General features: G+C 35.4%; 1 pseudogene; it reads right to left on the minus strand.

Moving 5' to 3' along the window:
- Positions 1 to 8,441: 8,441 nt before the first annotated feature.
- LOC124108660 (actin-related protein 2/3 complex subunit 1A-like) lies at positions 8,442 to 26,474 on the minus strand (annotated as a pseudogene).
- Positions 26,475 to 72,089: the final 45,615 nt, after the last annotated feature.

A 72,089-nucleotide genomic window follows, 5' to 3' on the forward strand; every position in this document is an offset into this window, starting at 1 on the left:
GGACTGCAAATTAGTGCAACTACTCTGGAAAGCAGTATGGAGTTTCCTTAGAAAACTTGGAATGGAACCACCATTTGACCCAGCTATTCCACTCCTTGGTTTATACCCAAACAACTTAAAATCAGCGTACTATAGTGATGCAGCCATGTCGATGTTTATAGCAGCTCAATCACAGTAGCTAAACTAAGGAACCAACCTAGGTGCCCTTCAACAGATGAGTGGATAAAGAAACTGTGATATATATGGTATTACTCAGCCTCAAATAAGAATGAAATTATGACATTAGTTGGTAAATGGATGGAACTGGAGAATAATCCCAAAGAACCAAAGGCCAAATGTTTTCTCTGATATGCAGGTGCTAATTCACAATAAGTGTGTGGGGGGAGAATAGAGGTAGTTTGACAGAGGAGAGTGAAGGGAGGGGAAGGGGTATGGGGGTAAGAATGATAGTAGAATGAATAGGACATTATACTCTATGTGCATAATGATTACAGGACCTGTGTAACTGTACATCATGGACAACCAGATGAAGGAGAAGTCATGCTCAATTTATGTGTGATGTGACATAATACATTCTACTGTCATATATAAAACTAATTAGAACAAATAAAAATTATATTAAAAATTTATGACTTTATTCATCTATGGCAGTGTGCAAGCAAGGGACAAAAAGACATGAACTGGTATCCTTAGAAATGCCATCAAGTGTTTCTATATACTATTATAGGAATTTCAAAAATGGAAGAGATGGGACAATAAACTTATTCAAATAAATAAGCATTTTAAAAGCATCAAGAGCAAAACAAGTAGTCATGAACAAAGGAGCCTCTATAAGTGGATTTCTCAGCAAATACATTTCAGCCAGAGGTAAGTAGAATGATATATTTAAAGAGCTGAAAGAAAAAGAAAGGGAGTTGGAGAGAGAGAGAGAGAGAGAGAGGGAGGCAGGCACAAACCCAGCCAACCAAGAATACTATACCTGGAAAACTATCTTTCAAAAATGAAGTAGAAAAAAATGTCCCAGACCAAAGCTAGAAGTTCATCACCACTAGATGTATCTTATAAGAAATGCTAAAGGAAGTTTTCCAAATTGAAACAAGTAGATATTGAATAGCAATACAAAATCATATAAAACTATATAGCTTATTCCTGAATGTAAATATAATGACAAACACAAAATAGCATAATACTTTAACTGATTAAATGTGAATTAATTATTTCTAGTGAAAAGCACACAAGACAAACTTTAAGCAATCATTAAAATAAATATTAAAATGTGTTTAACCACAAAGATATTACTGGAGATACAAAGTACATAAATGAAAGACAAAGTAAGATAAAGAAAAAAGGGACAACAAACTACAAGACAAACAGAAACCAACAAAATAGCAACAGTAAATTCTCTATCAGTATTTTAAATATAAATGGGTTAAATTACCAAATGAAAGACATAAAATCACTCAATTATTTGTTTTATAAAAAAATCTTCCCTTGTCTAGTGGCCTCTTCCAGAACAACAATAACAATAAAATTAAGCTCCAACTATATGTTGTCTATAAAAAGGCATATTGTAGTTTGTTTCCCCCATCCTATATCAGTTATAAGTGATAGGGTGGAAAAATATTCCTTGCAAATTATGAACAAAAGAAGTAAAGAATGGCTATATGCTATCAAATACAAAAGGCTTTAATCTAAAACTCCGAAGAGGCATGCATATAAGGGTACTACTAATAATAAAATCACCAATTCACCCAGAAGAAATAAAAATTATAAATGTATATGTGCCCAATATTGGAATATCTGAGTACGAATATAAGCATTGATGAGCTTGAGGGAAGAAACAGCAATATAATAATATAGGAGATTCACAGCCTACTTTTTAAAATGAGTAAAATAGAAAATAAGAAAACAGATTTGAATACCACTCTAGAACAAAGGGACTCAACAGATGTACAGAGGATATTCCTTCCAACAACAGCAGAAAATACATTCTTTACAATCACACATGGAATGTTCTTTAGGATAGATGATATGACCCAAATCAAGTTGTGACAAATTTGAGAACACAAGAGAGCCTGTCAAGCATATTTCTGACCACATTAGTCTGAAACTAGAAACCCGTAGCAAAAGATAATGTGTGATATTAATTGTGTAGAAATTTTAAAAGACACTCTTTTAACAATTAATGGGTCAAAAAGGAGATCAACAGGGAATTTAAAATATCTTGACACAAATGAAAACAAAATCACATCATATCAAACACTCATAGCATGAAGCAAAATTAGAATCTTCCAATATCATTTCAACATCGTTCCAACATCGCCACCCTGAGGACAAAACCTTTATTTACAGATCTTTGGGAAACAACACTCAAATATAAATATATATATATATATATATATATATATATATATATATATATATATATATATATATCTTCAACTCAATAGCAAAAGCAAATAAAAAACACAGAAAATCTGATTGTAAAGTTGGGCAAAACACTTTAATAGACATTTATCCAAAGAAAACATATATAAAATGATGCCCCATCATTAAGGAAGGGCCAGTAGTAAAACTACAATGGGATATCACTTGTACCTATTAGGATAGCTATTATTTTAAAAACAGGAAAAGGTAACTATTGGTGAGGATGTAGAGAATTGGGACCCCTTATGCATTTTCAATGAGAACATAAAGTTGTGCAGCCACTATGGGAAATAGTATGTATTTTTCTCAAAAAGTTAAAAATGAAAACACCATATAATTTAGTAATCCTACTTCTGGGAATTTATCAAAAAGAAATAAGGATCTTGGAGAGATATTTGAACTCCCATGTTTAATGCAGCATTATTCATAATAGCCTAGATGTGCAAATAAACTTAAGATCCACTAGTGGATAAATGGATAAAGAAAAAGTGGTTTATACATATCATATACTATTTACTATTCAGTCTTAGAGACAGAAATTCTGACATATGACACATGAATAAACCTTGAGAACAAATTATGCCAAGTTAAATAAGCCCTTGGAAGAGTAAATACTGTATAACTTCATTTATTTGATGTATCTAACATAATCAGACATATAGAAGCAGAGAGCAAAGTTACACTTCTCAAGAACTGGGAGGAGAGGAAAATAGAATTTTATTCAATGGGTACAAATTTCAGGTATGTGAGATGATTTAAGTTCTGGAGATCTGTGTACAACTTTGTGTTTATAGTTAACAATACAGTATTTTACACACAATTTTGTTAAGAGGAAGATCACAATGAAAGAATTTAAAGAAGTCATATTACCTCTAAGGTTGTTTTTTCTGAAAATATTAGTCCTTCTAGTTATTGCTTGAGTTGCCTTTGATTTTCTTCAAACACTTCACTTTATATTTTATGACATTTCTATTTTTTTTAATCTGAAGGAGATCTGGTCTGCCACCAGGTACTCTGTGCCATTTAGTGGAATCTCCTGGTGTTGTTTGAATGTATGATCCCTTCCAAACTCATATTGAAATTTAATTCCCAGTTTAATAGAATCAAGTGTCTTAACTTTTAAGAAGTGACTAAGACACAAGGTCTTTGCCTTCATGAATGAATTAATGCCATATATTGGGAGGGGTTTGTTATCAAGGGGCAAATTTGCCTTTACTCTCTTTGCATCTGCCATGATATGATGCATCAAGAAGGCCCTCAACAAATGCTAGCCCCTTAATCTTGGACTAACCATCCTCCAAAACCATGAACCAATAAATTTCCATTCATTGAGAATTACTCTAATAGTAGCTATTAAATTGCTAATAGTATGTTACAGCAACATAAAATGGATGAATATATATCCACATGTTGTATTTTGAATTATCACTGTGATACAGCTGTAACTCTACACAATTTACAAAAGAAAAATTGAAGACTTAGATTAATTTTTCTAGCACCAGACATTAATAAGTGAAACAGCTGGATTGTTAACCCAGATCTCAAATACTTGTTTTTCATCTAGACCTGCACTACCATAAATACTAAAAGAAATCCTTCAGACTTGAAGTCAAATATTCCTAAGTGAAAACTTACATAGGAAGGAGCTAAACACATTGAAAATGATATTGTAGATAGACTCAATGATTCTATATTGAAAGTTGTTTTTTAAAATTTTAACTTTTAGAATATTCTTATTTCAAATTGGAATATGGAGACATCTGAAAGTCTCCACCTCCAAAAACTTATAATTGTCAGTTCATAGAATGTTAATACCCTCACATTGTAACAAACTATTTAATAGATAATCATGCAAGAATAGGAATTATAAGTGATTCTAGAACAAAGTAATTTGCACATTTTTAGATGTGTGCAATCTAAAAGTAAGTTATTTCAGAGACAATATTGGGCAATATTTAGAGTAGTATTTATATGAATATTGTATTGTGACATTAGCAAAATGGCGGACCATCTCTACTCCTACACACACATTGAGTAAACATCTATGTATGGATCAGTTCTGTCCAGAGAAAAGACAAAATCTAATTTAAAGATGCATATGCATAGATGACTGAGAAAAAATTTTACCTCAAAATGAGGGTAGTAAAAGTGGAGATACTCTAATGCTCATATTCCATTCTAAACAGAGTGCCATGCAATAAGGATGAGAGATCCTCAACTCTACCCTCTTTGTAAAGGAGGAGGAATTTTACCACAAATATAATACCCCAGTGGTTCTTGACAGAGGGCTTGGCTTTTAATTCACTTTCCGTGAGGAGTGCAGAGACTTGGCACCAGCGGATTTTCCTGAAGAGCAAAGTGGGGGAGGACTTAAACCATGAGTGTACTTTCACAGCTGCAGCCTCCTAGACCAATCTAGCCTTCAGATATCCTTGGACAGGGTTTGGTTACACACATTTTCAGATGTTTCTCATGATTCTGTTCCCCAACAAGTCTGCATCTGGAAGCCTACGTAAGTAAATAAAGAATAAAGCTCTCCATGTAATCAAAATAAACCTTTTCTCTTTATAAAAACAAAATCTCTTGAGCTTAAGTTGGAGGAATGGCACTCCCCAGGTCACCTTTCCTGGGTTATTCTAATGATGAATCCAGGTCTACAGTCTCCAGAGTCTCTTTTTTCCAGCCTCCTTTTAGGGAGGAACTGAAAGGACAGACTTTAGTGAGCCTAAATGGGAGTGATAGTCCTCTTAACTCCAGTATTCCATATGCCTTCTTCCTAGCCTGTTCCACCAATAAACCCCAGCCTGAATATTCCCCCTGGAAGGACTTTTTTTGGACATCTGCACCAGAAAAGGCAAGTGGGCTTACCTCACAATTTCCTCTGTATATTGCTTCAGTGATAAATCCAGGCTTGAAGAAATTACATGGAAGTTTCTGTGACTTCAGCAAGCCTGAAAAGAGTGGGAACTCCTCGTGCTCTCCTCCCTGACTTTCTTTGGCAAGAAATCCAAATCTACACACTATATCTTGAAGTAGTTTCTGCATGAATCAAGCTCCTCAACTTTCACAGCCCCTTCTTGAGGCACTGGATCCTAAATCATCTAGCTCTTGTGATTTGATGGGGCTCTGCATTTCTGAGTCTACTCCATCATAGAGAATGAATGGGCTATATACCAAGGAGCTATATACCAAGGTTCAGAGTGAAAAGTCTGAAAAAGATATCTACACATATCTGATATCTACACAATCTCCTGGCCTTAAGGAAATACAGTGGGAGATAAACTCCCAATTCTCAATATCTCCACAAGGAAATAAGGAATTGGAACATGTGTATAACATCCCAACTCTTACAGCTACCATCTGTCTCAGGCAACAATGCAACTCAGCATATCCTAATCTTGAGAAGCATTAAGAACAAAGGTAGTGGGTTGGACAATCACAAAGAGTGCAAAGGCATTTAGTAACTATGACCAGGATGATTGTGAGGAATATCTTACATCAGGCCACTTTAACAAGACTGGCAGAGATAATGTTCTTATCAAATGTGCAGAAACCAACACACAGAAACAAGGAAAGTGAAGAAACAGGAAAATATATTCCATAGGAATAAAAGATAAATGACTGGAAGTTTACCCTAATAACATGGATGTATGTGATTTATCTGACAGGGAATTTCAAATAATTATCATAAATAGACTCACTGAGAGCAGAAAAACAATGCATGAACAAACAGATTTTTAACAAAAAAATAAAAAAAGAATCAAAAAGTTTCAAAAAGAAATTATAGGGCTGAAGAATATAACAACTGAGCTCAAAATTTTAGTAGAAGAATCCAAAAATAGTCTAGGCAAAGCAAAATAAAGGATTGGCAAACTTGAAGATAGATCACTATTAATCATGTGATCTGAGAGCAAAAAGAAAGACTGAAAAAGAGTAAATAAACCATAATTGGCTTATGGGATACAAACCAGATGGGAAGAAAATAAATCGAGATCCAGGAGTATCAAGACACCTTATAATCAGCCTGTCAAATGTAAAAACAAAGAATCTTTAGAGTAGTGAAGAAAAAGCTATTTGTTACCTACAGGAAAACTCTCACAAAACTATCAGACTTTTCAGTAGAACCTAGTAGGCAAGAATGGAGAGAGAAGATAGATTTCAAAAATAAAAAAAATGCCAATCAAATATTCTATACCCAGCTACCCTGTCATTGAAAAATGAGGGTAAGATGAAAAAGTTTATTAGGTAAACAAAATTTGGGGAAATTTGTTATCACTAGACCTTCCTTACAGTAAAAGAAAAAAAATCTGCTAAATAAAATTATTGAAGCTGCAGGAAGTCACTAATTAGAGGAAGGGTGCCTAGCACAGCAGTTCTTCAGCACAAAATTTGAACAGTAGGAAGACTGCACCTTAGCAAAATGGGTGACTAAGGGAATTCACTGAAATTCAATTGTGGACAATAAAATAATCACAGAGACACAGAAACTAAAAAAAAAAACCAAAAACTTTGAATATAAAATAAATAATACATTAGAGATACACCAGATTGGCTGGTGAGCAGTGTCAGTGCCACCAGCCCACTGCAGAGGGGAGGGGGACCACAGAGATGAAAGGGCAGTGAATAAAATTAGTTTGAGGGAAATGGTGTAAAAGAGGAGGAGGCTGGCCTAGGCTGACCTTAACTGACTCAGAGACTGTTGGGGAAATTGTTGAGGGAAAAGAAACCAAAATCACTCGGCCCATGGACAGAGAGACTAGTGAGAAGGAGAGATGCCATGATTGTGGGAACAATTTTGAAGCTGCTACATGGCAGTGAAAAGAGATTGGGAACTGATAAAGTATACTTCCAGCCTGACCCAGAAACCTATTGCAAGTTCCGGAGTGTGTCTGGACCAGCATGATTGAAACAAACATGGAGAGAATTGAACCTCTAGTGATCCAAGGTCAAGATACCAAAGAGCAAAAGCTCCCCTTGTTGCTGGCATTCAATACAAACAACTGGAAAGATGCTAACTACCAGCCACAGAGATGCATCCACATTCCAGATCCGATCCTGGATAATTCACATTCATTGTGATGAATAAGTGAGACTAGAGTAGGTTTAGACTCCTTACCCTGAAAGTGGAATTTGGGGAGACTCCTGAGACCCAGACATCCATCAGGGATTGGCATCTCCACAGCAAGGGTGTGGATCAAATCTCAAATACCCACCAACAGAGTTCCAAAAGTCAGGCAAGACTAAACTCCACATACTGGAACTTCCAATTTAGAACTCTGCACCAGCCCCATGATGGAAGTACATCATATGACAGCATTCCCCAGTTTATCCCATCCTGTCATGTGAGATGGGAAGCTGAGAGCTACTACAAACAGCTTTGACCCTAGAAAGAATAGCTGGAAGTTTGGTGGAAAACACAAAGAAGTGTGACTTACGAACCCAGCCCTTGACCTAAGAGAGTCTTATGGATAAATAAATATATAAATATTTATATATTATAGATAAACAGGAATAACAGCATAAGCAATGAGCATCATCCTTGTCAACAATTTTGATAATCTCAGCACAAACAAGCCCTATATTTCTCATTAAGGATGTTTCCTATTCTCCTCTTTCTATTATTATTATTATTATTATTATTATTATTATTATTATTATTATTATTTTACATTTGGGATTTTAATTTAATTTTCTAGCAGACAATTTACATACCTCCCTCACCCTTTCCTTTAAGTTAGTGTGACAATTTGCCACAACCAACTACTTGAACAGAAGGTTTGGTCAAGAATGAAATGAAATAGCAAAAACAAAACAAAAACAAAAAACCACAAACCACTGTTGCCTTTAAAAAAAACCCAACACTTTCACCAATTATATTTAAACAAAAACACACAATATTTGCATGATATGTGTTTACAGTGTATCCTAGGGGCCGGCTTTCCTCACCATCATGCTAGGGGCAGAGAGGCAGTCAGTCAGGTTTCTCCTGCTGGACAGTGAAGGCTCACACAGCTTCACATTATTTGGAGGCCTTGGATCAAAGACTCTGAGGTCTTGAAATCCCAAGTTGTCATGGTTCCATCAATGCCAATAGTGCAAAATTTGCGACAATCTTGTTTGTGCCCCTCATAAATAGACACTTGAGTGATGCTACTCTGGTGCAGCGTTTCCAAGGCTTTATTGCGGTCCTCAGTCGTAATCCTCTTGTCCATGTTGCGAAAGCGGTCCATGGCAGACATGTCACGCTGGATGCTCTGTTTTGGAATGTCTAGCTTAGAGACAATGGTCAAGCAGCCGCGGTCATCCTAATTAAACAGCATCGGACGGCAGTCATGTCCAGCAGCCATAACACCATTCTCTGATGCCACAGTCCAGCTGCAGCAAAATAACCAATAACGGGGGGGGGGGGTGCCGAACAACTTGTGTACATTGATACAGCAGGAGTGGGAGCCGTTTATTGTAGGACAGGAGGGGTATATATACATTACACACAGCTTATCTTAATTAACATAAACTAGATACAGCAGTCAACCAATAAGGAATCTCCACACTTAATGGCTTGCTGGCGTTACTTCACAAACCACTCCCTCTTGCAAAATGCCAGGCGCCATCCTGACTTGTTTACAGACCCTAACACTCAGAGACAAATGATACACTTAGGAGTGACAGGAACTCCGTTTTCAGAATTGAGACATGGACATTTTTTGAGGCATCAGCAATAGACATAGTGCAGTCGTGACTAACCCAGGCCAGGCGGCTCCCACTGGCAGAGAAGCTCCCAGTGTCACTGCCACCCAAACTCTGACATCAGCTGATCAAAAGGCATCTTGCTGCCCCAGGGTGTACTGGCTGGCTTTCATCCACTTCTTCAATGTAGGCAGAAAATACTCTGCATCTGAAGTCGCCCAAATCCTGCTGCCAGCAATTCGTTGTTGGGATGCCAATCCAAGCTGAGACTGTGGAGCGGATCAGCTTTTTAATGTGCTTGATTACCCACCAGTCATTTTCAGACTCGAAGTAGCAAACAGAAATGAGTCGTACTCTACTTCCCACAGCAAATTTGTTTTCTGGAGGGGACCATTTCACAAAAGTGGCTGTGCATTAATCCTCAGGATCACCAGGGTCGCCTTCCAGATGCCACCTTTCTGACTCCAGACATAGGCATTGCAGTCTGCCCCGCAAGTGACTACATGGTCACTCTTGGGAGCCCAGTCAATACCTGTGATGTGTCCGTGGTGCTTCTTGAGTTCGTGAGCTTTCACCCACTGGCTACTGTCCATCTTACAGATGTGCACTTCATGATTATTGGGGCTGAGGGCAATCTGGGTAGGATCCCTGTTCCAAGCATGACAGGTGATTAGCTCTAGTAAAAACTGATGCAGGGACTTTATTCTTAGTGGTTTTAGAGGATAGAAAGCTGGGGTCCTGGCAGTCCAGAGGGGTTCAGAGCCCCTTTACATTTGAAATAAGCCTTAATAGTGCAGACTCTGGTCAGTCGACGTGAACAGGCTCTGGCGGATGTGGGCAGAGACTATTGTTAATTATTATTTTACTTTTTTTTTTTTAGTTTTTTTTTTTTGCCATCTGAATGAAGTCATATAATTCATCACTTACTCTGTGCTTTCCTTTATATTCATTCTTTTTTTTTATTTTACTTTTTTTCCCCAGTGTATGTCTTCTTGTTGTAGTGATAGGTGTATATATATACATACATACATACATACACATACATACATATATATATACATTTTAATTTCTTCTGCACCCATTTATTATTTAGCCTTGGTTTGACTTTGGTTGGATAAAATTTTACATAGATTTGATTAATTTTGATCTTATATTTGTTTTTCCCTTGGTTTTTGTTCCTCTTATTACCCCTGGTGTACTCTCTACCCCCACTAACAGCCAAATCTTCCTATTATGCTTCCTCTTCTTATTACTTTTAGTTATTTTGACTTCTCTTTAGAGGTAACTCCTGTTACCTCTTTCCTGCTTCTTATCTGTTCACTTTTTAAGTATTTCAATTTTCTCTTGCTTTTCTACTCTATTACTCTATTTTGACTTAAAAACTGTAATTCTATGGAATCTCAGCAGCTTAAGAGGTTGAGGCAGGAGGATCTTGAATTCAAAGCCAGCCTCAGTAACTGAGAGAGGCCCTAAGCAACTTAGCAAGAACTTTTCTCTAAATCAAATATTTAAAAAGGGGAGGGAGTGGCAGTGGTTGAGCACCTCTGGGTTCAATCCCTGGTACCTAAAAGAAAAAATTAAAAAAAGAGAGAAGAAATTTCACTATCTTATAGAATTATGTAAATCCTTTCTCATGCATGTCATTGAGATTATTAATATAGTGGACAATGTAGTAGACACCTACTGTTTAATGTCTGATCTAGTTCATCATTGTTTAGTCTTGGTACTGATGTTAAATGCCAACTCCATTGTTCCTCTATAAATGGTAATTAGTGTTATAGATGTCAAAGTTGACACCATATATTTAAGATTGTACATATGTTGCTAACATTATTTCTATAACTTGCTCCTCTTTCTCTAAGACTGAAGTGATTGGGAGCTGTCAATCTCACAGAGTAGAGATCTTGCTGGTGAACAACATCAAAACTCAGCCAAGTAACAGTGACCCTCACTCCACACATGAACTAATTTCACTTGAACCTCAACAGTACTTCAGCACATAGAAAAGGGGAGAGAAAAACCCCAAACCAACAACCAGGCTCCAAGAAGAAACAATCAGAGGGGGACTGCAGGTCCCATCCAGAATATCTAATAATACAGCAAAAAAATTAAAAAAAAACAGAAAAGATAATTATATACCAAAGGTTACATACAAAAGCTCTTATGCATAAAAGAGGAAGAAGAATTCATACCAACTTATGAGAAAGTCAAAAATCTCTGAAAACATGAGGAAATGGTTAAACAAATCCCTCCCCCCCAAATTTACAATCCCCTAGTAACGTATCCCACTGACAAAAAAGTGGATGAAATTATAGAGAAAGATTATGAAAATATGATTACTAAAATGTTCAATGAACTAAGAAGATCAAAGGATAAATTAAGAAAGCAAATACAGGAGGTGAAAGACCATTTCAATAAAGAAATAGAAATATTGATAAGAAACTAATCAGAACTCCTGGAAATGAAAGACACAATGAATCAAATAAAAAGTTCACTTGAATATATCATTAACTCATCAGATTGCATAGAAAATAGAATATCAGGCCTTAAAGACAGAACCTCAGGCCTTGAAGACAGAATATATAAACTTAAATACTCAGAATTTAAAGGGGAAAAAAAGGGCCATGATCAGAATATACAAAAACTGTGGGACAATATCAACGGACCAAATCTGAGAGTCATTGTGCTAGAAAGAACATGGAGACAGGGACTAAAGGCATTAAGAACCTCTTCCATAACTGGGCATGGTGGTGCATGCCTATAATCTCAGCAGCTCAGAAGGCTGGGACAGGAGGATTGCAAGTTCAAAGCCAGCCTCATCAACTTTGCAAGGCCAAGCAACTTAGTGAGACCCTGTGTCTAAATAAAATATTAAAAAAGGGCTGAGGTTGTGGCTCAGTGGTTAAACATCACTGGGTTCAATCCCTGGCATTGCATGCATACCGCCCCCCCCACACACACACACAAAGAATCTCTTCCATGAAATAACAGAAAATTGTCCCAATCTTAGACATGAGATAGACACCTTCATTCAGAAATATGTAAAACCTCAAATAGGCCATATCAAAAAAGAACCTCTCCAAGACAGATCAAAATCAAAATAAGGAGAGAATATCTAAAGCTTCAAGAGAAAAATGTCAGGTCACATTTACAGGTGGACCAATAAGGCTCACTTCTGTCTTCTTAATTAAGAACCTAAAATCAAGGAGGGCTTGTAAAGAGATATTGCAAACACTAAAATAAAATTATTGCCATCCAGGGGTGCTGTATTTAGCAAAGCTGTATTTCAGAATTTATGGATGAATAAAAAATTTCCATGTTAAGGATAAACTAAAATAGTTCATGTCCACTAAGCCAGCACTAAAAGGAGGCTTAAACCTACTGAATTTCAGTAGATTAGACAAAGGGGAATGAAGGGAAGGGAGGGGGAATAGGAAGAGGAAATACAGTAGAATTAATCTAACATAATTTTCCAATGTACATATATGAAAATACCTAAGTGAATCCCACCATTGTGTACACCCACAAGAATGTGTTCCTAATTAGAATAACATATTTCTTGTTGGTATAATTTTATCAAAATGGATTCTACTGTCATGCATAAGTACCAATAAAAAATACTTAAAGATGTACTATACACAGAACTCAAAAACAAACCCCCAAAGATCTCTAAAAAATGATGTTTAATAGAAGAGCAACAATTTAAATGAAATACAAAGACAATTAAATATAACAAACCAAAATGTCAGGAAATAACAAATCTCTCTCCATAACACTGATGTAAATTGTCTTAACTCCCCAATTAAAAGTCATAGATTGACAGAATTTCTTAGAAAACACGATACAACTCTATGCTGTTTGCAAGGGAATTATCTCATAAAGACACCCATAGACTGAAAGTAAAAGAATGAGGAAAATATTCCATGCAAACAGAGTCCAACATCAAGCAGGAATAACTATTCTCATATCTGACAAAGTAAATTTCAAGCAAAGATTAATCAGAAGAAACAAAGAAGGTCACTACATATGGGTAAAAGGAAAAATCCAACAAGATATAGTAATAGTAAATATTTATGCCTTAAATATCAGTGAAACTAATTACATTAAAATAACTTCATAACATTAAATCCCAGAAAGAGCCCAATACAATAATACTGGGTGATTTCATCTCACTCCTTTAACCAATAGGCGGATCATCTATATATAAAATCAATAAAGATATTTCTGACCTAAATAATACTATAAATCAAATGGACTAAATAGACATTGACAGAATATTTCACCCCAAAACAGCTAAATTTACTTTCTTTTGTTCAAGCTCACGAACATTTTCCAAGTTAGACTGTGTTCTAGGTCATAATGATGTAAGTCTTAACCAAAAAAAAAAAAAAAAAAAAAAACCAACTACCCTGTGAATCCTATCAGATCATAATATAATGAAACTAGAAATCAACACCAAGAAAAATAATAGAAGCCATATAAGCACATGGAGATTAAACAATCTTTTTTTAAAAACAGAAATTGATCTTAGAAAAAATAAGAGAAGAAATCAAGAAATTCTTAGAAACAAAAAAGAATAGTATTAAAATCTCTGGGACAGTATGAAAGCAGTTTTAAGAGGAAAGTTTATAGCATTGAGTGCCTATATTTTAAAAATGCAGAACAATCTCAAATAAATAATGTCAGAGCCCAAGTCCCTAGAAAAGAATGAAGAAAATAATACATAATCAATAGAAGACAGGAAATAATCAAGATCAGAGCAAACATTAATGAAATAGAGAATTAAAAATGTAAAAATCAATGAAACAAAGATTTGGTTCTTTCAAAAGATAACAATATTGATAAACCATTAGCCAAACTAACCAAAAGGAAGAGATAGAAGACAAAAATAAATAACATTAAACATTTTTGAAATTCAGAGGTCATTAGAATCTATTTTGAAAATTTATATTCCAATAAACTGGAAAATCTAGAAGACATTGACAAATTTCTAAACACAGATGATTTGTCAAATTAGACCAGGAAGATAGAGAAAACCTAACATACTGATATCAAGCAATGAAATTGAAACAGCAATTAATTCTTTCAAAAAAAAGAAAGCCCAGGACAGGATGAATTTTTATGTGAGTTGTACCATACTTTTAAAGAAAAAACATCAGGCTTCCTCAAAAATTCCATGAAATCAGAATAAAGGAATATTCTCAAATATATTCTATGAAGCCACTATAACCCAATAGCAAAAGTCATAGATTGACTCCCCAATTATATAAAGACACATCAAATAAAAAAAACTATAGACAAATATCCCTGATGAAAATAGATGTAAAAATCTCTAGTAAAATATTAGCAAACCACATTGAAAAATATATCAATATATACACCATGATCAAGTGGGTCTAATTCCAGGGATGCAAGTATGGTTCAACATACACAAATCAGTAAATGTAATTCAGCACATAAATTAAAGACAAGAATCATATGACCATGTCAATATGTTTTAGTTAGCCTTTTCACTGCTGTGACCAAAAGACTTGACCAGAACAGTTGCAGAGTTGCATATCTCAACATTGTAAAGGCTAACTAACACTAAGCCCCAGGCCAACATCATTTTAAATGGAGAAAAATTGAAGGCATTCCCTCTAAAAACTGGAACAAGAGAGGGATGCCCCTTTTCACCACTTCTACTTAAACTAGTTCTTGAAACTCTAGCCAGACCAATTAGACAGATGAAAGAAATTAAAGGGATACACTTAGGAAAAGAAGAACTCAAATTGGCACTATTTGCTGATGATATGATTCCATACCTAGAAGACCCAAAAAACCCCACCAAAAAACTTCTAGAACTAGTAAATAAATTTAGCAAAGTAGCAGAATATAAAATCAACACCCATAAATTAAAGGCATTTCTGTATATCAGTGCAAATTCTCTGAGAGGGAAATGAGGAAAACTACCCCATTTACAATAGCCTCAAAAAAAAAAAAACTTGGGAATCAATTTAAAAAAAGAGATTAAAGATCTATACAATGAAAACTACATAACCCTAAAGAAAGAAATCAAAGAAGACCTTAGAAGATGGAAAGATCTACCTTGCTCTTACATAGGCAGAATTAATATTATCAAAATGACCATACTACCAAAACCTCTATACAGATTTAATGCAATTCTGATCAAAAATCCCAATGCATTCCTCATAGAAATAGAAAAAACAATTATGAAATTCATCTGGAAAAATAAGAGACCCAGAATAGATAAAGCAATCCTTAGCAAGAAGAGTGAAGCAGGTGGCATCACTATACCAGACTTTAAACTATACTACAAAGCAATAGTAACAAAAACAGCGTGGTATTGGCACCAAAATAGACTGGTAGACCAATGGTACAGAATAGAGGACACAGAGACTAACCCACAAAAGTACAATTATCTTATATTAGACAAAGGTGCCAAACCATGCGCTGGAGAAAAGATGGCCTCTTCAACAAATGGTGCTGGGAAAACTGCGAATCTATATGCAACAAAATGAAATTAAACCCCTATGTCTCACCATGCACAAAACTCAACTCAAAGTGGAACAAGGACCTAGGAATTAAACCAGAGACTTTGCGTCTAATAGAAGAAAAAGTAGGCTCTAATCTCCATCATGTGGGATTATGCCCCAACTTCCTTAGTAAGACTCTTATAGTGTAAGAATTAAAACCAAGAATCAATAAATGGAATGGATTCAAACTAAAAAGCTTTTTCTCAGCAAAAGAAACAATCATGAGGTGAATAGAGAGCCTACATCTTGGGAGCAAATTTTTACCCCTCACACATCAGATAGAGCACTAATCTCTAGGGTATATAAAGAACTCAAAAAGCTAAACACCAAAGTAAAAACAACAAATAAACAACAACAACATCAACAAAAAAAAAAACTCAATCAATAAACGGGCCAAGGACCTGAACAGACATCAGAAGTGGATATACAGTCAGTCAACAAATATATGAAAAAAATGTTCATCATCGCTAGCAATTAGATAAATGCAAATCAAAACTAGTCTAGATTTCATCTCACTCCAGTCAGAATGGCAGCTATTATGAAGACAAACAACAATTAAGTGTTGGCGAGGATGTGAAGAAAAATGTACACTCATACATTGCTGGTGGGACTGCAAATTGGTGCAGCCAATATGGAAAGCAGTATGGATATTCCTTGGAAATATGGGAATGGAACCACCATTTGACCCAGTCTATCCCTCTCCTCAGTCTATACCCAAAGGATTTAAAAACAGCATACTACAGGGGCCCAGCCACATCAATATTTATAGCAGTACAATTCACAATAGCTAAACTGTGGTACCAACCTAAAGGCCCTTCAACAGATAAATGGATAAAAAAATGTGGCATATATACTCAACAGAATATTACTCAGCAATAAAAGAGAATAAAATCGTGGCATTTGCAGGTAAATGGATGGCATTGGAGAAGAAAATGCTAAGTCAAGTTAGCCAATCCTCCCCAAAATAAGTGCTGAATGTTTTCTCTGATATAAGGTGACTGACTAATAATGGGGTAGGGAGGGGGAGCATGGGAGGAATAGACTAACTCTAGATAGGGCAGAAGGGTGGGAGGGGAAAGCAGGGGGCAGGGAGATAGCAAGGATGGTGGATTATGATAGACATCATTATCCAAAGCACATGTATGAAGACACAAATTGGTGTAAACATACTCTAGATACAACCAGAGATATAAAAAATTGTGCTTTATGTGTGTAATAAGAATTGTAATGCATTCTGCTGTCATTTATTTAAAAAAATAATAAAAAATAAAACAAGGGGGAAAAAGAAGATAAAATATCTGTTTGTTGGTGACAAAATATTCAGAAGACCCAAAAATATTCTACCAGAAAACTTCTAGAACTATAAATAGAGTCAGCAAAGAAGCAGAATACAAGATCTACCTTTATAAATCAATAGCTTTCCTATAATCTGTACACATGGAAAAATAAGATTACATACCCCATTTGAATCATATGTATGATAATGTCAAGATTATTGTAATGTTTTGAGCAACTAATAAAAAAATTTAAAAAAAGAAATCAGGAAAACTATCCAAATCAAACCAAAAGCTTGGGAATAAATCTAAGGAGGGGAAAGACCTCTTCAATAAAATATATAGAACACTACATAAAGTAATTGAAGAAAACTTTAGAAGCTGGAGAGAACTTCCATGTTCTTGAAAAGGCAGAATTAATATTGTCAAAATGACCATACTACCAAAAAACTATACAGTTTCAATGTAATCCCCATCAAAATACCAGTAATGTCTTCACAGAACTAGAAAAAAAGTCCTAAAATTTGTTTGGAAGAACAAAAAGTCCAGGCTAGCCGAAGCATTTCTAAGTCAAAAAAGCAATGCTGGAGGCATTATAATACCTGACTTCAAATTGTACTACAGAGCAATAGTAATGGAAATAGCATGGTATTGGCATCAAAATAGACATGAAAACAAATGGAATAGAATAGAAAACACAGAGACAAATCCTCATAGTTACAGTCATCTGATACTTTGCAAAGGTTCCAAAAATATATGTTGGAGAAAAAAAAGATATCCCTTTTAACAAATGGTGCTAGGAAAGCTGGATATTTATATATTGAAGAATGAAACTAGATATCTACCTCTCATCCTGCACAAAAGTCAAATCAAAGTGTAAGTATAAAAGATTTAGTAATTAGATCAGAAATTTTGAAACTGTTAGAATAAATAATAGGTCAATATGCCAAAATATTTGTGCATGAGATGACTTCCTTACTAAGACTTCTAAAGCTCAGGAAATAAAATGAAGACTCAATATGTGAGATCACAGAACATAAGAAAAATTATGCATAGCAAAGGAAACAATAAAATGTGTGAATAGAGTCTAAATAAGAAGAGAAAATCTTTACCAGCTACTAACCTGAAAGGAGATTAATATCCAGAATATATAAAGAACTAAAAAAAAACCACCAAAAATATGGTATATATGAACATTGGAGTTTTGATTAGCCATAAAGAAGAATGAAATTATGGCATTTGCTGAATCCATATGCCAAATAAATGCAACTGGGAACATAATGCTAAATGAAATAAGCCAGACTCAGAAAGGAAGTGTCAAATGTTTTCTCTCACACAGAAGCTAGAGCAAAATAATGGGGAAAATGGTGTGTGTGTGTGGGGTGGGGACAGTTGTGCCGCAGTCCGGCTGCAGCAGAATAATCAGGGGGGTGACGAATAACTTCTGTAGCTTGATACAGCAGGAGAAGGAGCCATTTATTGCAGGACAGGAGCAGTATTTATACATTCCACACAGCTTATCTAATTAGCATAAACTAGATACATCAGTCAACCAATCAGGAATCTCCACACTTAATGGCTCGCTTTTGTTACTTCTCAAACCACTCCCTCTGGCATTTTGCCAGGCACCATCCAGACTTGTTTACGAACTCTAACATTCCCCTGGTGAAATGCCAGGTGTTATTTTGACTTGTTTACAGACTCTAACACAGTTGGATATCTTAAGAATAGAGAAGACCAGCAGAATCAAAGAAGAAGACTAAGGGAGAGGGAAGATATATACAGGAAAGGGAATGTACAAATTTATGCCATAAGCATGTATAAATATGCGCAGTGAATCCCATCTTTATGTTTATCTATGACAATACCAACTAAAACTAGATGAATAAATGAAATGAAGACCTACAGAGTAGAGGAAGAAGAGTTGGGGGAGGGAGGAAGGGAGGAAAAGAGAAAGCACTGGGGACTGGAATGGAGCCAATTAAAGTTTATACATGCATAATAATGTCAGAATGAACCCAGCTATTATATATAACTATAATGCACGAATAAATGCATTATATATTGCATTTTACATATATGCATAAAATATAAAGCCAAAATTAATTGGTAATCATAAGTAGATTGTAAAACTTTTTATACTCTAATATTAGAGTGGTGGTAAGAAAACAAATTCCATATCTACTATTAAAATTTAAAGATAAATATCTTTTAAAGTAGTTTTACTTACAATAATTATGAAGGGATAAGATTATAAAAGGTGTAAATTGTGGAATCAAAATATATAATGTGTAATGGAAGGTACAATTTTGAGTAAGTTATCAAAATGAAGTTGTTAATAGTTTTTAAAAACTTATTAAAATTTGAAATATTACATGTAAACCTCATGATAACCACAAAATTAAAACTTATGGTTGATACTCAAAAGATAATGAGAAAAACTCAAAGTATATCACCATAGAAAATCATCAAAACACAAAGGAAGACTGCAAGAAAGGAAGAAGCAAAGGATCTAAAAATCAAACAGAAAACAATGAGCAAAATGACACCAGTAAGTACTTACCCATTGATAATTACTTTGAATGGAAATAGATTAAGATTCTCCAATCAAAATGTATCAAATGGCTGGGTAAGAATTCCATTTGTAGGCTGCCTGGAAGAGACTTCATTTTTTAACATCCAACACATAGACTGAATGTACAGGGATAGAAAAAATTAAACCATTACAAATGGAAGCCAAAAGAGGAAAAGGTAACTATACTTACATCAGGCAAAGTAGACTTTAAGCCAAAGACTATAAAAAGTGACCAAGAAGATCATTATATAATAAATCATGGATGAATTCATTAAGATGGAATAACAATTGGAAATATATATGTACCCAGCATCAAATCATCTAAATATATAAAACAAATATAAACAGAACTGAAGGGGAGCTATAGACTGCAGCACAATATTAATAAGGGACATAAATATTCCATTTCAGCAATGGACACACCATTCAGACAGATAATATAGAAGAAAACATTGGCTTTAAACTACACATCAAGCCAAATGAATCTAAAAGTTATAGAGAGCCAGGAGTGACAGGGAACACCTAAAATCCCAGTAATTCAGGAGGCAGAGGCAGGAAGATCATAAGTTTGAGGCTAGCTTCAGCAACTTAGATCCTTTCTCAAAATAAAAAATAAATAAATAAATAAAATGGGCTGAGGATGTGGCTCAGGGATTAAACTCCCCTGGGTTCAATCCCTGATCATAAAAGGGAAAAAAAGACATATACCTAAAATCCCATCCAATAACAACAGAGTACATACACATTATTCTCAACTGAAGACTGAACATTCTCTAGGAGAGGTCATATAAAATTAGTGTTAAGTTTGAAAATATTGAAATCATATTGAGTATGTTTCCTGACCACATGATATGAAACTAGAAATTAATACCAGAAGGAATCTTGGAAATTCATAAATACTTGGAAATTAAACAACATGCTCTTGAACCACCAATGGGTTAAAGAAAAGATTAAAAGGGAAATTTAAACATTGAAATGACAATGGAAACACAGCATACCAAATCTTACAAGATTAGAGCAATTCTAGGAGGGAAAGTTATACCAATAAAAGAAAACCTCAAATAAACAACCTAACATTACATTGGAAAGGTATACAAAAAGAATAAGCTAAGCCAAAATTTAGCAGAAGGAATAGCATAAAGATTAGAGAGGAAATAAAGAAAACTAAGACTAGAAAAACAGTTGGTGAATGAAATGAAAAAAAACCTGACTCAAATAAAATCAAAAATAAAATTAGAGGAATTAAAGATGGCTGAATAGAGGTGCCTAACACTCACCACTTCCTCCAGATAGAAATAAAACAAAACCAAAAAGAAACCAAATAGGTAGGTGTATAGTTGCATTTTGAGGTAAGAGACTGTGGAATAATGTTGGAAATCTGCATGAGGCTCACTGGAAACAGAATATGGAATGATAGCATACAAAGTGCAGAGATCCACCGAGCAACTTCCATAAGCTCCATGGCTCGAGGAGGGAGACTCCTCTTTGTATGAGTAAGGGTGAATGGAAGAGTCCCAGAAAACTCGTATCAGTGCAGATGCTGGCAATTCTAGCTACTGTGCAATCCTAGGCAGGCTTGCAGTCTAGTTAGGAAAACAATCTGAAATCTGCACAGTAGTTGCACTTTGAAAAATGATCTCACATTATTTCCTAGTCACAGAGACTTCAGTTTCCAAGCTTGCTAGGTTTCATGCATTGTGGGGATTGAATGTTGCATAATGGAGGGGAACATATGATACTGCCTTTGCTGCTAGGAGATCAGGGCACTCTCCCTCTAATACAAAGGGCATGGCAAGTCCTGTGTGGACTCATCAGAGTCAAGACTGAATACAGGCACCCACATGGTTACCCAACCCCATGCCGTGCTTCGGTGCCTGTTGCTAACAGGGCTGGAAGGGAATGATATGGTTTCTACAGATGCCATGCCCATGGGTCCATGCTAAAGGGGATATGAGAAAGTTCTCGGCCCCAGCAGGTGTCCTGCCCCCAAGTGAATACTGTAACTAAAGAGGCAGAGAGCAATGCCCCAGTTTCAGCTCCTGCCACACCTCTTGTTGCACACTAACACTGAAGAGGCAGATTCTGTGATTCTCCTGTTGCTTGCTTATGCACTTCCCACCACTGCTTCACTCCTGCACTGAATCTGAGCATGCATTGGTGTTAGAGATAGGAGCTGGCACCACAGAGGGATGCTTCAGTTCCTACAACTGCCTCTTCCCATACAGCATCCAAGCCTACTCCACTATCTGCATAGAGGGCATATACTTCAGGACCCTTGTAAGTTCTTGGACTGTCAGTACCAGAGACACTTGCTGGAACTAGTGGAACTAGCATCAACAGCACCTGAGGAAACCTTCATCACCTGACTGGAGCCACAATCCACAAGTCCCCTCTCTTGCATCATCCCTGGAGACAGTGGGTATTTCACACTCTACCAAAGTATGCACTTTGTCATTAATTTGTCCAAAGTCATTAATTACAGTTGAAGAAATCAAAGGAGATGCACTATAATGCCTACCTGGAAACAAAGTCAATGTTGCCTCCTAAGCTGACCCAAGACACCTTCAGGAGAAAGTCATGTAGGAGGAATTCTGCCCCATAAGAGTATCTAGAGACAACTGACACAAATTTCAATATAAGGGCATGAGAAATATGAAGAAAAAGTAACGGGACACCTTGAAAGAACATAAATCTCCAGAAAGAGATCAAAAAGAATGTACACAATGCCTAACAAAGAATTGTAAAAATTAGCATAAAAACTTAATGAGATCCTAGTGAATACAGAGAGAAAATAACATTCTATGAATAAGAAATTCAGCAATGAGATATAGATTTTGAAAAAGAACCAAAGAAAAATCTTGGCAATGAAGAACTCAATAATAGTCCCATTTTAAAATGGGCAAATGATCTGAATTCACCCTTCTCAAAGTACATATACAAATGTGCAATAAATATATGAAAAAATGAGCAATATTATTAGCTATCAGAGAAACACAAACCAAAATTATTGAGTTCTTCATTGCCAGTTAGAGTGGCTATTTTAATTTTAAAAGTAACAAATATAAGGATGTGGAGTAAAAGAAAATCTTTTACACCATTGATGGGAATCTAAATTGGTACAATTATGAAAAACAGTATTGAGGTTCCTCAAAAATTCAAAAATAGAACCACTGTGTGGTCCATTTATTCTATTCCTAGGTCTATGTCTGAAAGAAATGAAGTCAGCTTACAAAAGGCATAGCATTATTCTCATGATTATTGCAGCAGTATTCACAATAACTAAGATATTGAAGAAATCTAGGTGATCAAAAACACTTGAATGGATAAAGAAATATATATATATATATATATATATATATATATATATATATATATGCACATACACATACATACATACACACACATACATATATACTGTGATTATAAAATTACAGGAGTATAAAATATATAAAATGAAGTATTATTTAGCCATTAAAAAGAATTAACACCTGTCTTTTGCAGTAAAATGGATAGAACTAGAGGACACCATGTTAAGTGAAATAATCCAGACACAGAAAGACAAGCATTGCATGTTCTCTCTTTTATGGATATGATCAGTGCAAATTGCATTCATTTATAAAAATATTACATTGAATCCCATTAATATGTGTTAACCTTTGAAGACTCAAAAAATTACAGTTGAAAGCCTCAACAAAAGACAAGTAGAAGAAAGACTCTGAACGTGATGAGTCTTTTGAAAATTTCCAATCAATCTTTCCCAAGAAAGAGAGAGGTGGGGGAGTAAAAGAAAGGGGAAGAAGAGGAGGAAGAGGAGGAGGAAGAGGAGAAATAATAAAGATCACCTTCAACACCATTGGGACACCATTAAAATGACAAAATAACTATGCCTTTTTTAGTACCTGAAGAGGAAAAAAAGTTAAGAACCTAGAAAACCTTTTAAATTAAGTAATATCAAAAACCATTTTCAATCTTGGAAAAGATCTTTCAAGCCTATAGGACCACAAATAATTATGATCAGAAAAATTCTACATCAACACATAGTATGGTCAAACTGTCAAAAGTACAAGGCAAAGAAAAAATTCTAAAAATTTCCAGAGAAAAGTGCCAAGTCATGGGAAAATATCCTTATTAGACCAACAGCAGATTTCTTAGCAGCAACTTTAGAGGCCAGGAGAGACTGGAACTGCATATTTCAAGTTCTAAAAGAAAATACTGCCAACCAAGAATACTGTACCCAGATGATCTGAAGGAACAGTTTATACCTCAGAAAGGAATGAGAAATGAAGGCTTTCCAAATCAAGCAGTAACTGAGGAAATTTTTGACCATCAGACTATCCTTACAAAAGATGCTTAAAGATGCGCTACAATTCTGAATTGAATGAAAGGTAACTGCTATCAAAGCATGTAAAAATCTAAACCCCACTAGAAGAGCTATACACAAAAGAGAGAAATAATCAAATTCTGTCAATATACAGTAAAATCTTTAAACCCCAAAGATAAATGTGTGTGTGTGTGTGTGTGTGTGTGTGTGTGTGTGTGAGAGAGAGAGAGAGAGAGAGAGAGAGAGAATGCTCAAAACAATTGGATAGAAACACAGGATTCAGTCCTTACCTATCAGCAACAACCTTGAATGTAAGGGGACAATTGAAAGAGACTGGGTGAATGGATTCAAAAACAAAAGACTGATTACATTCTGCCTACACAAGACCCACTTCAGTGGTAAAGACACCTACAAAGACTGAAAGTGAAAACATGGATAAAGATCTTCCATGTAAATAGAAACAAACTAAGCAGGAGTGTGTGTGTGTGTGTGTGTGTGTGTGTGTGTGTGTATATATATATATATATATATATACAAAATACATTTTAAAACTCAAATTTAGGTCACAAGTTTTCCATTCTATGAATAATTGAAAAAAAATCAACACGGGTGCATTAAAATAGGTTGTAAATCACAATATAGAACTTATGTATCCTTTATTACCATTAAGGATGAAAATGCAAATTGTCATATGAATAGGATACTGATAAAAATATATGTCATATTATAAATAGAACAATGGACAAACATGATATTATGGTTTGGATCTTTAATGTTTCCTTAAAAGCTCATGCGATAGGCAGTGCAGGAATGTTCAGAGGCAAAATGATTACATTTGGAGACCTCTAACCTCATCAGTGGATTAATCATTTGCTACATTAATAACTTGAATAAACTATTGGGTGATAATCTAGGAAGGTGAGGTGTGGCTAGAAGAAATTAATCACTAGAGGCATGGCCTGCACTATATTTGTCCTTGGTCCCTTTACCTCCCCTCTCTGCTTTCTAGCTACCATGACGTGACAGCTCTTATCAATCACAGCTGTCTGCATGATATTCTGTCTCAGGCCCAGTGCAATGGAGTCAGCTAACAAAAAATTGAACCTCTGAAACTGAGATCAAAATAAATTATGAATCTTCTAAGTTGTTCTGGCCAAATATTTTAATCACAATGACAAAAAGCTGATTCACACATATGTTTTTTTTTTGGGGGGGGGGTTGTAAATTGTACAATATACAAATAAGTGATTTCATGACCTCTTTAACAATTAATTTGGTGGAACAGAGCAAAATACCTCAAAGGGTTACATTAATGAATGGATAAAAAATGTGGCATTTATACACAATGGAATATTACACAGCACTAAAAATAACAAGATCTTGGCATTTGCAGGGAAATGGATGGCATTAGAGCAGATTATGCTGAGTGAAATTAGCCAATCCCTAATAAACAAATGCCGAATGTCTTCTCTGATATAAGGGGGGTGACTCCAAATGGGGTAGGGAGGAAGAGCATGAGAAGAAGACTACCACTAAATAGGGAAGAGAGGTGGGAGGGAATGGGAGGGAGAAGGGGAATTGCACGGAAGATGGAAGGAGACCCTCATTGTTATACAAAATACATGTATGATGATGTGAGGGGAAAAAAAAGAAATGTGTCACATTAGATTCAGTAGAGGGAGGTGATGGGAGGGGAGGGGAGAGGAAGGGGGAATAGGAAAGGCAGCAGAATAAAATAGACACTAAGTATTGCTGTATGTGTAAATGTGGCTGTATATCCAATGTGATTCTGCAACCTGTACACTTGATAAAATGAGAAATTATACCCCATTTGATTCAAATGTATGATATGTCAAGATCATTGTATTGTCATGAGCAACTAATAAAAAATAAATAAATATTTTGTTGGTTTCATATGACATGGCTTGTCTTGTTGTTGCCAGTGTTCTTAATCTGAGAATATCAGATTTGACTCCTTTTGTCAAATCTAATAACATTTTGGACAGTTGTCAGTCTGGGAGTATTATGCTTTATCCCTTCTGATGTTTTTTTTTTTTTCATTGCTTCATTTTAGATATGCTAAGCAGATTTCACATTTAAAATCCAATAAATGTATGAGGTTGAGATTTTTATTGTCTTTGTTCACAAATTTGTATACATGTATTTACAATACACATATCAATTATTCAAGTAAACAGTCCAATTTCACTTTTTACCTCTAATAGAAGAAGTATGAAGAGGCAGCCTTCACTGCCTGCCAATCCCCTGCCGTTTGCCAACCACTCACCCACTGCTTGCCCCCAGATCACCCTCCATTTGCCCACAGTTCACTCTCTGATTGCTGCTGGTCACCTGCTGTTTGCCTACAATTCATCCACCTATCACCAGCTCACCAGCGGATGGCCTGCTACTTGCTGCTTGATGCTCCTGGAGGTCCATTGCCAGGCTACCTGCAGGTTTGGTTACACACAGCTGACAGCATTTTGGTACACTGACAGGGCCTGGAAATCTAGGGCCAAGGGACCTGCAGATTTGCAGCCACCATTGCTGCTTCTCAGTCTGGGGACACTGGTCAGGACCTGGAGATCAATTGTCAGGGTACCTGCAGGTCTGGTTGCACCTGAGGTTTTTCTGATGGGTATGCTAGTGGCCATCCTGTGGCTGCTTCTTTGCAGGGTTCCTTCTTTGTGTGAGTGAATCCCTAGTGGTCTCTCTGCAAGTTGGAATGGCATTGAGAGCTTGGGGCTACAGTGAGGCAAATCCTGGGGAATCTGAAGCCCAGATCTCTCTGATTGCAGCTGGGTCTATGTGAGCCAGTCTGGCCCTGGGGAGCCTGTGGAAAATGGAGATTGGGGGCATTTCCCGAGAGGGAAGCACAGGTTGGCGGAACTGAAGAGAACTGGGCTCTCTCCAGCTCAGTGAGTCCTGAGATGCATGGGGACCGAAGGGGCCACCTACAATGGGTGGGATGACTGGAAGAGGGTGTGAGGACATCTTGCTATCAGCTCACTCAGCCAACTGGTCAGCACCCACCAGACTGAAGCTACCATCAAATTTCAGACAAGCCCACCTATTGGTGGAGAAGGGAAGGTGAGAAACTTTTGAATGCCAATAGAAAAAATTTTCCAATTTTTCACTGAAAAATTTTTTCTTTTTCTTTTTACTTTCTATCACATCTCTACCATCTTTGAAACCAAATATTTTTCATCCAGCAGTTTATTGAGGAATGGCATGTCTGAATAGTATATTACAGTTTTGTTGTGCATTCTTATATTTTTACTTAAAAATCTGTATAGATTTTTTCTCTTACTTATCTATCTCTCTGGATTCTCTTTCTCACTTCTCTCATGCTAACAGCCAACCTCTATTAATTCCTCTTCACTTACTATAAAATTTTACCTCTATCTTCTCTCCTTCTTTCTCATAAACATCACATCTTACACTGCTTATGCTCCCTCTTTGTCCATAATTTGAAATGCTAAACACTTTTAGCAAAGTTACTGTTTATATTGTAGACAATAATTGAACATACAATTTCTGTTTATTGTGACAAAACTGTAAAATAAAAGGAGTTATTTGGTTTAAGGCTGTATATTGTTTCCATTGAGTGTTGTTATTATTGTTCTTTCCCTTAAAGATGGGGTACTGGAATCTTTCAGGGACACTGTAAGACTATAGGGAAGAAACTGTACTGTCTCAGATCCATACTGCTAGATGGGAAGACACACAAACAACATGAAAAAACAAGAGAACAAAGTATATAAAACAGACCAAAGTGTTCCAACAAGAGAATCCAAAGACAACACAGTAGCAGATTTACCAGAGAAGGAGTTTAGAAGGAACATAGTTAGCTTTATCTTCAAAATAAAGGATGCTATCAGAGAAAATACAGAAAGTGAAAAATTACTTCAATAAAGAAATAAAAAGGAATCAAGCAGAAATCCTTGAAATGAAGAAAATAATAAATCAAATTAAAAATTCAATGGAAAGTATCAACAACAGACTAGACCACATGGAAGACAGAACCTCAGGCAATGAAGACAAAATATACACTCTTGAAAATAAAGTCAACACTCCAGAGAAATGTAAGAAATCATGAACAGAACTTCCAGGAAATATAGGATAAAATGAAAAGACCAAATTTAAGATTTATTGGGATAGATGAAGATGCAGAGATACAAACCAAGGAATGCACAATCTTTTCAATGACACTATATCAGGAAATTTCCCAAATTCTAAAGAATAATATGGAAAATCAACAATAAGAAGCTTATGGGATCTCAAATGTACAAAATTACAGCAGACCCACACCAAATCACATTATACTTAGAAGGACTAACATGGAATTTTAAAGGATGTGAGAGAAAAATATCAAATTACATATAGGAGGAAACCAGTTTGGATCTCAGATAATTTCTCAACTCGGACCTTCAACATTAGGAGTTTCTGGAATAATATATATCAAGCTCTGAAAGAAAATGGATGCCAACAAAGAATTTAATATCCAGCAAAATTGAGCTTCAGATTTCAAGATGAAATAAAAATCTTCTATGATACACAAAAGTTTTTTTAAATCACAACTAGAAAACTTGTAATACAGAACATTCTTAGCAAAATATTTCATGAGGGAAAAATGGAAAAAAAAATAAAAACCAGTAGAAGGAGGAACTACACTAAAGGAAAAGTCAATCAAAAGAGAAATTAAGGGCTGTGTTTGTGGCTCAGAGTTAGAACGCTTGCCTAACAAGCATGAAACACTGGTTTCAAACCTCAGCACCACACAAAAATAAAATGAAGGTATTGTGTTCACCTATAACTAAAAGATAAATATTTTTTAAAAAGAGAAACTAAGTCAAGTTAAAAAACAAAAATAAGTCAGCCTCTTTATATCAGAGAAAACATTCAGCATTTGTTTTTTGGGGGGGATTGACTAACTTCACTTAACATTATCTTCTCCAATGCCATCCATTTACTGAAAATGCCATAATTTTATTCTCTTTTAATGCTAAGTAAAATTCCATTGTGCATATATGCCACATTTTTTAATCCATTCATCCACTGAAGGGCATCTAAGTTGGCTCCACAGTTTAGCTATTGTGAATTGTGCTGCTATAAACATTGATGTGGCTGTGTCCCTGTAGTATGTAGTTTTTAAGTCCTTTGGGTATAGTCTGAGGAGAGGGATAGCTGGGTCAAATGGTGGTTCCATTCCCAGATTTCCAATGAATCTCCATACTGCTTTCCATATGGAGAATATTGGCTGCACCAATTTGCAGTCCCACCAGCAGTGTTTGAGTGTACCTTTTACCTCACATCCTCACCAACACTTATTGTTTTTTGTCTTCATAATAGCTGCCATTCTGACTGGAGTGAGGCTGACTCATAGTGGGGTAGGGAGAGGGAGGATGGGAGGAATAGATGAATTCTAGATAGGAAAGAATGGTGGGAGGGAAAGGGAAGGGGCAGGGGATTAGCAAGGATGGTGGAATGTGATGGACATCATTATCCAAAGTACATGTATGAAGATATAATTGGGTGTCAACATACTTTACATACAGAGATATAGAAAGTTGTGCTCTATGTGTGTAATAAGAATTTTAATGCATTCTATTGTCATGTATTTAAAAAATAAAATCAATTAAAAATATATATAAACAAAAATGACCAGAAATACAAATCATATCTCAATAATAATCCTGTATGTTAGTGTCCTAAACTCATCAAACAAAAGACATAGACTGGCAGATTGGATTTGAAAAAAAAAAGACCCAGCAATATGCTATCTTCAAGAGACTCACCTCCTAGGAAGAGACATCCACAGACTGAAAGTGAAAGGATGGGAAAAAAACAAATCACTCACATGGACTATGTAAACAAGCAGGGGTTTCTATCATATCAGATAAAGTGGACTTCAAGCCAAAGTTAGTCAGAGGGGATAAAGAGGGAATTTCATACTGCTTAGGGGAATCATACATCAAGAAGACCTAACAACTGTCAATATTTATTCCCCAGACAATAGAGCATCTGTGTACATAAAAAAACCTTTTAAATTTCAAAAATCAAATGTCATGATTTTATTCTCAACACAATAATACTGGGTGATTTCAACACATCTCTCTCACCACTGGTTAGATCTTCTGAACAAAAGCTAAACAAAGAAATTATAGAACTAAATAATACAATCAATAATTTAGACTTAATGGACATATATAGAGAATTTCATTCATCAATGAGCAAATAAACTTTCTTCTCAGCAGCACATGGATTTTTTTCTAAAATAGACCATATGTTATGCCACAAAGCAACTCTTAGCAAATATAAAAAATGAAAAAAAAAAGAAATACTACCCGAATACTATCAGATCATGATGTAATGAAATAAGGAATCAATGATAAAATAAAGAAATAGAAACCACTCCAATACCTGGATACTAAATAACACGCTATTAAATGATGAATGTAAAGCAAAATAAATCAGGGAAGAAATTTTTAAAATACTAAGAGGTAAATGAGAACACCAATGAAACATCAAAAATCTAGGACAATATGGTGGCAGTGCTAAGAGGAAAGTTTATTGCACTGAGCTCATTCATTAAAAGAATGGAAAAACAACAAATAAATGATCTAACATTATATCTCAAAGCCCTAGAAAAGAAGAACAAATTAACACAAAAAGCACTAAAAGACAGGAAATAATTAAAATCAGAGCTGAAATCAATGAAATTCAAACAAAAGAAACAATTCAAAAATCGACAAAAGGAAAAATTGGTTCTTTGAAAAACCTAAATAAAATTGATAAATCCTTAGCTATGCAAATGAAGAGAAAGAGAAAACTCAAATTACTAAAATTCTTGATGAAAAGGGAAACATCATGAAGTACACTACTGAAATACAGAAGATAATTAGAAATTATTTTGAAAATTTATACTCCAATAAAATAGAAAAGCTTGAAGACATTGACAAACTGAATCAGGAGGATGTACACAATTTAAACAGATCAATTTTAAGCAATGAAATAGGAGATGCCATCAAAAGCCTATCAACCAAGAAGAATTAGATGGATTAGATGGATTCTTAGTCAAGTTCTACAAGATTTTCAAATCATAATTTTTAACACAACTACTCCTCAAATTAAGCCATGAAATAAAAAAGCAGAAAGCCCTTTCAAAAAATCATTCTATGAGGCTAGTATTACACTGATACCAAAACTAGACGAAGACACATCAAGGAAAGAAAATTTCAGAACCATATCCCTGATGAGCATGGATGCATAAATTCTCAATACAATTTTGGCAAATTACATACAAAAACATATTTAAAAGATAGTGCACCATGATCAAGTGGGGTTCATTCCAGGGATGTAAGGTTGGTTCAACATATGGAAATTAATAAACATAATTCGTCACATCAATAGACATAAAAACAAGAATTATATGATCATCATAATAGATGCAGAAAAGGCATCTTATAAAATACAGCATCTCTTCATATTCAAAACACTATAAAAACTAGTGATAGAAGGAACATACCTCAATATTGTAAGAGCTATCTATGCTAAGCCAAAGGCCAACATCATTCTAAATGGAGAAAAATTGAAAACATTCCCTCTACAAACTAGAATAAGACAAGGATGCCCTCTTTCACCAGTCTATTACACATAGTTCTTGAAACTCTATCCAGAGCAATTAGACAGATGAAAGAAATTAAAGGGATATGGATAGGAAAAGAAGAACTCAAATTATCACTATTTGCTGACAACATGATTCTATACCTAGAGTATCCAAAAAATTCCACCAGAGAACTTCTAGAACTAATAAATGAGTTCAGCCAAGTAGCAGGATATAAAATCAACACCCATAAATCAAAGGCATTTCTGTACATCAGTGACAAATCCTCTGAGAGGGAAATGAGGAAAACTACCCCATTTACAATAGCCTCAAAACAAACAAATAAACAAACAACAAATAAACTTGGGAATTAACTTAATGAAAGAGGTAAAAGATGTCTACAATGAAAACTACAGAATGCTAAAGAAAGAAATTAAAGAAGACCTTAGAAGATGGAAAGATCTACCTTGCTCTTGTATATGCAGAATTAATATTGTCAAAATGACCATACTACCAAAAGCTCTATACAGATTCAATGTAATTCCAATCAAAATCCCAATGACATTCCTCAAAGAAATAGGAAAAAGCAATCATGAAATTTATCTGGAAAAATAAGAGAACCAGAATAGATGAAGCAATCCTTAGCAAGAAGAGTGAAGCAGGTGACATCACTATACCAGACCTTAAAATATACTACAGAGCAATAGTAACAAAAACAGCATGGTATTGGCACCAAAATAGACTTGAGGACCAATGGTACAGAATAAAGGACACAGAGACAAATGAACATAAATACAGTTATCTCGTACTAGACAAAGGCTCCAAAATATTTTGGAGGAAAAAATAGCCTTTTCAACAAGTGGTGGTGGAAAAACTGGAAATGGATATACAGCAAAATGAAATTGAATGTCCATCTCTCACCCTGGACAAAACTCAAAGTGGATCAAGGACTAGGAATTAGACCAAAGACTCTGTGCCTAATAGAAAAAAAAAGCAGACCAATATTATCATATTGGTTTAGAACTTGACTTCCTTTCAAGACTCTTAAAGTTCAATAAATAAAATCAATAATCAATAAATGGGATGAATTCAAACTAAAAAAAATTCTTCTAAATAAAGGAAACAATCAATAACGTGAAGAGAGAGCCAACAGAATGTGATAAAATCTTTACCACATCTACATCAGATAGAGCACTAATCTCCAGGATGTGAAAAAAGAACTATGTGGTAGTTTTATATATAAAGAACTATATATAGTAGGAACATATCTCAACCTTGTAAAAGTATCTATGATAAGCCAAGGTCAACATCATTCTAAATGGAGAAAAATTGAAAGCATTCCCCCTAAAAACTGGAACAAGACAGGGATACACTCTCTCACCATTTCTGTTCAACATAGTCCTTGAAACTCTATCCAGGGCAATTAGTCAGACAAAATAAACTAAAGCAATATGAATAGGAAAAGAAGAACTCAAACTATTCACTGTTTGCTGATGACATAACACCAAAAACTGAACACCCCAAAAACAAATAACCCAATCAATAAATAGGCTAAGGAAATTAGCAAACACTTCACAGAAAAATATATACAACCAATCTACAAATATATGAAAAAATGTTCAACATCTGTAGCAATTAGAGAAATGAAAATCAAAGCTACTCTAAGATTTCATCTCACTCCAGTTAGAATGGCAATCATCAAGAATTTAAGCCACAATAAGTGCTAGTGAGGGTGTGGGGCAAAAGGTACACTGATTCATTGGTGGTGGGATTGTAAAATGGTGCAAGCAGTATGGAGTTTCCTTAGAAAATTTGGAATGGAACCACCATTTGAACCAGCTATCCCATTCCTGGATGTATACCCAAAGGACTTAAAATTAGCATACTGCAGTGATGCAGCCACATAAATGTTTATAGCACCTCAATTCACAATACCTATACTGTGGAAACAGCCTAGATGCCCTTCAATAGATGAATGGATAAAGAAACTGTGGCATATATACACAGTGGAATATTACTCAGCCTTAAAAAAGAATGAAATTATGGCATTTACAGGTAAATGGATAGAGTTGGAGAATATCATGCTAAGCAAAGTAAGCCAATGCCCCCAAACCAGAGGCCAAATGTTTTGTCTGATAAGTGGATGCTGATCCATAATGTGTGTGGTGGGAGCAAAGGAAGAACGGAGAAACTTTGGATTAATCAGAGGGGAGAAGGGGGAGGAGAGAGGTGTGGGGGATAAGATGGTGGAATGAGATGGACATGCTTACCCTATGTACAAGTATGATTTCCAAATGGTGTGACTCTACATCATGCATGACCAGAAAAATGAAAAGTCGTGCTCCATTTGTGAATACATTTTTTTAATTAAAAATTAACAAACCCATGGTGGGAAGGAATCACACAATCATGCCAATAGATGCAGAAAATGTCTTTGATAAAATTGAGCTACACTTCATGATAAAAGCCTTAAAGGAATTAGGATTATACTCAATATAATAAAAGATATATATGAAAACTCATAGTCAACAATATACTGAATGGGGAAAAACCTGAAAACATTATTAAAAATTTTTTTGGTTGTTTTTAGTTATACATGACAGTAGAATCCATTTTGATATTATTATGCATGCATGGAATATACATTATTCTAATTCAGACCCCAGTACCCCTCCTTCTGCTTCTCTTTCCCCTGGTCCCTTCCCTCTATTGATCTTTCTTCCTTTTACCCATAGTTAATTTTTTAAATTAATTTCTTTTGGATGTACACTGTGGTGTATGCATATATGTGCATAGGAAAGTTGTGCCGCAGTCTGTCTGGGCACAAAATAACCTAGCCGCCACACAGCCTTGTAGGTTCAAAACAGGAACTCCTTTATTCTCCACACTCCCGGCCTTCTCCCAGACACGCCACACACCAACCGGAAATCCCTCCTCCGGCAATCCCTCCTCCAGCACTTCCCCAACCAATGGGAACTGTCTGGGAATCCCCGCGAGAACTCCAAAGTAGCCTGAGAACTCCAAAGTAGCAGGTGGAGGCGGACAGCAGGGGTCTAATATACAAATGAATCAATCCAGCATCGTCTTAATGGCTTCCCTCTCAACCAATACTATTGGCAAAATGCCAGGGGCCATTCCGACTCAGCTGTGGCTCTCAGCAAAGTTGTGTTGGATTCATTCCATTGTCCTTTCTTTCTCTATCCCTTCTCCCTTTTCTTTATTCTCTTTTGTCTAATCCACTAAACTTCTATTCTCCCACCCCATTATTGTGGGTTAACTTCCACATGTCAGAGAAAAATCCAACCTTTGTTTTTTGGGGATTGGCTTATTGTACTTAGCAGGATGGTCTCCAGGTCCAACCAGTTGACAGCAAATGTCATAGAGTCATTCTTCTTAATGGCTGAGTGCCATTGTGCATATATACCACATTTTCTTTATCTATTCATCTGTTGAAGGGTACCTAGACTGGATCCATAGATTAGATATTGTGGATTGTCCTGCTACAAATATTGATGTGGCTGTGTCACTGTAGTATGCTGATTTTAAATCCTTTGGATGTATACTGAGGAGTAAGACAACTAGGTCAAATGGTGGTTCCATTTCTCATTTTTTGAGGAATCTCCATACAGCTTTCCAGAGTGTTGCACCAGTTTGCCTTTCCACTAACAATATTTGAGCATACCCTTTCCCCACATCCTCACCAACATTTACTGTTATTGCATTCTTAATAATTTCAATTCTGACTGGTGTGAGATGGAATCTCAGTGTAGTTTTATTGTGCATTTCTTTAATTACTAGGTATGTTGAATGTTTTTTCTTTAATTACTAGGGATGTTGACCTTTTATATTTCTTCTTTTGAGAAGTGTCTGTTTAGTTCTTTTGCCCATTTATTTATTGGGTTATTTGTGGGTTTGGTGGTAAGTTTTTTGAGTTCCTTGTATATCCTGGAAATTAACAACCTGTCTGATGAGCAGGTGGCAAAGATTTTCTCTCATTCTGTAGGCTCTCTCTTCATGATCTTGAGTATTTTCTTTGCTGAGAAGAACTGAAAGCATTTTGTCTAACATGAACAAACATGAATGTTCACTCTTATTTAATCAAGTAGTAGAGCAATTAGGCAAGAGCAAATAGGCAAGGAAATAAATAAAAGTCATATAAACAGAAAGAAAGGAAGCCAAATTATCATGTTAACAGATGGTATTATTCCTTACCTAGAAAAATCTAAAGATTTTCCCCCAAAGACCATTACAATAAACAAAGTTACAGGATACAAAATCAACATAAAATGCTTCTGACAAAAGTCAGGAACATTTTCATATGTCAATAGTGAATTTATTGAGAAAGAAATCATAAAAAACAATCTCATTCACAATAGCTACAAAAATAAAATACCCGAGAATAAACTTTATCAAGGAAGTATAAGATCTGCACAATAAAAATTATAGAACACTGATGAAATAAATTAATGAAGGTACAAAACACCAGAAAGTCCTTTATTTATAGACTAGATAAATAAATACTCTTAAAATGGCCATTTTACCCAAAGTGATTTGCAGAGTCAATGCAATCCTTATTTAAATACCAGTAACCTTCTTCACAGAACTTGAAAAAATAATTCTAAAATTTATGTGGAAGCATGAAAGACCCCAAATAGCCAATGGAATCTTGAACAAAAAGAACAAAGCTAGAGATATCACAATATTTGATTTCAAGACATACTACAAAGTTATAGTAAAAACAAACCAGCATGGTATTGGCATAAAAATAGACATACAGACAGAATATAGAATCAAGAAATTGATCCATTCATCTATAACCAACTTATTCTTGACAGAGATTCTAAAACCATGCATTGGAGAAAGGGCAACCTCTTTAATAAATGGTGCTGGGAAAACACATGTAAGACCCCTATCTCTCACTCTGTACAAAAATTGACTCAAAATGATTGAACAATATAAATATGAGTCTGGAAATTATAAAAAGGAGAAAACATAGATGAAATACTTCAAGACATTAATATAGACACTTTTTTGGATATGATTACAAAATACAGGAAACAAAAGCAAAACTAGAAAAGCAGGATTATATCAAACTAAAAAGTTTTTGCAGTAAAGACACAAAAGAATGAAGAGGAAACCTAAAGAATGAGAGACAATAATTGGCAATTCTTTATCTGACAAAGAATACCCAGAATACATAAGGACCTCAAAACAATTAATAGAACAAAGAACAAAAACTACAACCAAAATACCAAGTATTCCATTTTTTAAAAAAATGGGCAAATAATTTGAATAAACACTTCCCAAAGGAAAATATACATATGGCCAATAAATAAATGAAAAATGCTCCTTATCATTAGTCATCAAGGAAATGCAAATCAAAACTGCAATGTGATACCACTCTATACAGTTAGAATGGCTATTATTTTTTTTTTAAAAGAAATAACACATGCTAGCAAGGATGGGGAGAAAATAATTATATACACTGTTGATATTGTAAATTAGTACAGCCACTTTGGAAAACAATATGGCATTTCCTCAAAAAACTAAAAAGAAAAATACCATGTAATCTAGCTATCTCACTCCTGGGTTTATTTCCAAAGAAGATGAAATCAGCATACAAGAAATATCTGTATGTCGAAATTTATTGTGGGACTATTACAAAATAGGCCTTATTTGGAAGGTACCTAGGAACTTGTTGCCCATAAAAAAGTGAGTGGATAAAGAAAATATAGTATATAGAGAAAATAAATAAAATATTATTCAACTATATTTGCAGCAAAATGTATGGAAATGGATGAAATAATTTATTTTTGAAATAAGCCAGACAAACAAAGGTAAGTAATACATATTCTCTATCATATGTGGAAACTTAAAAAAAAGTCAACATGGATATAGAATAGTGATAAAGTTTGGAAAAGTTGTTTGTGGAAGTAGGAGGATGCATTAAGGGAAGTTGAATTTTATCAGTGCACACTATATTCATGTGTTGAACCTCATATGTATAATTAACATTTTTTCAACAAAATAATTATTAAAAAGTACTGAAATAAAACACATTATGGCTATTAGCACAGAAACAGAAAGGAAAATAAGAGATTACTATAAACAACTATATGCTACAGATTGTATAATTTGGAAAAATAAATAAATTTCTAGATTTATACATTCCACCAAGACTGAATGAGGAAGAAAAAGAAAATCTAAATAAATCAATAATAAGTAAGAAAAAGTCTCTCATCTAAGAATAACCCATGACCCAATAACTTTACTGTTAAAATCTACCAAACATTAAAGAAGAATTCATATTAATGCTTCTCAAACTCTTCTAAAAATTTGAAGAGGAGGGAATACTTCCAAATTCATTGGACAAGGCAAGCATTATCCTGGCACCAAAGCTAGATAAAGACACCAAAGAAAAGAAAGGTATAGGTCAATATTTCCATTGAATATAGATATAGAAATTTCAACAGCATACTAACAAATTGCTAAGTATGGGGGTTCATCCGTATAATCCCAGCCATCTGGGAGGCCAAGGCAGAGGGATAGCAAGTTTGAGGCCAGACTGGGCAACTTAGAAAGACTCTACCTCAAAATAAAAATAAAGGGACTGGAGGTATGATCTAGTGATAGGGCACTACTTGTTCAATCCCCAGTACTGCAAAACAAAACAAAAGTAACTAAAAGAAAATCAATTTTAATTTAACAGCACATTTAAAAGATCATTGATCATGATCAAGTGGAATTTATCCCTAGCATGCAAGGATGATTAAATCAATGAACATTATATACCAGATTAACAGATTAAGCCCCCCAAAATACATGATTGACTCAAAAGATTTTGTAAAAGCATGCGACAAGTTCAACATTCTTTTATGATTAAAAATATCCACAAAAAGTAAAGAGAAAATATATGGAGCGACAGCCAGCATATTATTGAGGGGTTCTTCTTTTTGCTAAGGAGGGTGTAAGCCACCTGAGAATTTAAAGTCTAAAATAATTTGTGAAGAACAAAAGACAAAGAGTCAGAAATGTATTTACAAAATCAGAGTTCCTGATGGATCCAGTCCAAAAAAGACCTTGAACTAGAGAAAGGAAAGATTGCTCCAGTCGTTTATTTAAGGGGGTACATCCAAGGCAGGGATAAGGTTTCAAGGGCAGAGTCTTGCTTCAGGGTGTCTTGCAATCACAGGTTGATTGGCATCTTGGCAGGTTACACCCATCTCAGGTGCTGATGGAACATGGTAGAGTGGGATAGAAATTCACAGTATGTCAGAGCAGTTAACCAGAGAAAATGTCCACTGGTTATTCCCAGACATTAGATGTTCCTATCCACTAGGCTTGATACACAGTGGCCCACATGCAGCCCATGGATGGCTCGCAACAAGAAAGAAATTAATGCATACCACTATAGAAAATAATGACATTACAAAGGAAGACAGAGAGGAGAAAAAAGCATTCTATAAAACAGCCAGAAAGCAATAAAATGACAAAATGGTAATAATAAGTTCTTAGCTATCAATAATTATTTTAAATGTAAATTAAATTCTCCAATCAATAAGCACAGAGTATCTGAATGAACAAAAGGGGAAAATTTCCAACTGTATGTTACGTACAAGTGATTCAGCCTTGAAAACCCATATAGACTGAAAATAAAGGGGTAGAAAATGACACATTACACAAATGGAAACCAAAAGAGAGAAGTATATCAGTTAAAATAGACTTTAAGTTAAAAAACTATAATAAAAATATTATTATAATGATAGATAAGTTGATCAAGAAGCTATAACAATTATCTTAAGTGCAGAGAAGATATTTGTTCAAATGTATTGTTCAGTGTAATTTTAAAAAAATCTCAGCATACCAGAAACAAGGGATAACTTTCTTAATCTGGTGAGAATTATACCCAAAAATGTGAAGCAAACATTACTTATTATATTAAAAATGTTGGAAGTTCACCCTTAATCACATATCAGTCATGCCTACCAAAGCTGTTTCCCATCAGTGCTAGTCAGGGCAATAAGATAAAGAAAAATATTTAAATGGTATATGGATTGAAAGGAACAAAACATCATTATTCACATTGGGCAGAGAGAAAATATAAAATACTAAACATGCAAATATTTCAATTAATATGTAAATTTAGTAAGATTACTGCATAGAACAATAGTGTAAAAATACATTGTTTGATAATAACAAAATATAAAATTTTAAACAATAACACCAGACAATAACATAAAAATTTCTAAACAATATCATCAGACATCCTAGTCATAAAAAACATATGTAAGACTAAAATAAAACTATAAAATATTAGGTGAATTAAAGAAGATAAAAAATAAATGCCAGAATATACTTCACTTATGTATTAGAAGCATTAAGATTTTAATTGTTTGTTTTGTTTGTTTGTTTTACAAATTAATCTACATAATTAATGCAATCTCAGTAAAATTCTTGTGGTTTTATGAAATTAACAGAATTTTCTACAAATTATATGAAAATTAGAAGAGTCTAGAAAAATAAAGACAACTTGGAAAATTAAAAGTAACATCAAAGGAGTTATACTATTATATATCATGACTTATAAAAAGTTATGGTTTGCATGTGAGTTGTCCCCCCAAAGCTCAGGTGTGAGGCAATACAAGAAAGTGCAGAAGAGAAATGATTGGATTATAAGGGTCTTAACCCAATCAGTGAATTAATCCCCTGATAGGGATTAATGGAGTGGTAATTGAAGTGGTAGGATGTGGCTGGAGGAAATGGCTCATTGGGGGTATGGCTTTGGGGTACATATTTGTCTGGCAAGTGGAGATCTCTCTTTCTCTGCTTCCTGATCTCATGTGAGCTACTTTCTTTTGCCAAACACTCTGCCATGCTGTTCAGCCTCACCTCAAGCCCCAAGGAATGGAGCCAGCCTTCTATGGACTGAGATCTCTGAAATTGTGAGCCCCCAAATAAACCTTTCCTCCTCTACAATTGCTCTGGTTAGGTCTTTAAGTCACAGCAGTGAAAAAGCTGACTAAAACATAAAGTAACAATAATTACTACATCACTGTATTGACAAAAGGGGGAAGAAATGCATCAATTAGACTAAATACATATTACAAATATATTAGAGAGTATAGAGAACATAGGTAATTTCAACAGAGAAATAGAGATTATATTAAAGAACAAAATGAAAATTGTCTAAAACGGAAATGCACAGTGTTGTAGGAAGAGTAGTGTCTCCCCAAAGATGCTCATGTCATAATCACCAGAATTTATGACTATTTCATCTTACATGGAAAAAGGCACTTTGCAGGTATAATTATATTAAGAATCTTGGATTATCTGAGTGGGCCCAATGTAATTATAAGAATTATCAGAAGTGAAAAAGGGAGGCCACAGTGTCAGAGTCAAAGAAAGATTGGAAAAATCGTATATTGCTGGCTTTAAAATGGAGGAACAGCAGCACAATGCCAGGAATACAGGTGGTTTCTAGAAACTAAAAAAAAAAAAGGAAATAAATTCTCTTCTACAGCTTCCACATGAAACCCAGCCCTGTGAACACATTGATTTTAGCTTAGGAAGATACACTGAAGACTTCTGATTTCCAGAACATTAAGGTAATAATTTTTATTAATTTGCTAAGCTTACAGTAATTTGTTACATCAGCATTAGGAAACTAATTTAGATTTGGGTACAAGGACAGAAGCTCCTGCTGTGGTGACAAATGCCTAGAAGTGTGGAAGTAGCTTTGGAATTACAATGGGAGAATTTTGAGGAACATGCTATAAAAAGCCTAGGTTTATTTAAATAGATTTTTTTGGAGGCTTCTATTTATTGATTTTCTAGAAAAATCCTATTTAATAAACTATTTTTATTTTGATTTTTTTACATTTTAATTGGTGCATTATAGTTATACATAATTATGGAATTTGTTGTTACATATATGTACATCCACACAAAATAACAATATAATTTGGCCACTTTCACTCCCCAGTACTTACCCATTCCCTCCCTAACTCCCACTTTTTTACCTTTGTTTTTTTTTTAAATTTATTGTTGTTGTTTTTTTTTCAGTTATACATGAAAGTAGAATCCATTTTTGACATAATTATAAAAGCTAACTTGGTCCCCAGAACCTCCCCTTCCCCAACTCCTGTTCCCTACCTGCTACTCTAATGATCATTTGGCCATTTACTCATAGTTATTTTTTTTAATTAATTCCTTGCAGATGTACATGATGATGAGATTCACTGGAATGAATCTGACATAACTTCCCTTTTCTCCCTTTCCTCTACTGATCTCCCATTGATTTTCATGAGATCCATCCCCACCTTTCCTTTCCTTTTTCTTCTCTAGCTTCTGCATATGAGAGAACACATAAAATGTTTGACTTTTTGGGTTTGACTTATTTTGCTTATCATAATGGTGTCTAATTGTAACCATTTACCTGCAAATAACATAAAACTCCATTGTGTATATACATACCATATTTTCTTTATGCATTCATGCATTAATGGATATGTAGGTGGTTCCACAGCTTGAGTATCATTAATTGTGCCACTATAAATATGGCTGTGCTGAGAAGAAACTTTTTAGTTTGATTCCATCCCATTTATTGATTCTTGGTTTTAATTCTTGTGCTATAGGAGTCTTATTAAGGAAGTTGGGGCCTAATCCCACATGATGAAGATTAGGGCCTACTTTTTCTTCTATTAAATGCAGAGTCTCTGGTTTAATTGTAGGTCTTTGATACACTGATATACTTGTATCACTTTGAGTTGAGTTTTGAGCATGGTGAGAGATAGGGATTTAATTTCGTTTTGTTTCATATGGATTTCCAGTTTTCCCAGCACCATTTGTTGAAGATACTATCTTTTCTCCAATGCATGTTTTTGGTTCCTAGGTCTAATATAAGCAATTAGAGAAATGCAAATCAAAACAACTCTAAGATATCATCTCACTCCAGTAGGAATGGCAGCTATTATGAAGATAAACAGCAATAACTGTTGGTGAGGATGTGGGGGAAAAGGTACACTCATACACTGCTGGTGGTACTGCAAAATGATGCAGCCAATAATGGAAAGCAGTATGGAGATTCCTTGGAAATCTGGGAATGGAACCACCATTTGACCCACCTATCCCTCTCCTTGGATTATACCCAAAGGAATAAAAACAGCATACTACAGGGACACAGCCAATGTTTATAGCAGCACAATTCACAATAGCTAACCTGTGGAGCCAACCTAGATGCCTTTCAGTGGATGAATGGATAAAAAAATGTGGCATATATACACAATGAAATCTTACTCAGCAATAAAAGAGAATAAAATCATGGCATTTGCAGGTAAATGAGCCTTCCCAGGCTCAGTCCCTGAGTGTATTCATACCTGCCTGTTCATATTACCAACCTTCTTCAGCTGGCCATGTAATCTGCCAGACTCAAAGAAGAAGCAAGCTGAGCTAACATTAGCTTTGCTTTTCTGACTTAAATCCCTCTGGGAATATCTTCTCTGTGCCTGTTTCACTCATTTTCCACTAGGTATACCTTAGGTCATATGGTAGGTGATTGCTAGAACAGTTGTGGCAATGTTTGCTGTGATCTCTTGGCTCCTGCAGCAGCAGCTGGAGCATAGCCACCTCAAGATGGGTACCACCTCACTCTCTGCAGTCAGTTGAAAAACAGAGCACTTCTCAATCACCAATGAACAGTGCATCTTTTAGATCAGCTAAATTCAGGCTGCTCTTCTGATCCCAGGTGTTTTTATACCAAATCTGTATTTCTCTCTGTGCTTTCCCTCCTCTATGTTGAACCAGTGCTGCTATAAGGGGACAGATAAATGAGAATGGTGGGAACGCAAGGTTGAGAGAATAATTCTACACAGTAAGCCTGTTGTGCTAATCCCCTATAAGCTTTCTTTGCCAAAAAAGCAATCTGCCTGCAGCCCTTCCTGGCTTAGGCAAAGACAAAGGTCAGGTAGTTAGTGTAGGTAATGTTGGGGGGGGCGGTGTCAAGAGAGAACCATGACTGGTTATCACAGGTTATCAAACAGAGAGGACAGTGGGTTGTTAACCTCTGCAGTTGTGCTCCTGGGCACTCTAGGTTACTAACAATGAACCTCCTTGTCCTTGCTCTTGGGCATAGAGATGAAAGAGAAGACAATAATTAAAAGAGGAGTTCTGGGGTCTATGAAAGAGCAAGACACACCCCCTCCTATGGAAACCCAGCTTTGGGGTCCCTTCTCTTTCGAGAAGTCTATTGCTATCACTTTCTTAAATAAAACTTGCTTTCTGTGCTTGCCTCAGCATTTCTCAGGTGTTTAATCTTCAACAAGAACCCATTCCTGATCTTCAAGACTGGTATTATTGCCACTGCTTCAACCAGCTTGGCTCCAATGTACTCATTATACTTTGCTTAATATACCCAAATTTCTGAGTCTCTAAGACACTCCAACTTTTCAATATTGAATTGTAGTAAAATCCCTCTTTCACTTATCTCACTTAGAAGCAGTATTCCCACTGCTTGAATCCTGAGCCTTGGAGCAACTAGGAATGTAGTCTTCCTCTAAATGCCTATATTAAATTTTACTGCTTAAATAGATTTTAAAAAATTTATGTTTTCTTTTTAGATATATGTGAGAGTAGAGTTTATTTTGGCATATTATATTTACATGGAGTATAACTTATTCTAATTAGGATCCCATTCTTGTGATTGTGCATGATGTGGAGTTTCCCCGACCATGTATTCATATATTAACACAGGAAAGTTATGCCTGATTCATTCTACTGTCTTTATAACTCCCATCCCCTTTCTTCCCTTCATTCCCCTTTGTCTAATCCAACAAACTTCTATCCCCCCCCCCCATTGTGCATCAGAAGGAACATTCAAATTTTGAATGTTTGGGGGACTGGCTTAAAAAGATTTTTTTTAAACAATCAAACATCTCTATCTAGTGGGCTGAACCATATCTTCTCCAAAGGGGTCTGAACATATTTCAACTTTTTCCTTTTATGTATACTGCTACTCAGCCCAAGGGGTACCATATTGAATTTCCTTCCATCTATCTTTAAAAAAAAGTGTATATGAAAGTGTAGATCTTAACTTTTATTGTAGTTAATGATTATTTATATTACATTTTTCCTGTTTTACTGTGTAATTTAAATCTCCCTTTTGGACCTAGACTACTACACTCATAATATATATGTGGGTGTTCCTGATTCTTTTGTTGAGGACTTAGAATAAGTGAGGAGAATGGTAACAAAAGCATTCCATCTTAGAAATATTTAAATGATAATAAATACACTACTGGTAGAAATATGAATGTTAAAGGTGCTTCAAGAAAAGCATCACATGGAATTTTCCAAAGTTCAACTGAGTCATTAGCCCACTGTGTTAGTTATCAATACATTGCCTCACCATTCTGCACCTTGTAATATATGCTTCATGATAAACAATAAAATTCCTTTAAGCATGTTTCCTTAATGCAAGCACAATATGAAGCTTTCTTTTATAGACACTGGAGAAGAATTGCAGGAGGAAGAATCTCTTCTATCATGTCTGACATGGGCTAAAATTTGGCAATGTGGGTGAGGATACTGGGTAGAGTACTTCCCCAACTGAAGGCCAAGAATATGGTCCTTCTGTGACTGCAGTCTCTGGAAACAACACTTTCACAGCCTGTCTACAGAGAAGCCAGAGTCTCTGCATACACTCAAAGGGCCTACTGCCCATGCCAGAGCCCAACTTTTCTCTGGACATTTCCTAATGTCCTGTGCATATCTGCTTCTTGCCTAGGGGAAGTAGAGCATATACAAACATGCTGTTCATTTTTTAAGCTGTAGGTTCTAAAAAACTCTTTTAACATATCTGCCACCAAGACTCTTGCTACAAATTCACTCCAGCAATTGAAAACACCACTCCCCTGAACTCATGAGGATTGCCTTGGCTGGTGATTTCAGATAAATTCTAAAAGCTGTCATTTGAGTTTCTTTATTTATACTCTTTATCATAGATAATATTTGCTTATACTAAACTTTCCCTGTTGAACCTATGGTGTAATTTTTATCAAGAGATGGGACCTAGGTTGTTATACCCACAGAGCCAAGAAGTTTATCTAATTCTAACTGGACATATAGGAAACAAAACAAATAGCAGCAGAAGCAGCAGCAGCAACAACAAAGCCCCTAAGAATATTTTTAAATTGTTTGAAAAGCATAAATAATGAAAAAAGTCTTAAAAGAAATCAAAGAAAAAATAAAATTAAACTTATGGGAATAACAATTAATGATTTTCTTCCTGTTAAAAAATGAAAGTCAGAAAATAATTGAATGACACACTTGAAGTCATGGAAATAAAAATTTCTAATCTAGAATTCTACTTGTAGAGAGAAAAACCTTCCAAAATAAGGCAAAAAAAAACCCACAAGATTTTTTTTTGTAATCTAAATTCTTTAGATTACAGAGAAATTGTTATAGATAGAAACCCAAGTCAACAGGAAAAAAGAGTAGTACTAAAAACATAAAAAAATAATATATGTAGATGTTGTTGTCAGTTTTTTCATCATGGTGACCAAAAGATCTGACAACCACAATGTGGAGGAGGATTGGCTCACAGTTTCAGAGGTCTCATTCCATAGAGGACCAGCTCCACAGATCTGAGCCTACAATGAAGCATGGCAGAGGAAATCAGCTCAGTATAGAGCAACAGAAAGCAGAGAGAGAGAAAAATATACTCACCAAGGAAAAACATAAGCCCCAAAGGTAGACTCCCAGTGATTTTGTCCTCTAGCTATAGCCTACCTTCCTACAATTACCACCCACTTAGTCACCATTAAAGAACTAATCCACACATTAGGTTACAACTCTCATAATCTAATTATTTACCTCTGAAGTTCTTGCATTGTCTAACATGTGAGCTTTTGGGGAATACCTCAATATAAAATTATAACATAATGCCCTTGGCCCCCCAAAGCTCATGCCCATCTCACAAAGCAAAATACGTTCAGTTTATTACAGAAAGACCCCAACAGTTCTAGCATTGCCCAAAAGTCTAAGCCCAAAATCTCATCTGAGATTCAAGACAAACTCATGGCAATTTTTCCCTATAAAGATCAAAAGCTCATCACATAATATGCAATATATATAATGGCACAGGGTAAATATTTTTATCCCAGAAGGGAGAAAAAGGGGCATAGAAAGAAGGGATGGGACAAAAGCAAAACTGAAATCTAAATTCTTTAGATTGTAAGTTTTGTAGCTCCATGTTTAACATCTGAAACACATGGCATAATAATGATTTTTTCACTAGACTTGTGTAACTCCACCCCTATGACCTTGCTGGTTGCAACCCACATAGCCTCTCTCTCCCTTGGCTTATCTCCATTCAATTCCTACAGCTTTCTTCAGTGTACATTCCATGTTAGTGGCATCTCTTAATCTCAGGGGTCTCCACTGTAGCTTTAGCTTCCTTCTTACATCTTTAGGCATTGAGTTGCCATGGGTTCTCATGGTTGCCCACAGAAATTCTGATTCTGCTAAACTTTGCCTGACCTTCTAGGTCTTCCTTTGAAATTTTAATGAAAGACTCCATGAGCTCCTAACTCCAGCATCCTGCAATTCCAAAGAACCAGCACCATGTGGTTGATGCCAAAATGTGCCACCATCTCAAGCAGTAGCCAAGCCTCCTGGCCAACTGAACATGCTGAAACAAACTTCTAGGCTCCCTATGCCTCCATGGTCTTTTATCAAAGGAATTTTTAGTTCTATACCCTTGAGCCTGAGATAAGTTTGGTCTTGAAAATTCCTGAGCTGTCCTTAAGAAATCTTTCTTATTATTTCTAGATAAAGTACTTAGCAGCTCTGTAGTGTTTGTAATGTGTCTAACAACCATAACTACCTTAGCTCCAGTTTTTCTTAAATCTTTTTTTGTGACCAAACTGCAAGTTTTTCAAATCTTTCTGTTCCTCATTTTTACAATGAACTTGGCTAAAAGCTCCCAGAGATATTCATGCCACTGCTTGAATACTGTACTGCCTTGAGATTTCCTCCACTAGATTGATTAGTACATCACATTTAAATGCAGCCTCACAAAAATTCTCAGGATATGGGCAAAACATAGACAACTTCTTTGCACAAACATAACATGAATGGTCTCTAGACAAATTTCTAATAGAGTCCTCCTTCTCCAAAACCTAATGACTCCTGTCTTTACTATCCACAGTCCTATCAACATTCTGATTTTCTGAATTCCCACCAGAATTGCCCATGAAGCTCCACTTACAACATTATAAATCGTTTCCAGATTTTATCTGAATTTTTTGAAATTCTTCCCCCACCACAAAACTAGCTCCAAAGGCTTCTGAACCACATGGTCAGGTTAGTCACAACATCACTTCTTGGTACTAATTTCTGTTTCAATCAGCTTTTGGTCACTGTAACCAAAGGCATGATGAGAACAATGTAGAGGAGAAAAAGGTTATTTTGGCTTATGGCTTCAGAGGTTTAGTGCATGGTCCGTCAACTCCATAGCTCTGGGCCCAAGGTGAGGCAGACCATCATGGAAGCAGTGTATGGCAAAAAAAGCAGCTCAGAACATGCTAACAGGAAACAGAAAACTTCACTCACCAGGAACAACATATAAAACCAAAGTCACACTCCCAGTGGTCAGTGTTCTTTAGCTACACCCTCCTTGCCTATAGATACCATTCACTTAATCCATAACAGTGAATTAATCTGCTCATTAGGTTACAACTCTAATAATTTATTTCACTTTTAAACATTCTTGCATTGTCTCACACATGAGGATTTGGGGGACACCTCATATCTAAACCATAACAGTAGGTAAATATATACTAAAGAATTTTAGACTATTGAATGTTTAAAGCAAAAATTACAATTATTTATGAAATTTATCCAAAAGTAAAATATTATCTGTATCATATATAATAATCTATAGGTACATGTCTACCAATATGTGTTCAATGAATGAATAAATAAATATGAATGTATAAATGGAAGGTAGATAAATTATATTACACAAATGAGAGAAAATAAGTGGTTCTTTCTTTCTGAATCTGGCTTATTTCACTTAAGATGATGATCTCTAGTTTCATCCATTTACATGAAAATGACATGATTTTATTCTTTTTGACTCAATAAATATTGTACATATATACTACATTTTATTTATCCATTTATCTGTCAATGAGTACCTAGGCTGATTCCATAACTTGACAATTGTGAATTTTACTGCAGGTATCTCTGTAGTTTGCTGACTGTAATTTATTCAGATATATACAAAGAAGAAATTAACCAAAAGAAGATATATACAAAGAAGAAGGCAATAATATTTTAAGTTTTTTATGCTACCTACTTACTGAGTTCCATAATGGTTGCACTAATTCACATTCCCAATAACAGTATATAGAGGTTACCTTTTCCTTAAATTCTCACTAGCATTAAAGTTATTTGTATTCTTTTTTTTATGTCAGGAATTGAACTCAGAGACACTTGACAACTGAGCCCCAGTCCTAGCCCTTATTTTGTAATTTTATTTAGAGATAAGATCTCACTGAGCTGCTTAGTGCAACTAAGTGCAACTAATGGGTTGATTAATTTGGTCTGCAGGTGTTTTATTGAGGATTTTTAAATCTGTTTATCAGGGATGACAGTCTGTTGTTTTCTTTTCTTTACTGTGTCTTTATTTGGTTTTGGCATCACAATGGTATTGACTTTGTAGAACGAGCTTAGAACAGTTCCTTCCCTTTCTGTTTTATGGAATATTTTGAGGAACAATGATATTATTTCTTATTTAAAAGTCTGAGAACACTCAGCCAGGAATCTGTACAGTCCTGGGGTTTTCCTTGTTGGAAGGCTTTTTATTACTTGTTCAATCTCATTTCTTATTATTACTTTAGGTTTTATTATATTTTCTTGATTCAATTTTGGTAGGTCATATATGTCTAGAACTCAATCCATTTCTTCTAGATTTTTCAATTTATTAGAATATTTTCAAAATAATCTCTAATGATTCTCTGGGTTTCACTGGTATTTGTTCTAATTTCCTCCTTTTCATCTCTGATTCTATTGATGTGGGTCTTCTCTTTTGGCTAGTGTAAATAAGGGTTTATCATCTCAAAGAACTAATTTTATTTCATTGATTCCTTGCATTGTTCTTTTAGTCTCTATTTATTTCAACTCTGATCTTTATTATTTCTTTTTGCTACCAATTATGAGTTTGGTTTATTCTTGTTTTACTAAGACTTTGAGATGCATTATTAGGTCATTTATTTGACTTCTCTCTCTCTCTCTCTTAAAATATAGGCATTTATAGCTATAAACTTCCCCCTTAGAACTGAATTTAATTTATCTCTTAGCTTCTGGTATGTTGTGCTTCCATTTTCATTTAATTCTAGGGTCTTCTAACACTTTCCCCCAATTTCTCCAATGAATTACTGATTATTCCAAAGTGTATTTTTGTTCAAAAATCCATGTGTGTTTGTATAATTTCTTTCATTTTAAGAATGTGTATATCTTTACCAGTGAAGAGTGTTTCTTGCAGGTAATGTATTTGTTTACAATAAAACTATATATATATATATATATATATATATATATATATATATATATATATATACACACACACACATACATACATACATATAAATGAGATATGATCATGCTATAGAAATATGATCTATAGTAATATCATATAAAATAGACTTAAAAGCTTAAAAAAGGCAAAGAGGATGTTATAAATTAATATAAATTTTAATAATTCAAAAATTCATAGTGATTTTTAACATTTATGCATGTAATAGCAGAGCACCAAAACATATGAAGTTAAAAAATATAAGAATTGAAGGAGAAAAGAGGTATACAATAATAGTTATCACTCCCACTCTTCTGATAATCATTCAGAAGTAAGGAAATAAAGAACTTGCACAACAAATAAACCAAGTATACGTAATACAAAAATACTGAATACTACTCAATGACAGCAGAATACACACCCTTCACAAATGCACATGGAACATTCTTCAAAATAGAATATACACTAGTTACAAAGAAAGTCTCAATAGATTTAAAAAGATAGATATCATACAAAGTATTTTCTTTATTCACAATGGTATACAGTCAAAAATCAGTAGCAGAAGGAATGCTGGAATATCCACAAATATATGGAAATTAAACAACACAACCCTAAACAACCAATGGGTAAAAGAAGAAATCATGAAAAATATTGAAAATTGCTTGGAGGTAAATGGAAACAGAAACAAAAAATACCAAAACTTGTAAGAATCAGTGCTCGAGCTAACATTTGCATCCACAATAATGGAGTTCAAAATAGAATAAAATATATTCCATGCATGTGTAATTGTGTCAAATTACTGGATTCTACTATCATGTATAACTAAAAAGAACAAATAAAAATTCCATTCACACACACACAAAACCATTAAATGCATACATTGAAAAATAAGAAATATTTTAAATAAAAAGCCCAACCTTGTACCTTAAGAGAGAAAGAAGAAAGAGAAGAAGAAGAAAGTGAAGAAAAAAGAGGAGGAGGAAGAACAGGAAGAAGATGTAGGGAAGGAGGAAGAGGAGAGCAAACTAAACCCAAAGTCAACTAAAGAGGAAATAATAAAGATCATAAGAGAGATTCACAAAATAGAGAAGAGAAAATCAACAGAGACAATCAAAGAACCCAAAAGTCAGTTCTTTGAAAAGATCAATAAAATTACAAACTTCAGACTAATGAAGGAAAAAAAGAGATGATCCAAATAATTAAAAAATGAAAGTGGGGCATTACTACTGATCCTAATAGCAAACATTATAAGAGACGACTAGGTTAAATAAGCTAGAGGAAATGAAAAAAAAATGAAATTAACAAATTACTCAAACTGGTTCATAAAAAGTAAAACTTTAATAGATCTAAAACAAATAAAGAGATGGAAACAGTAATCAAAAACTTCTCCTGGGGACCCAGCCTCCCCTGCAGGTGTGTCTTCCACTCCCACCTGTGGGGAGGAAGTGGGTAGTTGGGGTGGGGGCCTTTTAGCTGTGCTGGTTCCAAGTCTGTGGTTCAGCCTCCAGCAGGGCACCTGGGGGAAAACCCAGGGTTTGGCCTGGTCATCTTGCACTGAGAATGGTGGACAATCAAGAAAAGGTCACATTTCAGACCTTCTGGGGACTAGAGGCTCAACCCTCACTCTAATGGCCTGCACCAGGTCTAGATCCCTGTGGGATGCCACATGAGCACTCCTGCTCCACCCTTCTGCCTGACTGGACTTGCAAGTCAGTCAAGGCACTAAACTACAGCACCTGGAGCAGGTTGCCTGCTGGTCTCCCCACAGAAGCCAGAGCCGCTTGAAAGACACAATGATGAGCACATATTCCTGGTGCAGAATCATCAGGATACCTGCCCATCAAGTCCCAGGGATTCATTGAGAGTCACCTACTGTGTCCTGGATCAGGACAGCCAGTGGCGCCCTTAGGGGTCAACAAAGAGCATTCAGGTGGCCAAGTAGCCTCACAAAAATCCAGCACTGTTCTTTACTGCTTTTACATTTTCTTAAATCAACTATTTGTTTACAATAAAATAAAATATAACATCTTAAATTAAAAAAAAAAAAAACTTCTCACAAAAATGTTCTTGACCAGATTGTTTCCCCAGGTCAAATCTACTAAGCATTTAAAGAATTAAAACAATCCTTCTCAAACTCTTCAAAGACTTAAAGGGAGAACACTTTTTAGTTCATTGTATGAGACCAGAAATACCCCAATACCAAAGCCAGAAAAAATATCATAAGAAAAGAAAATTATGGACAAATATTCATCATGAAGATAAATATAAAAATCCTCCAAAATACTAGCAAATAGAATCCAACATGTTAAATAATTATTCACCATGACTAAGTGGTGTTTAACCGAGAAATGCAAAGGTGATTCAACAAAAGAAAAGAGAGTGACTCATCACATTAATAGGATGAAGGGTAAACCCCAAATTATCTCCTTTTATGCAGAAAAAGCAATTGACAAAATTTGTCATTCTTTCAAATAAAAACTTTAAGTAAACTAAGAGTAGAGAGATAATCCTCAACACGATAAGGTGTATTTATGAGAAACTCACAACTAGTATGATACTACATGGTGAAGGACCAAAACATTTTTTCCACATCAGGAAAATAATACATATATCCCTGTATTCAACATTGTACAAAGAGTTCTAGCCAGAGCTATTGAGGAGAAAAAGAAATAAAAGGTCAAAATTTGAAAGAAAGAGGTAAAACTATTTATTTGCAGCTGATTTGATCCTTTTTTTATTTTTAAATTGCTTTTATTTTTTAAATACACGACAGAAGAATGCATCACAATTCTTATTACACACATAAAACACAATTTTTCATATCTCGGTTTGTATATTAGGTATGTTCACACCAACTCATGTCTTCATACTTTGGATAATGATGTCCATCACATTCCACCATCATTGCAATGATGTGATCATATATAAAGAAATCCTATATAAAAAATCCAAAACCATCCACAATAAATCTACCACAAGTAATAAATAAATATGTCAAAATTTTGGAGTATAAGAACAATACACAATATTCAGTTATAATAAATAATTCGAAAAGGAAATTAAAAAAGCAATTCCGTTTACAGAGTATCAAGATCTTCTAAAAGAATCAAATACTTAAAAATAAATCTAACCAATGCGTTGAGTACTACAAAAATAGCTGAAAGACATTAATGAACACATAGATAAATGGAAAAATATACCACATTTATGAATATGGATACTTAACATGGCTAAGATATGTATATCACTCAAATAAATTTGCAGAAAAGCACAATCCCTATCAAATTTAAAATAGCATTTTCACAGACATTGAAAAGTCAATCCTCAAATTTATATGGAATTATAAGTATACCTGAACAGCAAAAACAATATTAAAAAAATGGAGTTATAGGACCAACACTTTTCAAGTTCAAATTTGCTACAAAGCTATAGTAATTAAAATGGTGTGGTTTTTACATAAGAACAGATGTATAGACCAATAAATATAGCAGAAAGCCTGGAAATGAGCCTTCAAATAAGGATCAATTAATTATTGACTGGGATGCCATTATTTTTCCATAATGGGAAGGACATTCTCATTAGCAATGGTGCTGTATATCTCATGTAAAACAATGATTTTAAACCATTACTTTGTGCCGTTCTCAAAAAGTAGCTCAAAATGGATCAAAACTTTAAAATAAAAAGAGCTTAAACTATAAAATTCAGAACATCAGGAAATATTTTGTTGACATTTGACAAGACACCAAAGCACAAGAATAAAAAAAAAAACCCAAAACAAAAACAAAAACAAAAAACAACCAAAAGCCAGATATCATCAAAATTATAAACTTTTGTGCATCAAAGGCTACTGTCAGGACAATGCATTACAAATTTTAAAACTTCATATTTTCCTGCTGCCTCAACAACCCCAAAAATAGGTAGGGAGTACTTCACCCCATTGACTAGGTGTACTACTGTGATAAGGTTGGTCCTTGCCATAAGCTCCCCCAAGTATAACCTACTAAAATTTAAATATACTAAAATAATCCCCTTCACTTTGTTCTTGTGCACTTCACACTGAATTCAAATAAAGGCACTTGTGCAGAAGTACTCTCTTAACTCTCCACATAGTTGGTTGAACCACTTTCATGGTACTCCTCTCCCTCTCTCTCTAGGACCTGTGAGTATAATAAGTTTTGCTTTTTCAAGCCTCTCCTGTGCTCTCTCTAGTTGCTACACGTGACTGATCAATACCTAGAAGAATAAAACAATTGGTGTTATGAACAGTATGATCTAGTTTCAGATAAGGAGAATTTGGAGGTGATTCTTAACTATTTTGTACTTAATAATAGGCTGTCCTAGTTGGTCTCCACCATCTGGAAAGGCTTTGTATAGTGTTAGCATTCCTAAATGCTCTTTTACACCTCTTTGTGTTGCCTCTTTCAATTACTGTCAGGACTTCACCTGCAATCTCTTGACCCAGAGATTCCATTTTCAGCCAGTCCCGATTTAGCAAGAGAAGGGGAGGAAGATTCTCCTAGGTCTTAGTTAAGGAATAGACTAACACAATTGTCTAAACATATTACTTTCTCCAAAAAAGTAAGGGTGAGAGAGCAGAAGTGTAATCTCATCATTCAAGAGAGGTGCATGCTGGTTCTTCAGGTATCCTTGATCCAACCCAGTTTCATGGTTTGGATCTGTAATGTCCTCTGAAAAGATAATGTGATGAAAGCAAGATTTCTGATGCAGCAATTTGAGGGAGGTAGGTGATGATTAGGGCTCTGACCTCATTAATGGATTAATCTATTTGCAGGATTAATCCAGTGAGAGTGAATGGACTATTAGGTGGTACTATAGACAGGTGGAGTTTGTTGGAAGCTGTAAGTCTCTGGGGGCAGAGCCCTATATTGTAACTGTCCCTAGCTCCTTTCTGTCTCTGCTTCTAGCTGCCATTAACTGATCAACTTTCTTGGCCATGCCCTTCTGCATTAACTTGGGCTCAGAGCAATGGAGTTGGTTGATCATAGAGAGCTGTGAGACCATGAGCCAAAACAATCTTTTCTTCTTCCAAATTAGTCTTATTAGGTACTTTTGTCCCAGTGAAAATCTTACTAACACATAAGTTAATGACAACAAATGGGGTTGTTTAATATAGGTTCAAAGCTCTAGTTCATTTCTCCACATGTAAGAATGCTCACCGATATTACTAAAGCTCTAAGATAATATTATTGTTTGGATCTGAAATGTTCTCCAAAGGCTCATGTGCTGAAGACTTGGTCTCCAATCCAACAGTACTCAGAGGGACTCTTGGAGAGTGATTGAATCAAGAGGGATCTGAACTCATGAATGGATGAATTCATTGATTGGTTAATAATTTGATGGCATTATTGGGAAACAGTGGGAACTGTAGCAGGTCAGACCTAGTTGAAGTAAATAGGTTGCTAGGGGCCTTCCCTGGAAGGGTATATCTTGTCCCAGGCCCCTTTCTCCCTCCCTCGGTGCTTCGTAACTGCCAGAAGATAAACGGCTTTTCTCCAACATGCCCTTCAGCCATTGATGTTTTGACTTGCCTCAGTCCCAAGTCAAAAGAAGCTAGCCAATCGTGAACTAAAACAACCAAAACTGTAAGCCAAAATAAATCTTTCCTCATCTAATTTGCACACACGCCCATGCCCCATATTTTGTTATAAAAACCTAGACAGAATAGTCTACTACATACCTATGCAGTCCTATATGTAATCCATCACTGACCATCATCTGATGTACAATCCATCATTGCCAGAAATTTTATTATATGGTGCATGACTGAATAATGTGCCTTAGTCCTTCAAACTGACCTTGCTTGGAGTCCTTTGATCTTCATGAATCATAATGTCCACATGTTTCGCAAGATTTGGAAAGTTTTCAGACAGTATTTTTAAAAATTTTTTTGCCTCTTTCTCTTGTGCCTTTCTGGAACTTCCATAATTTGTATATCAGTGTGTCTGACAGTGTCCCCTATGTCCTTTATGCATTTTTGTTCTTTTTGACCTGCTCTTTCTTTTCATTTGTCTTTTTTTCTTTTCTTTTTCCAGTTGGTTAATTTCAAGTGGCTTATTTGTCTTTAAGTTCAATAATTCTTTCTTTTACATAATCTAGTCCAGAGTTAAAGTGAGCTATTGAATTTTTCAGATGTCATTGTGTTTTTTTTCATCTCCAGTATTTCCACTTGGTCCTTTTATATGTTTATTTATTTATTTATTTACCTGTTTACTTATTTATTAAACTTCTAATTTTGTTCATACATAATTTTTCTAATTTCACTTAGTTTTCTATTTTCTTGCATCTCATTTAGCTGCTTTAAAATTAGTATTTTGAATTCTTTTTCAAGCAATTCATAGATATTCATTTCTTCGGGTCAACTGGTAATGCTTTATTGGTTTCCTTTGGTGCTATCTTGTTTGTCTGATACTTTACTATTGATGTAGTTTTGCAGATGGGTTTGTGCATTTGAGGAGGCAAATACCTCTTCCATTCTTCACATACTGATGACATCAAGGTAAGACATTTTATTGTTAGGTTCCTTGGCTGATGGAATCGCCTCCAAGATTATGGATAAATACTGTTGAAACTAGGTCACATGGGCTGCTACTGTGTTTACAATAGAATTCCATGGTTGGTGGGCTTGTTACCAGGGTTTGTAGTGGGTATAGATCTTATCTGCTCTGTGGCTAGATTTAAGAACATCCAAGAACCTTGGTCTAAAGAGATCTTCTTTTGAGAAAAGTCTGTTTAGTTCTCTTGCCCACACATTGATAGGGTTATTTGGTGGGGTAATAAGTTTTTTTTTTAGTTATTTTATGTTCTGGATATTAATTCCCTTTTGGAGGAGTAGTTGCTGATGATTTTCTTTAAGTCTGTAGGCTCACTCTTTATGATATTAATTATTTCCTTTTTTGTGCAAAAGCTTTTAAATTTGATTTCATCTCACTAATTGATTATTGGTTTTACTTCTTGAGCTTTAGGGGTCTTGTTAAGGAAGTCAGTGCCTGAACCAATATGTTGAAGTGTTGAGCCCATGTTTTCTTCTAGCAGTTGCAGAGTTTCTGGTCTAATTCCTAGGTCTTTGATCCACTTTGAGTTGACTTTTTTACAGAGTGAAAGATAGGGGTCTAGTTTCATTCTTCTACACGTCGACATCCAGTTTTTCTAGAACTATTTTTTTCTTTAAATATATTTTTAGTTGTTAATTGACCTTTATTTTATTTATTGACACACGGTGCTGAGAATCAAACCCAGTGGCTCACACATGGTAGGCAGGCGCTCTGCCACTGAGCCAGAACTATTTTTTAAAAATTTTTCTTTTCTCCAACATATATATTTGGCATCTCTCTTGAGTATCAGATGATTGTATCTATGTGGATTATTTTCTGTCTTCTATTCTATCTCATTGGTTTTCATGCCAATATTATATTGTTTTGTTACTATATTTCTATGGATAATTTGATATCAGGTATTGTGATTACCTGATTACATTACTCAAAAGGAGAAATACAAATGGCCAGAAATATATGAAAAATAGTTAAAATTCCTAGTAATTAGGGAAATGAAAATGAAAATTACATTGAAATCTTTCCTTATAATGACAATCATCAGATATACAAGTAATAATAAGTGCTGATGAGGACATGGCTAAAAGGTACACTTATATATTACTGGTTGGACTGCAAATTAATTCAGCTATTTTGGAAAGTAGTATGGAGATTTCTCAAATGGCTAGGAGTAAAACCACCATAAAACTCAGCTTTTTCACTCCTTGTAATTTAAAAAGAACTAAAATATACATAGTATGGTAATACAAAACATTAATGTTTATAGCAGCACAATTCACAATAGCCAAGTTATGGAACCAGCCCAGGTGCCCACCAACAGATGACTGGATAAAGAAAATGTGGTTTATATACACAATAGTGGTTTATATATACAATGTCATAAAGAAGAATGAAATTATGAAATTTTCTGGTAAATGTATGGAACTGGAGAACATCATGCTAAGAGAAATAAGCCATACTCAGAAAGTCAAAGGTCAAATGTTTTCACATGTGGAAGTTAGATCAAAATAAAGGTAAATAAAGGGAGGACCCAATGAAAATAGAAGGTAGATTAATAGGATAGAGGAAGAGGATTGAGGGAGAAGAAGGAGGAATGGGAAAAGGGAAGGACTGCAGAATGAAATTGACCTATATTCCTGTATGAATATATACAGTGAATTCCACCTATATGTATACCTATAAAGCACCAATTTAAAAATAGATCTATTGAAGAAGGACAAGTTAAGCAAAAGAAGGGGAACAGGAGGAGGTAGAAGGGAAGGAAAAAAGGGGGTGCAGAGACTAAAATGGAGCAAATTATATTTTATTTATATATGATTATGTCAAAATGAACTCTGTTATTATGTATAACTATATAATGCACTAATAAAAACACCGTTATAAAAGGGATGTCCTTGGATGAGGATCCATTTAAGTTTCTGCAGACAGTGAACTTTCTACTATGTGTATGGATGAGTATGGCTTACTCAAGTTCCCAGAAAGGCTTTCGATGGATCACTGGATAGATCCCTAGGTGAGCACCACCATTCTGGTCTCTATCTTCAGGATCCACAGGCAGCACCAAGATCAACACTTCTGCCTAGAAGACTCAGGTAATCATATTGCCCACTGTGTCCCTGTATCAGTGGCTGAATTAATCTTGGGCCACTTCTTAGAGGGGCTGAGGTTGAGATTTAGAACCATTTCAAGATCCACTGTGGAAATGGTTTAAGGACTGCCAGCTCTGGCAAATACATCTTTCTGTGGGTTCTTGGGCCTGAAGCTAATTCTCAGTGCCACTTCAGGTCCACAGCCTGGGATGCCAGAAATCCTTCCATGGTTACTCAGGTCAACAAGTCTCTCCTGGGTCCCTATTCTGCTAGCAGATCCAAGATCATAAATAAACTTAAAAGCCCAGCCCTTGCCTATAATTCATATTTCTAGGACCGGGACCATTTCCTATAAGGTTTCTTGCTTATGATATTAATTATATATATATGATGTCTTGAAAAGGGAGTGCTCTAAAAAAAGGAAGTCAAAGAGGATTTACATTCACTTTTACACTGTTTCCAAGAATAAGAGTGGTCAACAGATACATAAAATTCAAGGTCTGTCAACCTCAGTCAAATTCTTGGGCATAATCTAATCTTCTGACAGTTGCAAAATACCTACAGTTGGACATCATCTTTTACAGCTGTGCCCACTTCCAAAGACTTTGTCATGTTCAAAGCCTGTTAAGATTCTATGTGTTGGGGTGACAATACATTTCACACCTTTTAGTTTTACTTCAGTCTATTTACCAAGTTCATCAACTTCCACTGGGGGGAGCACCAGCAATAGGCACTAGATAATTCAGTAGACTACACAAAGCCAGGCAGCTGGTTCTCTAGAAAACTGATTTTAGATTTGAATCATTGACCACCACTGGCTAAGTATTCTGTTGCATTTGGAATAAGCATGATAAAAAAAATGGCTCCTTGTGGGCTTTTGGACTGGAGGCTACTCTCAACTGCTGCCTGGCACACAATAAATATTAGCTGCTCCCTGGACCCTTATAGTGACTAAATTGTACATTGTTCACCAGCAGATGAAACTACTCCCAGAATCCTACCCTGACATGGGTAGAGGATTAGTTAGTCCCACTAATAACAACTCAACAGAGGCATAAAATCCTCCATGCTTAAGTGGAAATGGTACCTCCAGTAGCAAGTTACCTTGAGCCAACAGGTTCTTTTTACCTTCTATGAGGTTGTATCTTCTTCCATGACAAGCCCTTTGCTCACAGACATGAAACTATTGATAATGGCACCTCCTCAGTGCCTCATCTTCTGGAAAATGGGAGCCCCTTGGAATCATCTATCTTATATGGAAATGGAGTTGAAGTACTTTACTGATAGCAGTGACAACATTTTATGCAATTCAGTCCACTGGAGAGCCATGACTTATCTCCTGGCTTAGAGTACTCCTTTGATAAGGGTCAGTATCTTTGTGTTTGCCCAGATTGCAGAGTTATAAGTGCTACAATTGGCCTTATAGGATGCCCTTGCTACCCAATGTCTTCACACCTGGAGTTTTATTGATTGACAAGCAGATGCTAACAACTTTGTATCCCAGCCAAGCAGGTGCATAATCCATTTCAGACTGCTGTATCCAAGGAAACAGGGATATTTTTCTCCATAGCTACCATTAGAAGGCTTTCTTTCTGAGAGAATAAAGAAGTCAGAATTTCTTATCCTGACCCTAGTTACCTGTTGCCAAGTTACTAAGTTCTGAGTGAGCAGAGTTGAGAAGATAATCCTTCCTCCTGCTTCCTATCCCTGATTTATTGGAACAGAATCTCTACCTTGAGTGTTGCCCTAACAAGAATAGTACTCTGAATACCCTTTCTGAAGCTCATGAAGTGGTTTGACAAGAGGAGAGACAAGCCAAGAAAATCTCAGCCAGATGCCCCCACCATCACAGAGTTTAATTCCCATGGAAGGTTGTCATGTGGCAAAATTATTGCTATTGTTTTAAAGCTACATATAGATATCCCTGTCTTAGAGATTTTCATGGGGGAGAAACAGGAATAAAACAGATAACGTCTAAATTTTTCTCAAAGATACCGATTTTATTTACAAAAGAGGCTGGAGAAATTCAAGACTTAGAGCATCTTCAAGTTGAGAGTTAAAGACAATTTGGACAGATAAAGACATAGTAAATTGTAGATTGTGGCTAGTTTTCAAAGGAGAACAGATAACAAGATAGCTGGGAGAAGCCTTCCTATACTCTGAAAAATGCCATGCGTTGACCTTCTAAGGAGCCATGATTTTATTGGATTAGTTTGCAAAGCAATATACACGTCAAGGCATCATGAAAACAATTGACCAGTTGGTCAAAAATTAGTGGAGTTCAGCAGGTATATATGGTCATGGAAAGAATGGAAGAGAGCCCTGAGAGAAATATTATCATCTGTAATGGTTAATTTGAATTGCCAACTTGATTGTATTAAGAGATGTTGAAGATTCAGAGGCTTCCCTAAGCATGGGCTACACCATTCAATAGTATGGTGGTTTAGATGGAATAAAGGTTGGAAGAACAAGGAAGCAGGAGAAAATGCAAGCTCAATTCTTGAATGAGTTATTTATTGATTCTGCGATCACCTGAGGATATAAGACTCTTATTCCTTTACTCTTCCAAAGCAGACTCTGCCAGTGATACTCCAGGGAGTTTCCAGAAACCTTCAATCTTGGACTGATGTAGCATCATTTATCCCTCTTATTCTGAGGCTTCAGCCACTTGGACTGTGCAGTTACTGGTTCCTCCAGCTCTTCATTCTGCAGATAGCCATTGTGGACTATCCAGCTTCTGGTTGTGTAAACCAGTATAATTAATCCTCTTTTTACAATCATACTTCCTATTGATTCTGTTCCTCTAGAAAATCCTAATACAGAAGTTGGTAGCAAGAATGCTTAAAGAGAAACAGAATTGTAAGGATGCATTTTCTTAGTTGACTTTGGGGTTTCTGGAATTGACTGTCTAAATTGGTTAGGTGTAAAGTTGCCAAAGCCTCTCCTATTGCTACTATGGAGAGCACTGATAATCCATGGCTGTGAACTGTTTAAAATAAAGAGATTCATAAAGTATACATTTGATGTGCTCAACTTGCCACTTGTAAAAGCAAGGAGTTTAGTGACTCTATACATGATGCCTTTGAAACATTCTGGAAAACTAAGAAATATTATGATGTTGGTTGGTTGTTTCTGGCTTCACTGGAAATGTAAGAAAGGAGGATGAACTAGGAAATTCAGTTTCTCCGCAGAAGATATGCATAACTGATCTGTGCTCTAAAGGAGAATCTTCTCTCTTGTAGTCACAGGGCTGAGGTTGCTGAAAACAAAACACAAACCCTCATCCTGTGCTTGGCTGAATTAAATGCAAGCTTAACTCTCAACCTCAAAAGAAGTCTGCAGTTAAAGTGAAGGCACTGCTTGGAAAAGAATGGGATCCTGTAAATTGGGATGGTGATGACTTATGGGGACTGACATATGGGACCTTGTAGGGGCTGGGGACACTGACCTCCCACATTATGATGAATTTATTTTGCCAGAAGTTCTTGAGTTCTCAAGTTCTTGAGTTCTCAAGTTCTTGAGGCATCCCTACCCCCATCCTCTGTGGCATTGGCTTCTCTACTTCCCCTGGAGGGAACTAATCCTGCTTTGCCTGTGAAAATAGTAACAACCTTTCATGATTCAGTTGTTCAGCATGAAAATGTTGATACTCCTCAGGATCCACCCATACCACCCAGTTTTGCCTCCAGTCCAATAACTAGATCCAAGTCTAAGCAGGTCTCTAGAAGTGAAGTACGTAATGTGACCCATGAGGATGTATACTACACTCTGAAGGAACTTCTTGAGTTTTCAAACTCATACAAGCAGAGGTCTGGGGAACATGTGTAGGGATGGACTTTAAAGGTACGGGATAATGGTGAAAGGAACATAAGATTAAATCAGGCTGAATTTATTGTTATGGGCCCAATAAGCAGAGATTCTAGATTTAATGTAATAGCTTGCAGGGTAAAAAAAAAAAAAGGTACTAATAGCTTGGATGGTTGGCTGTAGTGTGGATTAAAAGATGGCCTACTCTGAATGAGCTGAAAATGCCTGACATCCCAGCCAAGCAAGTGAATAATCCATTTCAGACTGCTGTATCCAAGGAAACAGGGATATTTTTTCTCCATAGCTACCATCTGAGAGAATAAAGAAGTCAGAATTTCCAGCTCATTCACAGTAGGCCGTCTTTGGTTTACTGCTGATGAAGGAATTCAGAGGCTCAGAGAGACTGGGATACTGACATGGATCTTTCATGTATGACCTTCTCCTCCACGCTGGGAGGGAGTGTCCGGAACATGTGCCCTTCACCAAAACTGTAAGAAACAAATTTGTGAGAGGAGCACCAGCATCCTTGAACACCTCTGTCATTGCTCTTCTTGGAGGGAACTGACCTTTCTGTGGAAGCTGCAGTCAACCAACGGGAAGACTTACATATGATGGGAATAATTGGATCCTGGGGAGAAAGGGGCCAAGGGGTAGCCCTCAATCTCCAAAGATGGTTTGGTCATAGTTACCATAGTAGACATCAAAGGGGAAGAAATGGACAAAGTGTTCTGACTTGTGTAGATCTCTGGCATTGGCTAATTAATCATGGTGTTTCTAGAAGCCAAATAGATGGGAAACCCGTAAAATTCTTAACTTGAGTTATACAAGCAGAAAAACTCCAGGGGAAATGTACAAAAGTTTGCCCTAGATCATAACAGCAGAGAATCATGGCCCCTCAACCACTTCCCAAATCTGAGTCAATTTACAGATTGAGAATCTCATGAATGAATAGGGGAAGCCAGGTGCCCTTGAGGAATGACCCTGGTACAGTACCAAAAATCTTTACTGTTGATCTTTCTCCCATTCTTCCCCTTATCATCAATTGTGTTCTTTCCTGTTCCCTGGCCAGTCACCCAGACCATTGGCTATGGCTCATGAATCAATATATACTCATACATCCGGCCATTTTTCCTTCTAGGAAAAACCAGAGGCACTGCTCAAAGTGCAGTCTTTAACTTTCTTTTTTTAAAATGTATTTTTTAGTTGTAGATGGACATAATACCTTTATTTCATTTTTATGTGGTGCTGAGGATCGAACCCAGTGCCTCACACATGCTAGGCAAGTGCTCCACCACTGAGCTGCAAACCCAGCCCTGGAGCTGATTCTAATAAGCTAAGATGTATGTGGGAAATTCTGGAGCAACCACTAAAATGCCTCAAATACAATAAAAGACTCATTAAAGATATTATAATGTTATCTTACAAAATATTTACTTAGTGAAAAAGAAAGCGATAATGGGAGAAAAGAGAAACAAAAGAGCATGAGACATATAGGAAGCAAAAAGTAAAATTATAGATGTAAAACCAAATCAATAATAAAAATGATCCAATTATGTATTGTCTATGAGATATACTTTAAAGACACAAATAGGTTGAAAGTTAAAGGCTACAAAAAGACATATTAAGCAAAGAGGAATCTCAATAAAGTTGAAGTGTCTGTATTAATATCAGACAAAATAAATTTTAATAGAAAAAGCTACTAAAGATAAAGGAGACATTTTATAACTACAAGAGAATAAATACCCCTGAAAGATATAGGGATCATAAATATATGCAGGCACTTACTAATATACCCGAAGTAAAACCTGAGAAAAATGAAAGGAAAAATAGACAATTCAACAATGTCAGAAACTTTAATACATTGTTTTAAAATAATGGGTAAAACAACAATACTAAAAATCAACAATGAAATAAAACACTTGGAAAACACTAAATATCAATCAGAATTAACAGACATTTAACGAATACTATACCTAACAACAAAAGAAGAACTTTTCAAACTCACATGGAACATTCTCTAGGATACACCATATGCTGGGAAATAAAACAAATGAAAAATTTTAAATAATAGAAGTAATATGAACTATCTTCTTCCATCAGAATGGAGTAAAATGTGAAATCAATATTAGAGGAAAAATTGGGAAGGTCACAAAAATGTGAAAATTAAACAATACAATAAGTTACAAGTATATCAGAGTAATCAAAATGGAAAAGGAAAATCAGAAAATATTTTAAGATTAAAATCATATGATTTCAAAATCTAAATGATGAAGATTGAATTGTGCTAAAAAGAAAATTTATTGGTATTAATGATATTTAAGAAAAGAGAAATATTTTAAATTAATAACCTAAAGTTCTACCTTATGACACTGGAAAAAGGACAGCAAAATCAACCTAAACCAAAAAGAAATAATGAGAAAAGACAGATGAAAAAGAAACTAATGAAATAGAGAATAGAAAGCAATAGATAAAACCAATGAAGTCAAAGGATGTTTCTTTGAATAAAAAGGAACACAACTGACAATTTTGATAAAGGAAAAAAAGAGAAAACAAATTACTATAACCATAGATGAAAGAGGAAATATTACTACCAACTTCAAAAATCAAAGAGAATCAGAAAAAATAATGTGAACAATGGTATGTCAAACAATTAACTTCAATACAAAAAATCCTTTAAAAGATACAAGCTATCAAAACTAACCCAAGAAGAAATAATTTAGGTAAGTCTAAAATAAGAGATTATAATAGATTAATACTAATAATAAACTACTCACAAAGAAAATCTCTGGCCCAAAAGGCTTCACCATTGAAGTCCATCAACCTCTTAAAGAGGAGTTTATAGAAATTCTTCTCAAACTCTTCCTAAAAATAGAAAATAGGGAACACTCTGACTTCATGAGTCCACCATTAACCTGTTAAATACTATTGTCTCAGATGTGGAACACCTATTAAAACTTAAATTTAGCACAAATATAGCTCTTATGCTAGCTTTTAAAATAAATATTGTTTGTTTTTCTAGAATTCTGTTTTTGAGAAAAATGATAGGTGAATGATTAGAGCTTTCAAATATAAATGAAGTAAAAGATATATATATATATATATATATATATATATATGTAATGTAAACTCTAGATTATTAGATTATTATTTTCAACATTTTCCAATGTATCTGTGTTAAATTCATTGAAATATTCACAGATTTGAAAACTGGGAATTAATGGGTTACTTACCATACCCAAAGCAGACCAGAAAGAACTAGAAATCTATACAGCAAATCTCCTATGTTAATATAAAAGCAAACATCAATATACAAAAACACTACCAAATGTAATTCAGTAACATGTGAAAGAAATTACATCACAAAGAGGTATTTATCCTGATGACCTAGGTTGGTTTACATTGTTATTCTCCCCCACCCCCCACTGCCTCGCCAAAACTTGTGTTTTAAAAGCATGATACCTAATACAAAAAGATTCAGAGGTGGGAATGATGGTGGAATGAGTTAGACATCATTATCCTAAGTACATATATGTGGATATGAATGGTATGAAAATACTTTGTGTACAATCAGTGACTTGAAAAATTTTGCTCTATATGAGTAATATGAAGTGAATTGCATTCTGCCATCATGTATAACAAATTAGAATAAATAAATAATTTAATTTTAAAAAAGATTCAGAGGTGGAGCTTTTAGGCAGTGATTAGGATGGCAATCTCATCAATGGATTAACCCATTTGATTGATTAATAATTTCAATGTACTATGAGTGGTTACTGTGCAGGTGGGCATGACTAGAGGAAGTAGCTCACATGGGGCATGGCCTTGGACTGTACAGTCCTTGCTCCCCTCCTCCACTTCCTGACTGCCAGGAGATGAGCAGTTTTCCTTCACCAAGATGTTCTACTTCACCTTGTACCCAGAGCAATGCATATGGCTGACTATGAACTGAGACCTCTGAAACCTTGAGCCTGAGTCAAAATAAATTATTCCTTGTCTAAGTTATTCTGGTCAAGTATTTTGGTCACCGCAATGAAAATATGACCAACATAGAAATTAGTACCAAGAAGTGGAGTTGTTGTGACTAACCTGAAAATGTAGTTCAGAAGTGTTTGGAACTACTTTGTGGGAGAAGTGTGTAAATGTTTGGAGATGAAGGCTAAGGAATCCTTATAATGTTGTAAGCAGAACTTAAAGAGCAATTCTGGTGTGAACTCAGAAGAATAGAGTCGTGATACAAAAGTGGACAGTAAAATCTGTATTCATGAGGATCCTATTAAGAATTGAACTGGAAGTGATTCATGTTCCATTATGACAACTTGTCTACATTATGTCCATGCCATGAAACTTTCTCTGAGGCCGAATTTAAGTGGATGGACTAATTAATCTTGTGGAGAACTTTTTAAGGCAGCGTAGCATTGAGGAAGCAGCATGAGTATTTCTTGTGACTTTTAGCCACGTTCACTGCAAGAATTGGGAGAAAAAGCAATGAGTAAAGATTTTAAAAACTTGTAATTTGACCAGAAAAGAAGCACTTATAAAATTGGAGCCAAGGAAAGTATGCTTGCTGAAGAGACTATAACTAACTGAAGAGAAGCTAATTAATTTTAACAAGAAAAATGCTTTGAGGGCATCTCAAGAATCATCAAGACCACATGCATGGCAGGCTCAAGTGTGTGAAAGTGAAAATGTGTTTGAGAAGAGGCCACGGGGGCATTCTAATTGCATAGGAGTTCCCGGAAAGTTGTTTCATCAGGATTTATTTCATCATGCTCAGCCATTCAGGAACTCAGAGCCTGCTATACCCATGGTCCAAGGGGGGCCTGGATACTGCTCCAGCTGGTGTCAGATCTTGGCTTTGTCTGCATAATGTTGGTTCTGCAGGAATGCAAGATGCTGAAGGAATACAAGGGCCACAGAGGTTTCCACTGAAATTTCAAAGGAAGACCTGGAAGTACTGACAAAGTGTAGCAGGGTTAGAATCCCTGTGGGCAGCCCCTGAAAGGGTAATTTATGAAGTTGTGAGAGTGAAGTCAAAGCTGCAATGGAGACCTCAGGAATTAGGTTATGCTGGGAATGTAAAACATCTATAGAGGAAAGCTACAGGCAGCAAGCAAAGCAGCCAGCCCAATAGAAAGGCCATATAAGCTGCAACTGGCAAGACCATAGGGTTAGGACTGCAAATCCCTTTGTGGTCCATATTTCAACAACATGTGCTCCAGATTCCAAACATGGAGACACAGGGCTTAGTAGTTTCCCCACTGGGTTTTTGTCTTACTTTTGTCCCACCTATTCTTCCTACCCATTCCTCTCTTTTATAGTGGGACTGTTTACTCTGTGCCAATGTTACATTGGATGTATATTGGAAGTATGTAACTTGCTTTTGATTTTTACAGAGGCTTGTAGATGATAATTGGCCTGTGTCTCAGAGGAGACTTTGGAATTGGGCTTTTGAGTTATGCTGGAACTGTGGGGATTCTTGGAGATGGACTGAATATATTTTGCATTCTGAAATGGACAAGAGTTTTAGGGACCAGGGGCAGAATGCTATGGTTTTGATCTATAAATCCGCCCCCCCCCCCAAATAAATCTCATGTGTTTAAAGCATAATCTCAAGTTCAGCAAGGTTCAGAAGTGTATTTTAGGCAGCTGTTAGGGCTGTAACATCACAGTGGATTAATCTATTTGATAGATTAATAATTTGAATGTAGGAAATGGGCATGGATGGAGGAAATAGCTTATTGTGGACATGGATAATATATGTCCCTATAGACTCTGATATTCTCTCTCTCTCTCTTTCTCTCTCTCTCTCTCTTTCTCTCTCTCTCCCCCTCCCTCCCTCTCTCATCTTTGCTTATTGACTGCCATAAATTGAGCATATGTCCTTTGCTGGGCCCTTTGTTATGGTTTAGATGTGGTGTCCCCCAGAAGCTCACATATAAGTCAATGCAAGGTTTAGAGGAGAAATGATTATCCTTACCTAATCATCAAATTAACCCCTGATGGGATTAACTGAGTGGTAACTGGAGGCAGGTGGTGTGTGGCTGGAAGAAATGCTTTGTTGTGGATGTGGCTATGGGGTATATATTTTGAATCTGGACAGTTGAGACTCTCTCTGCTTCCTTATCATCATGTGAGCTTCTGTCCTCTGCCACACTCTTCCACAGAGATGTTCTGCCACACCTCGAGCCCCAAGGAATAGAGCCAGCCTTCTATGGACTAAGAACTTTTTAACTGAGATCCCTCAGTAAACTTTCTCTCCACTAAAATTGGTCTGATCATATCTTTTAGTCACAGCAGTGAAAACGCTGACTAATACACCCTTCTTCCATGCTATTCTGGTTTATCTCAAATCCATAGAAAGGAAGTCAGCTAACCATGGGTGAACCTTTGAAACTATGAGCCAAAATAAATATTTCCTCCTCTAAGTTGTTCTTGTTATGAATTTTTCTCAGTGGTAAAAAGTTGATGGACACAAACATCAACAATAAGTTAACCTAACACATTAATTACTAGAATAAGAAACAAAGTTTACATTATCATCTAACTCAAAGATGCAGAGAAATCACTTGACAATATCCCAATACTCTTATATAAAAATGCCTTAAGTAGAAGAAAGTTCTCCCACCTGATAAAGTGCATCCACAACACAAATGAAAACTATGAAAATAGTTAACATCATATTGAATGGTGAGAGACTGTATGCTCTCTCCCTAAGATCTGGAGAAAGACAAGGATGTCCTCTTTTGACTGTGAAAAAACCAAAATAAACATTCAACATGTAATGAAGAAGATAGTAGTTAGAAAATTAGGCAGGAAATTAAAATAAAATTCACCCAGATGAGACAGGATGAAGGAAAATAATTTCATTCAAGAGAACATGATCACAATCCTAATAAATCCACTAAAAACTATTAGAACTAATACATGATGTTAACAAGGTTACAGTACACAAGGTCCATATACAAAAAACAATTGGAGAGGTTTCTGTGAAGATGGAGGAGAATTTTTCTCCTTGCCCAAACAACAATTACACTAGTAGAATCTGACTAATATAATTATTTTAGAATTTTTTTTATTGTAACTTCTCTGCAAAAGCTTGGATGATAAATAGTGGTTAAATTTGATTAATATAAAAGTCTTTCCAAAGTAGCAGATTCCCATACCCCTACTCTTGAGCTCTAAGACAGACAACAAAGCACAAGTTCCTGGAGATCCAGGGTGGGCAAAAAAGAATCCTGTTGTCCAAATATCAATGATTTATGTGCTGATTGCTGCTTCTGGTCACAGAGATGCAGACAAAAAAGAGGAACAATCATTGTTATAAGATCCTTTCTCTCTGGCTGGTCAAAGCTTATGTGTTAGAAAATAATTTTCAGAGGCAAAATGATTGGGTTATGAGAACTTTAGCCTAATCACTACTCTAATCCTCTGATATGGATTAACTGGGTAGTAAGTTTAGGCAGGTAGGGAGTGGCTGGAGGAGGTTGGTCACTAAAGAAATGGCTTTGGAGTTTACATTTTGCCTCCAGTGAGCTGAGCTCTTTGCTTCCTAATTGCCATGTCCTGAGTAGCTTTCTTCCTCCACACTCTGCCACCATGATATTCTGCCTCACCTTGGGTCCACAGCAATGGAGTTGACTATCTAAGGACTGAAATCTCAGAAATTGTGAGAAACAAATAATCTTTTCCTCCTCTAAAATTGTTCTTGTCAGATATTTGGTCACATCTGTGAAAAATCTGACTAAAACGTGAAATTTCCTTCTTTTAAGTTGATTTATCTTAGGTGTTTTTCTTAACTTTTTCTTTAATTTTTAAATCTGTTTTAATTAGTTATACATGTCAGTAGAATGCATTTATGTACTTTGATATATCATATGTAGATGGGGTATAATTTGTCATTTTTTCTGATAGTACATGTCATAGAATCACATCAGTCATGTAGTCATATATGTACATAAGGTAATAATGTCTGTTTCGTTCTACTATTCTTCCTATCCCCATATCCGCTGAACCCCTCACTCCCCTCAACCTAATCTAAGGTAACTCTATTATTTCCTAGTGCCCCCTCCATTGTGAATTAGCATCTGCATATCAGATAAACATTCAGCCTTTGGTTTGGGGGGATTGGTTTATTTCACTTAGCATGATATTCTCCAACTCCATCCATTTACCGACAAATGTAATAATTTAATTTTTCTTTAAAGCTGAGTAATATTCCACTGAATATATATATATATATATATATATATATATATATATCACTTTCTTTATGTATTCATCTATTGAAGGACACCTAGGTTGTTTCCATAATTTAGCTATTGTGAATTGAGCTACTATAAACATTGACGTGGCTGCATCATTGTAGTATGCTGATTTTAAGTCCTATAAACCAAGGAGTAGGATAACTGGTCAAATGGTGGTTCCATTCCAAGCTTCTAAGAAATCTACATACTGCTTTCCAGAGTGGTTGCACCTACTTGCAGTTTCCCCAGCTATGTATGAGTGTACATTTTTTCTCATATCCTTGCCAATATTTATTGTTGCCTGTATTCTTTTTTTTATGCTCCAAATTGGCTTCTGCCTGTATTCTTGATGATTGCCATTCTGACTGGAGTGAGATGAAATTTTAGAATAATTTTGATTTGTATTTTTCCAATTGCTAGATATGAACATTATTTTTCATATACTTGTTGTTTGATTGTATTTCTTCTTCTGTGAAGTGTCTGTTCGGTATTAATTCCTTAGCCCATTTATTGATTGGGTTCTTTTTTTTTCTTGGTGTTAAGTTTTTTGAGTTCTTTATATATCCTAGAGATTAATGCTTTATCTGAGGTGCGTGTTGTGAAGATTTTCTCCCAATCTGTAGGCTCTTTCTTCACATTATTTATTGTTTCTTTTGCTGAAAAAAAGCTTTTTAGTTTGAATCCAGCTCATTTATTGATTCTTGATTTTACTCTTTCACTTTAGGGTTCTTGTTAAGGAAGTCAGATGCTACGCTGACATGGTGAAGATTTGGACCTACTTTTTTTTAGTAGGTGCAGAGTCTCTGCTCTAGTGCCTGTCTTTGGTCCACTTTTAGTTGAGTTTCATGATGGGTGAGAGAGATTTAATTGTATTTTGTTACATGTGGTTTTCCATGTTTCCCCAGCATCATTTGTTGAATAAGCTATCTTTTCTTCAGTGAAGGTTTTTGGCATCTTTGTCTAGTATAATATAACTGTATTTGTGTGAGTTTATATGTGTCTCCTATTCTATACCACTGGTCTACATGTCTGTTTTGGTGCCAATACCATAACATTTTTGTTACTATAGCTCTATAATATAGTTTAAGTTTTGGTACTGTGATGCCTCTGCTTCACTTTCCTTGTTAAGGATTGCTTTGGCTATTCTGAGTCTTTTATTTTTCCAAATGAATTTAATGATTGCTTTTTCTAGTTCTATGAAAAATCTCATTGATATTTTAATAGGAATTGCATTAAATTCGTATATACTTTTGGTAGTATGGACATTTTAACAATATTAATTCTGCCTATTCAGGAGCATGGGAGATCTTTCCATCTTCTAAAGTCTTCTTCAATTTCTTCCTTTAGTGTTCTGTGATTTCCATTGTAGAGGTATTTCCC

Source organism: Marmota monax, unplaced genomic scaffold (genome assembly GCF_021218885.2).
Source record: "Marmota monax isolate L192 unplaced genomic scaffold, Marmota_monax_Labrador192_F-V1.1 WCK01_AAM20220418_F8-fsc00181, whole genome shotgun sequence".
NCBI lineage: Eukaryota > Metazoa > Chordata > Mammalia > Rodentia > Sciuridae > Marmota > Marmota monax.